The sequence below is a fragment of the Heterodontus francisci genome, chromosome 3, assembly GCF_036365525.1.
Source record: "Heterodontus francisci isolate sHetFra1 chromosome 3, sHetFra1.hap1, whole genome shotgun sequence".
In the NCBI taxonomy this organism is placed as follows: domain Eukaryota; kingdom Metazoa; phylum Chordata; class Chondrichthyes; order Heterodontiformes; family Heterodontidae; genus Heterodontus; species Heterodontus francisci.
Window position 1 is genome coordinate 209,403,802 of NC_090373.1, and position 68,719 is coordinate 209,472,520.

General features: G+C 51.7%; 1 protein-coding gene across 1 annotated transcript; it reads left to right on the plus strand.

The window, feature by feature from the left end:
• The first annotated feature begins 10,136 nt into the window (after nt 1–10,136).
• Nucleotides 10,137–24,238, plus strand: LOC137366410 (dynein regulatory complex subunit 5-like). The gene is made up of 3 exons (XM_068028277.1): nt 10,137–10,355; nt 14,266–15,281; nt 23,895–24,238. Exons 1-3 carry the CDS (start codon nt 10,196–10,198, stop codon nt 24,105–24,107), a joined length of 1,389 nt encoding a protein of 462 aa, XP_067884378.1. The 5' UTR covers nt 10,137–10,195; the 3' UTR covers nt 24,108–24,238.
• Nucleotides 24,239–68,719: the final 44,481 nt, after the last annotated feature.

Sequence of the window (68,719 nt, forward strand, 5' to 3'; positions counted from 1 at the left end):
GAACTGGAGTCAGAGAGAGAGAGAGAGAGACTGACAGGAGGAACTGGAGTCAGAGAGAGAGAGAGACTGACAGGAGGAACTGGAGTCAGAGAGAGAGAGAGAGAGACTGACAGGAGGAACTGGAGTCAGAGAGAGAGAGAGAGAGACTGACAAGAGGAACTGGAGTCAGAGAGAGAGAGAGAGACTGACAAGAGGAACTGGAGTCAGAGAGAGAGAGAGAGACTGACAAGAGGAACTGGAGTCAGAGAGAGAGAGACTGACAAGAGGAACTGTAGTCAGAGAGAGAGAGAGAGAGAGAGAGACAGACAGGAGGAACTGGAGTCAGAGAGAGAGAGAGAGAGACTGACAAGAGGAACTGGAGTCAGAGAGAGAGAGAGACTGACAAGAGGAACTGGAGTCAGAGAGAGAGAGAGAGACTGACAAGAGGAACTGGAGTCAGAGAGAGAGAGACTGACAAGAGGAACTGGAGTCAGAGAGAGAGAGAGAGAGAGAGAGAGATTGACAAGAGGAACTGGAGTCAGAGAGAGAGAGATAGAGAGACTGACAGGAGGAACTGGAGTCAGAGAGAGAGAGAGAGAGAGAGAGACTGACAGGAGGAACTGGAGTCAGAGAGAGAGAGAGACTGACAAGAGGAACTGGAGTCAGAGAGAGAGAGAGAGAGAGACTGACAAGAGGAACTGGAGTCAGAGAGAGAGAGAGAGACTGACAAGAGGAACTGGAGTCAGAGAGAGAGAGAGAGAGACTGACAGGAGGAACTGGAGTCAGAGAGAGAGAGAGAGACTGACGAGGAACTGGAGTAAGAGAGAGAGAGAGAGACTGACAAGAGGAACTGGAGTAAGAGAGAGAGAGAGAGACTGACAAGAGGAACTGGAGTCAGAGAGAGAGAGAGAGAGACTGACAAGAGGAACTGGAGTCAGAGAGAGAGAGACTGACAGGAGGAACTGGAGTCAGAGAGAGAGAGAGAGAGAGAGAGACTGACAGGAGGAACTGGAGTCAGAGAGAGAGAGAGACTGACAAGAGGAACTGGAGTCAGAGAGAGAGACTGACAAGAGGAACTGGAGTCAGAGAGAGAGACTGACAAGAGGAACTGGAGTCAGAGAGAGAGAGAGAGAGACTGACAAGAGGAACTGGAGTCAGAGAGAGAGAGAGAGAGACTGACAGGAGGAACTGGAGTCAGAGGGAGAGAGACTGACAGGAGGAACTGGAGTCAGAGGGAGAGAGACTGACAGGAGGAACTGGAGTCAGAGGGAGAGAGACTGACAGGAGGAACTGGAGTCAGAGAGAGAGTGACAAGAGGAACTGGAGTCAGAGAGAGAGAGAGAGAGAGAGAGAGAGACTGACTAGAGGAACTGGAGTCAGAGAGAGAGAGAGACTGACAAGAGGAACTGGAGTCAGAGAGAGAGAGAGACTGACAAGAGGAACTGGAGTCAGAGAGAGAGAGAGACTGACAAGAGGAACTGGAGAGAGAGACTGACAAGAGGAACTGGAGAGAGAGACTGACAAGAGGAACTGGAGAGAGAGACTGACAAGAGGAACTGGAGAGAGAGACTGACGAGAGGAACTGGAGTCAGAGAGAGAGAGAGACTGACAAGAGGAACTGGAGAGAGAGACTGACGAGAGGAACTGGAGAGAGAGACTGACGAGAGGAACTGGAGAGAGAGACTGACGAGAGGAACTGGAGAGAGAGACTGACGAGAGGAACTGGAGAGAGAGACTGACGAGAGGAACTGGAGAGAGAGACTGACGAGAGGAACTGGAGAGAGTGACTGACGAGAGGAACTGGAGAGAGTGACTGACGAGAGGAACTGGAGAGAGAGACTGACGAGAGGAACTGCAGAGAGAGACTGACGAGAGGAACTGGAGAGAGTGACTGACGAGAGGAACTGGAGAGAGTGACTGACGAGAGGAACTGGAGAGAGAGACTGACGAGAGGAACTGGAGAGAGAGACTGACGAGAGGAACTGGAGAGAGAGACTGACGAGAGGAACTGGAGAGAGAGACTGACGAGAGGAACTGGAGAGAGAGACTGACGAGAGGAACTGGAGAGAGAGACTGACGAGAGGAACTGGAGAGAGAGACTGACGAGAGGAACTGGAGAGAGAGACTGACGAGAGGAACTGGAGAGAGAGACTGACGAGAGGAACTGGAGTCATAGAGAGAGAGAGAGAGACTGACAAGAGGAACTGGAGTCAGAGAGAGAGAGAGAGAGACTGACAGGAGGAACTGGAGTCAGAGGGAGAGAGACTGACAGGAGGAACTGGAGTCAGAGGGAGAGAGACTGACAGGAGGAACTGGAGTCAGAGAGAGAGTGACAAGAGGAACTGGAGTCAGAGAGAGAGAGAGAGAGAGAGAGAGACTGACTAGAGGAACTGGAGTCAGAGAGAGAGAGAGACTGACGAGAGGAACTGGAGAGAGTGACTGACGAGAGGAACTGGAGAGAGAGACTGACGAGAGGAACTGGAGAGAGAGACTGACGAGAGGAACTGGAGAGAGAGACTGACGAGAGGAACTGGAGTCAGAGAGAGACTGACGAGAGGAACTGGAGTCAGAGAGAGACTGACGAGAGGAACTGGAGTCAGAGAGAGACTGACGAGAGGAACTGGAGTCAGAGAGAGACTGACGAGAGGAACTGGAGTCAGAGAGAGACTGACGAGAGGAACTGGAGTCAGAGAGAGACTGACGAGAGGAACTGGAGTCAGAGAGAGACTGACGAGAGGAACTGGAGTCAGAGAGAGACTGACGAGAGGAACTGGAGTCAGAGAGAGACTGACGAGAGGAACTGGAGTCAGAGAGAGACTGACGAGAGGAACTGGAGTCAGAGAGAGACTGACGAGAGGAACTGGAGTCAGAGAGAGACTGACGAGAGGAACTGGAGTCAGAGAGAGACTGACGAGAGGAACTGGAGTCAGAGAGAGACTGACGAGAGGAACTGGAGTCAGAGAGAGACTGACGAGAGGAACTGGAGTCAGAGAGAGACTGACGAGAGGAACTGGAGTCAGAGAGAGACTGACGAGAGGAACTGGAGTCAGAGAGAGACTGACGAGAGGAACTGGAGTCAGAGAGAGACTGACGAGAGGAACTGGAGTCAGAGAGAGACTGACGAGAGGAACTGGAGTCAGAGAGAGACTGACGAGAGGAACTGGAGTCAGAGAGAGACTGACGAGAGGAACTGGAGTCAGAGAGAGACTGACGAGAGGAACTGGAGTCAGAGAGAGACTGACGAGAGGAACTGGAGTCAGAGAGAGACTGACGAGAGGAACTGGAGTCAGAGAGAGACTGACGAGAGGAACTGGAGTCAGAGAGAGACTGACGAGAGGAACTGGAGTCAGAGAGAGACTGACGAGAGGAACTGGAGTCAGAGAGAGACTGACGAGAGGAACTGGAGTCAGAGAGAGACTGACGAGAGGAACTGGAGTCAGAGAGAGACTGACGAGAGGAACTGGAGTCAGAGAGAGACTGACGAGAGGAACTGGAGTCAGAGAGAGACTGACGAGAGGAACTGGAGTCAGAGAGAGACTGACGAGAGGAACTGGAGTCAGAGAGAGACTGACGAGAGGAACTGGAGTCAGAGAGAGACTGACGAGAGGAACTGGAGTCAGAGAGAGACTGACGAGAGGAACTGGAGTCAGAGAGAGACTGACGAGAGGAACTGGAGTCAGAGAGAGACTGACGAGAGGAACTGGAGTCAGAGAGAGACTGACGAGAGGAACTGGAGTCAGAGAGAGACTGACGAGAGGAACTGGAGTCAGAGAGAGACTGACGAGAGGAACTGGAGTCAGAGAGAGACTGACGAGAGGAACTGGAGTCAGAGAGAGACTGACGAGAGGAACTGGAGTCAGAGAGAGACTGACGAGAGGAACTGGAGTCAGAGAGAGACTGACGAGAGGAACTGGAGTCAGAGAGAGACTGACGAGAGGAACTGGAGTCAGAGAGAGACTGACGAGAGGAACTGGAGTCAGAGAGAGACTGACGAGAGGAACTGGAGTCAGAGAGAGACTGACGAGAGGAACTGGAGTCAGAGAGAGACTGACGAGAGGAACTGGAGTCAGAGAGAGACTGACGAGAGGAACTGGAGTCAGAGAGAGACTGACGAGAGGAACTGGAGTCAGAGAGAGACTGACGAGAGGAACTGGAGTCAGAGAGAGACTGACGAGAGGAACTGGAGTCAGAGAGAGACTGACGAGAGGAACTGGAGTCAGAGAGAGACTGACGAGAGGAACTGGAGTCAGAGAGAGACTGACGAGAGGAACTGGAGTCAGAGAGAGACTGACGAGAGGAACTGGAGTCAGAGAGAGACTGACGAGAGGAACTGGAGTCAGAGAGAGACTGACGAGAGGAACTGGAGTCAGAGAGAGACTGACGAGAGGAACTGGAGTCAGAGAGAGACTGACGAGAGGAACTGGAGTCAGAGAGAGACTGACGAGAGGAACTGGAGTCAGAGAGAGACTGACGAGAGGAACTGGAGTCAGAGAGAGACTGACGAGAGGAACTGGAGTCAGAGAGAGACTGACGAGAGGAACTGGAGTCAGAGAGAGACTGACGAGAGGAACTGGAGTCAGAGAGAGACTGACGAGAGGAACTGGAGTCAGAGAGAGACTGACGAGAGGAACTGGAGTCAGAGAGAGACTGACGAGAGGAACTGGAGTCAGAGAGAGACTGACGAGAGGAACTGGAGTCAGAGAGAGACTGACGAGAGGAACTGGAGTCAGAGAGAGACTGACGAGAGGAACTGGAGTCAGAGAGAGACTGACGAGAGGAACTGGAGTCAGAGAGAGACTGACGAGAGGAACTGGAGTCAGAGAGAGACTGACGAGAGGAACTGGAGTCAGAGAGAGACTGACGAGAGGAACTGGAGTCAGAGAGAGACTGACGAGAGGAACTGGAGTCAGAGAGAGACTGACGAGAGGAACTGGAGTCAGAGAGAGACTGACGAGAGGAACTGGAGTCAGAGAGAGACTGACGAGAGGAACTGGAGTCAGAGAGAGACTGACGAGAGGAACTGGAGTCAGAGAGAGACTGACGAGAGGAACTGGAGTCAGAGAGAGACTGACGAGAGGAACTGGAGTCAGAGAGAGACTGACGAGAGGAACTGGAGTCAGAGAGAGACTGACGAGAGGAACTGGAGTCAGAGAGAGACTGACGAGAGGAACTGGAGTCAGAGAGAGACTGACGAGAGGAACTGGAGTCAGAGAGAGACTGACGAGAGGAACTGGAGTCAGAGAGAGACTGACGAGAGGAACTGGAGTCAGAGAGAGACTGACGAGAGGAACTGGAGTCAGAGAGAGACTGACGAGAGGAACTGGAGTCAGAGAGAGACTGACGAGAGGAACTGGAGTCAGAGAGAGACTGACGAGAGGAACTGGAGTCAGAGAGAGAGAGAGACTGACGAGAGGAACTGGAGTCAGAGAGAGAGAGAGAGAGACTGACGAGAGGAACTGGAGTCAGAGAGAGAGAGAGAGAGACTGACGAGAGGAACTGGAGTCAGAGAGAGAGAGAGAGAGACTGACGAGAGGAACTGGAGTCAGAGAGAGAGAGAGAGAGACTGACGAGAGGAACTGGAGTCAGAGAGAGAGAGAGAGAGACTGACGAGAGGAACTGGAGTCAGAGAGAGAGAGAGAGAGACTGACGAGAGGAACTGGAGTCAGAGAGAGAGAGAGAGAGACTGACGGGAGGAACTGGAGTCAGAGAGAGAGAGAGAGAGACTGACGGGAGGAACTGGAGTCAGAGAGAGAGAGAGAGAGACTGACTGGAGGAACTGGAGTCAGAGAGAGAGAGAGAGAGACTGACTGGAGGAACTGGAGTCAGAGAGAGAGAGAGAGAGACTGACGGGAGGAACTGGAGTCAGAGAGAGACTGACGGGAGGAACTGGAGTCAGAGAGAGAGAGAGAGAGACTGACGAGAGGAACTGGAGTCAGAGAGAGAGAGAGAGAGACTGACGAGAGGAACTGGAGTCAGAGAGAGAGAGAGAGAGACTGACGAGAGGAACTGGAGTCAGAGAGAGAGAGAGAGAGACTGACGGGAGGAACTGGAGTCAGAGAGAGAGAGAGAGAGACTGACTGGAGGAACTGGAGTCAGAGAGAGAGAGAGAGAGACTGACGGGAGGAACTGGAGTCAGAGAGAGACTGACGGGAGGAACTGGAGTCAGAGAGAGAGAGAGACTGACGGGAGGAACTGGAGTCAGAGAGAGAGAGAGAGAGACTGACTGGAGGAACTGGAGTCAGAGAGAGACTGACGAGAGGAACTGGAGTCAGAGAGAGACTGACGAGAGGAACTGGAGTCAGAGAGAGAGAGAGACTGACGGGAGGAACTGGAGTCAGAGAGAGAGAGAGACTGACGGGAGGAACTGGAGTCAGAGAGAGAGAGAGACTGACGGGAGGAACTGGAGTCAGAGAGAGAGAGAGACTGACGGGAGGAACTGGAGTCAGAGAGAGAGAGAGACTGACGGGAGGAACTGGAGTCAGAGAGAGAGAGAGAGAGACTGACTGGAGGAACTGGAGTCAGAGAGAGAGAGAGAGAGACTGACGGGAGGAACTGGAGTCAGAGAGAGAGAGAGAGAGACTGACGGGAGGAACTGGAGTCAGAGAGAGAGAGAGAGAGACTGACGAGAGGAACTGGAGTCAGAGAGAGAGAGAGAGAGACTGACTGGAGGAACTGGAGTCAGAGAGAGACTGACGGGAGGAACTGGAGTCAGAGAGAGAGAGACTGACGGGAGGAACTGGAGTCAGAGAGAGAGAGAGAGAGACTGACTGGAGGAACTGGAGTCAGAGAGAGACTGACGAGAGGAACTGGAGTCAGAGAGAGACTGACGAGAGGAACTGGAGTCAGAGAGAGAGAGAGACTGACGGGAGGAACTGGAGTCAGAGAGAGAGAGAGACTGACGGGAGGAACTGGAGTCAGAGAGAGAGAGAGACTGACGGGAGGAACTGGAGTCAGAGAGAGAGAGAGACTGACGGGAGGAACTGGAGTCAGAGAGAGAGAGAGACTGACGGGAGGAACTGGAGTCAGAGAGAGAGAGAGAGAGACTGACTGGAGGAACTGGAGTCAGAGAGAGAGAGAGAGAGACTGACTGGAGGAACTGGAGTCAGAGAGAGAGAGAGAGAGACTGACAGGAGGAACTGGAGTCAGAGAGAGAGAGAGAGAGACTGACAGGAGGAACTGGAGTCAGAGAGAGAGAGAGACTAACGGGAGGAACTGGAGTCAGAGAGAGAGAGAGACTGACGGGAGGAACTGGAGTCAGAGAGAGAGAGAGACTGACGGGAGGAACTGGAGTCAGAGAGAGAGAGAGAGAGACTGACTGGAGGAACTGGAGTCAGAGAGAGAGAGACTGACGAGAGGAACTGGAGTCAGAGAGAGACTGACGAGAGGAACTGGAGTCAGAGAGAGACTGACGAGAGGAACTGGAGTCAGAGAGAGACTGACGAGAGGAACTGGAGTCAGAGAGAGACTGACGAGAGGAACTGGAGTCAGAGAGAGACTGACGAGAGGAACTGGAGTCAGAGAGAGACTGACGAGAGGAACTGGAGTCAGAGAGAGACTGACGAGAGGAACTGGAGTCAGAGAGAGACTGACGAGAGGAACTGGAGTCAGAGAGAGACTGACGAGAGGAACTGGAGTCAGAGAGAGACTGACGAGAGGAACTGGAGTCAGAGAGAGAGAGAGACTGACGGGAGGAACTGGAGTCAGAGAGAGAGAGAGACTGACGGGAGGAACTGGAGTCAGAGAGAGAGAGAGACTGACGGGAGGAACTGGAGTCAGAGAGAGAGAGAGACTGACGGGAGGAACTGGAGTCAGAGAGAGAGAGAGACTGACGGGAGGAACTGGAGTCAGAGAGAGAGAGAGACTGACGGGAGGAACTGGAGTCAGAGAGAGAGAGAGACTGACGGGAGGAACTGGAGTCAGAGAGAGACTGACGGGAGGAACTGGAGTCAGAGAGAGACTGACGAGAGGAACTGGAGTCAGAGAGAGACTGACGAGAGGAACTGGAGTCAGAGAGAGACTGACGAGAGGAACTGGAGTCAGAGAGAGACTGACGAGAGGAACTGGAGTCAGAGAGAGACTGACGAGAGGAACTGGAGTCAGAGAGAGAGAGAGAGAGAGAGACTGACAAGAGGAACTGGAGTCAGAGAGAGAGAGAGACTGACGGGAGGAACTGGAGTCAGAGAGAGAGAGAGAGAGACTGACTGGAGGAACTGGAGTCAGAGAGAGACTGACGAGAGGAACTGGAGTCAGAGAGAGACTGACGAGAGGAACTGGAGTCAGAGAGAGAGAGAGACTGACGGGAGGAACTGGAGTCAGAGAGAGAGAGAGAGACTGACGGGAGGAACTGGAGTCAGAGAGAGAGAGAGACTGACGGGAGGAACTGGAGTCAGAGAGAGAGAGAGACTGACGGGAGGAACTGGAGTCAGAGAGAGAGAGAGAGAGACTGACTGGAGGAACTGGAGTCAGAGAGAGACTGACGAGAGGAACTGGAGTCAGAGAGAGACTGACGAGAGGAACTGGAGTCAGAGAGAGAGAGAGACTGACGGGAGGAACTGGAGTCAGAGAGAGAGAGAGACTGACGGGAGGAACTGGAGTCAGAGAGAGAGAGAGAGAGACTGACAGGAGGAACTGGAGTCAGAGAGAGAGAGAGAGAGACTGACTGGAGGAACTGGAGTCAGAGAGAGAGAGAGAGAGACTGACAGGAGGAACTGGAGTCAGAGAGAGAGAGAGAGAGACTGACAGGAGGAACTGGAGTCAGAGAGAGAGAGAGACTAACGGGAGGAACTGGAGTCAGAGAGAGAGAGAGACTGACGGGAGGAACTGGAGTCAGAGAGAGAGAGAGACTGACGGGAGGAACTGGAGTCAGAGAGAGAGAGAGAGAGACTGACTGGAGGAACTGGAGTCAGAGAGAGAGAGAGAGAGACTGACAGGAGGAACTGGAGTCAGAGAGAGAGAGAGAGAGACTGACAGGAGGAACTGGAGTCAGAGAGAGAGAGAGAGAGAGACTGACAGGAGGAACTGGAGTCAGAGAGAGACTGACGAGAGGAACTGGAGTCAGAGAGAGACTGACGAGAGGAACTGGAGTCAGAGAGAGACTGACGAGAGGAACTGGAGTCAGAGAGAGACTGACGAGAGGAACTGGAGTCAGAGAGAGAGAGAGACTAACGGGAGGAACTGGAGTCAGAGAGAGAGAGAGACTGACGGGAGGAACTGGAGTCAGAGAGAGAGAGAGACTGACGGGAGGAACTGGAGTCAGAGAGAGAGAGAGAGAGACTGACTGGAGGAACTGGAGTCAGAGAGAGAGAGAGAGAGACTGACAGGAGGAACTGGAGTCAGAGAGAGAGAGAGACTAACGGGAGGAACTGGAGTCAGAGAGAGAGAGAGAGACTGACGGGAGGAACTGGAGTCAGAGAGAGAGAGAGACTGACGGGAGGAACTGGAGTCAGAGAGAGAGAGAGAGAGACTGACTGGAGGAACTGGAGTCAGAGAGAGAGAGAGAGAGACTGACAGGAGGAACTGGAGTCAGAGAGAGAGAGAGAGAGACTGACAGGAGGAACTGGAGTCAGAGAGAGAGAGAGAGAGAGACTGACAGGAGGAACTGGAGTCAGAGAGAGAGAGAGACTGACAAGAGGAACTGGAGTCAGTGAGAGAGAGAGAGAGAGACTGACAAGAGGAATTGGAGTCAGAGAGAGAGAGAGAGAGACTGACAAGAGGAACTGGAGTCAGAGAGAGAGAGAGAGAGAGAGAGAGAGAGAGACTGACGGGGAACTGCGGTCAGAGAGAGACTCTGGGTGAAATGATGCCAAGAGGGAGCTGGTGATGTAGTGATGTGAGTGGAAATGAGTGGTGGGTTCGTGATTTGAAACTGATGGCAGTTTTGGGCCTCAGCAGCTGAAGGCTTGGCCACCAGTCATGTCATGTTTCATATTGGAGTTGGAAATTGGGTGAGTGCGGAGATTTTGGAGGGTTGTCGGGTTGGTGTTGCTTCCAGAGATAGGTAGGGGACTAGCAATGCCGGGATTTAAACAGGAGAATCAAAATTTTCAACTTGACTTGTTGCTTAACTGGGAGTCGGTGAGCGCCGGCGAGCACAGGGGGAATGGGTGAACTACACATTTTTACAACTGTAACTCTTTATTCATTATTCTCACAGAGAGCCTTCAGGCCTGATCCTAGTGTTTTACCAGCCTCTACAGCCTAAGGTCAAATCACAGCCATGAATGTCAATCCTTGGGCTACCAAGTTCTCCGGCCCCAATCCTGCAGCTGATCCCAGGAGGATGAGGAGAATCATCGCGGAGGATCAGGAGTGGTCACTGGCAACAGTTCCACTGCTTTCGGACCTCTGCATTAACCACATTGTGCAGAACTTCGCTGGTGAGTGAGTGTCGCATAGTGAGGGGTGAACTGGGCAAAGCGGGAGGCTCCCCGTCAATACCCAGATGAAGCAGCTGAAGATGGTTGGGCCTAGGACACTACCCTGAGGAACTCCTGCAGTGATGTCCTGGAGCTCAGATGATTGACCTCCAACAACTACAACCATCTTCCTTTGCGCTAGGTATGACTCCAGCCAACGGAGAGATTTCCCCCTATTATGACCAGGTGAGAAAGATGTCCAGGCGTCTCTCTCAGCCTTCACCTGGTCTTATTGTAACAGGGTTTTGTTTTTAAACACACTGAGTTTTGAGCTCCCCCTTGGTGAATTCTTGTTCCCCACTTTCCAATTATCAGGCAAAGAAATGAGTACAAACAGGCTTTCTTGGGTTTAAAGAAGAAAAGTGAAATTTATTAAAACTCAAACTAATTCAGTTAACGCCTACGGATACACGCTGTGCCCCACTAGCATGCGATAGGCATATGCAAATAGAGACAGAAAAGAGAAGAAAAATCAAGTGAAAAAGTTTGAGGCAATCTCTGAAGGGGGGTTGTTGCTGTGCTTCGAGCTCACTGTAGAATCCTTGGTTGTAGATAAGTCTTGCTTTTCGTTGGAACCCAGTATTCTTATACCTTGTTCACTGTAGCAGACTTTTCTGTCTTGGGATTTATGTGTCTTCAATGGGTCTTCAGTTCCGTGAGAAAGAGATGAGAGCCAACAGTAGAGAGATGTTCTCAGTCCAGGAGCAAAGAGCTTTCTGAGTTCAAATTCTCTGTGGTAAGTTCAAATTCAGGAGTTCAGGTTGCCCAATAGATTAGTCATGTGACTACTAGTGTGTCACCACTTCCACTGTGTATTTGACCATCTTAACAGTCAACCTGGAATGCAAGCTCCTCCACCCTCAACGTCTGGTAATCAAAAGTCCATTGTGAATTAAATTGGAGCAATGAGTGGCCCCTTTGTCCTTTCCAAATACTGTCCGTTACTATGCAAATGTCTTTCCAGTCAAGGGTCTGGTGTTTTTTTTTAAAAACAAGTTCTTTCTTTACTCCAGTAACAGTTTAAAAATCAATTTTCATGTGGCAAAATTAATGTGCCTCATTTTTGGCAGGTGGGAGCCTGCATGACACCCCTGATTCCCATTGACTCCAGTTTTGCCAGGGCTGCTTGATGCCACACTCGGTCAAATACTGCCTTGATATCAAGGGCAGTCACTCTCACCTCGCCTCTGGAGTTCAGCTGTTTTGTCCATGTTTGAACCAAGGCTGTAATGAGGTCAGGAGCAGAGTGGCCCTGGCAGAACCCAAACCGAGCGTCACTGAGCAGGTTATTGCTGAGTTAAGTGATGCTTCATCTACGAGAGAGCTTGGGCTGGAAAAGAAAGACGAACTTTGATTTTTACAGCTTTTTTCATAATTGCAGGATGTCCCAAAGCATTTTACAGCAAATGAAATACTTTTTCAAAGAGTAGTCACTGTTGTAATGTAGCAAACCTAGCATCAATTTGTGCACAGCAAGTTCCCACAAACAGTAGTGTGTTATTGATCAGATCATCTGTTTTGGTGTTTTTGGTTGAAGGATAAATATTGGCCTGGGAGATATCTGTACACTGACTGGTGTCTCTCAGTCCCCACTCTCTGAGGGCGATAGCAGTACACTGACTGGTATCTCTCAGTCCCCACTCTCTCAGGGAGATATCTGTACACTGACTGGTATCTCTCAGTCACTCTCTTGTCATGTCGGTTCTCTGTAAACATCTTGCCCAAGTCATGAAGATTTCTAAAATAAAAGCAAAATACTGCGGATGCTAGAAATCTGAAATAAAAACAGAAAGTGCTGGAAATACTCAGCAGGTCTGGCAGCATCTGTGGAGAGAGAAGCAGAGTTAACGTTTCAGGTCTGTGACCTTTGATCTGAACTGGCAAAGGTTAGAAACGTAATAGATTTTAAGCAAGTGAACCGGAGGTTGGTGGGGGGTGGGGGGGTTAGAGAACAAAAGGGAAGGTGTGTGAAAGGACAGAGGGCTAGAGAGATTAACTGACAAGGAGGTCATGGGGCAAAGGCAAAGAGTGTATACAAATGGTGTGGTGAAAGACAAAGCATTAGTGCAGAGAGAGTGTTAATGACAGAATAATGAACAGCCCTAGCCAAAAGCATAAACATTAAAAAACCCAGTAGGCAGGCACATGGTTAAAAAAAAAAGATGAAATAAAATAAATTATTGAAATTATTGAACCCAATGTTCAGTCCAGAAGGCTGCACAGTGCCTGATCGGAAAATTAGGTGCTGTTCCTCGAGCTTGCATTGCTTGCCATTTCAACACCGCCCCTCTCATGTCCACTTTTCTGTCCTGGTCCTGCTGCAATGTTTCAGTGAACATCAACATTTTTTTTTAATTTGTTCCTGGGATATGGGTGTCACTGGCTAGGACAGCATTTATTGTTCATTCCGAATTACCCTTGAGAAGATGCTGGTGAGCTGTGTCTGTTGTGGTGGTATGTTGAGCCTTGATCAGAGAAGACTTGTGAAACATTTCCTTCGGATTATCCAAATCCCCAAAGAAAGTTTCAGATATTCAGCAATGGATTTTAGAAAGGCTTTTGACAAGGTCCCACATGGCAGACTGGTTAAAAAAATAAAATCCCTTGGGATCCAGGGAAATGCAGCAAGGTGAATACAAAATTGACTCAGCGGCAGGAAACAAAGGGTAATTGTTGACTGGTGTTTTATTCTGTGTTTTAGCGACTGGAGGGCTGTTTCCAGTGGCGTTCCGCCGGGCTCAGTACTGGGTCCCCTGCTTTTTGTGGTGTATATTAACGATTTGGACGTAAATGTAGGGGGAATGATCAAGAAGTTTGTGGACAACACAAAGATTGGCCTCGTGGAAGATAGCGAGGAAGATAGCTGTAGGCTGCAGGAAGATATTGATGGTCTGGTCAGATGGACAGAAAAGTGGTAAATGGAATTCAATTTGGAGAAGTGTGAGGTGATGCATTTGGAGAGGTCAAACAAGGCAAAGGAATACACGATTAATGGGAAAATACTGAGAAGTGTAGAGGAAGTGAAGGACCTTGGAGTGAATGTCCACAGAACCCTGAAGGTAGCAGGACAGGTCAATAAGGTGGTTAAGAAGGCATATGGAATCCTTTCCTTTATTAGCCAAGGTATAGAATACCAGAACAGGGAGTTTATGCTGGAATTGTATAACTCATTAGTTAGGCCACAATTTGAGTACTGTGTGCAGTTCTGGTCACCTCATTACAGAAAGGATGTAATTACACTAGAGAGGGTACAGAGGAGATTTATGAGGATGTTGCCAGGACTGGAAAAATGCAGCTTTGAGGAAAAATTGGATAGGCTGGGGTTGTTCTCCTTGGAACAGAGAAGGCTGAGGGGAGAGCTGATTGAAATGTACAACATTTTGAGGGGCCTGGATAGGGTGGAGGTGAAGGGTCTATTCACCTTAACAGAGAGGTCAGTGACGAGGGGGCATAGATTTAAAGTGATTGGTAGAATAATTAGAGGAGAGATGAGGAAAAACCTTTTCACTCAGAGGGTGGTGATGGTCTGCAACTCACTGCCTGAAAGGATAGTTGAAGCAGAGACCCTAAGCTCATTCAAAAGGAGTCTGGATATGCACCTCAAATGCCGTAAGCTGCAGGGCTACAGACCAAATGGGAAAAGAGCAGGGAATGGGACTAATTAACACTTTCAAAGAGCTGGGACATTGGACTGAATGACTGCCTTCTGTGTGGTCTCAGTTTATAATTCTATGAAATGATCATTTGTTTTGAATGAAGCAGCTTTGGATTACAAGGAATAGTGTGTACTTTACAAATGAGCTGCACAATGGATGGAGCTGAGTGCTGTTGACTCGCTCACCTGCCTTGTGCTCTTTTTTTAACACCACAGAGCACCCCCTTTTGAATGAACTTCTGGAGAAGCACAAACGTAAGGTTTTGGCCAAGATCTCCACCAATATCCCACTGCAGGTGACAGCGAACTTGGTCAGCGACGAGGGCTACTGGAGAAGGTGCTGCGTGGAATGCTGGGAGGTGTGCGATACCTCCAGTTATGGAGGCAGCTGGAAGAGGATGTTCTTTGAAAGGCTGCTGAAGAATATTATTGAGTTCTTTGTCCCAGACACGACTGACATCAAGGTCGTCCTAGAGCTGGTGCCACTTTGTAGAGACTTTGTGAAGAAGTTAGACATTGCCCAGCTCCTTCCTCCTGTCAAGCAATTCCCTGAGACAGTGGATGATGAATCTTCAGATGCCGGGAGCGATAGTGATGTGAATGGACCTTCAATGGACCACTTTGACTTCAGCATATTGCTCAGTAAGCTCACCAGTCTCGAAGAGCTGCACGTCACCTATGGGGTCAAGGACTGTGGGATGAATTTTGAATGGAACATATTCCTGTTTACTTACCAAGACTGCTTCTCCCTGGCAAAGGCCATCCATTCTTGCAAGACACTGAAGGTGCTCAAACTCCCTCGAAACAGGATTGATGATGAGAAATTGCGAGTGCTGGTCAAGTACATGCTAAACCATCCCTCGCTGGTGGAACTGGACCTGTCACACAACTTGATCGAGGACAACGGGGCAAAGGTCGTGGCCAAGCTTCTTCACAAGACCAAACTGGAGAAGGTCAACCTGTGCAACAATCGCATCTCAGCTTATGGAGCCAGAGCCATCGCCTACAAAGTCAGGCGCTTCTCAACCCTCAAATCCCTCAACATTCGTCTCAACCAAATTGGGGATGAGGGAGGAGAAGCCTTGGCACGAGCTCTTATGAAGTCCTCGGTGGAAGAGATCAACTTGGCAAGCAATGAGCTGACGGAGTCTGTGGCCATCATCTTCTCTGAACTCCTGATGAAGAACCAAACCCTGACGTCCATTGACCTTTCTTGTAATAATTTAGGCCTGGTCAGTATATGGGGGTGATGCTTGACAATTGATTAGAGTGACCCATATAAGCTAAACTGTGAGGTACCTACTGTTGCTGCATGCTACTGTCAGGCTCTTAGAGTAGTACAGTCATTTACAGCACAGAAGGAGGCCATTCAAGTCCATGCCAGCTCTTCAGGGAGCAATCCAATAAGTTCCACTGCCCCGCTCATAGCCCTGCAAGTTTATTTCCTTGAAGTGCCCATCCAATTTTCTTTTGAAATCATTCATCATCTCCACCTCCACCATCCTTGTGGACAGTGAGTTCCAGGTCATCACCACACACTGCATAAAAAAGTTCTTCCTCGCATCCCCCCCTGCAACTTGTAGCTAAAAATCCTCCATCCCTGGAACCATTCTGGTAAATCTCCTCTGCACCCTCTCAAGGACCCTCACCTCCTTCCTAAAGTGTGGTGAACAGAACTAGATGCAGTATTCTAGTTGGGGCCTAACCAGAGCTTTATAAAAGTTCAGTATAACTTCCCTGTTTTTATACTCAATGCCACTACTTATAAAGCCCAAGATCCCATATCCTTTAGTAACCACTCTCTCAATATGTCCTGTCACCCTCTAAGACCGATGTACATGCTCCCCCAGGTCCCTCTGTTCCTGCACACTCTTTAGAACTGCGTCATTAAGTCTATGTTGCCTCTCCCTATTCCTTCTGCCAAAATGCATCACCTCACACTTCTCTCTATTAAATTCCATCTGCCACCTGTCTGCCCATTCTGCTAGCTTATCTATGTCCTGTTACAGATAGTTTGTATCATTCTCACTGTTTGCCTCACCTCCAAGTTTGGTATCATCGGCAAATTTTGAAATTCTACTCTGTATTCCAAGATCTAATTCATTTATATATATATATATATATATATATCAAAAAAAGCAGTGATCCCAGCACTGACCCTTGGGGAACACCACTGTCTGCCATCTTCCAGTCTGAAAATCAACCATTTTCCATAGAGTCGTACAGCGCAGAAACAGGCCCTTTGGCCCACCGCATCCATGCCAACCGTAAAGCCCATGACTCGCTGTTTTCTGTCCATTAGCCAATTTTTAATCCAATTGGACACTGACCCTCTTATTTCATGAGCCTCAATTTTGTTAACCAGCCTTTTATGTGGTACTTTATCAAATACTTTCTTAATGCTGGCTCTCCTGAATTAATTCAAACCTTTCCGAGTGCCTGTTGATTTTTCCCCCTGATTATTGTTTGTAAAACCTTACCCAGCACTGATGTTAACCCCATCATACCCCCGCCCACCCTCCCATTCTCCCTTCACCCTCTCCTGAAAGTATTGATTCTTGCTGATTCAGACCTGCAGAATCTTCCAGCCCTCCATCCCTCACTCATGTGTCTACTTGTCCTGTCTAATCTGTGTGCAACCACAGCCGAACCCAGTCTTTTCCTTGGCCAATGCCTACACGCACACCCTGTCCAGAAAGGGACCATTCAACAGTGATTAGGAGCCGATGGCCCTTCCTATCCCTGAATTTAAAAACAAATGTATTCTTTCTCAGGATGTGAGCATCACTGGCCAGGCCAGCATTTATCGCCCTTGAGAAGGTGGTGGTGAGCTGCCTTCTTGAACCGCTGCAGTCCATTTTGGGTAGGTACACACACAGTGCTGTTAGGAAGGGAGTCCCAGGATTTTGACCCAGCGACAGTGAAGTAACAGCGATATAGTTCCAAGTCAGGATGATGTGTGACTTGGAGGGGAACTTACAGGTGGTGGTGTTCCCATGCATCTACTGCCCTTGTCCTTTTAGTTCAGAAAGGTCATGGGTTTTGAAGGTGCTGTCTAAGGAGCCTTGGTGCATTGCTGCAGTGCATCTTGTAGATATATGACCATATGAATTGGGAGCGGAAGTAGGCCATTCAGCCTGTCGAGCCTGCTCCATCATTTAATAAGATCATGGCTGATCTGTTTGTGTCTCGAATTCCACACTCCCATCTACCCCCGATAACCATTGATTCCCTTACCTAACAAGAATCTATCTACCTCCGCCTTAAAATTATTCAACGACCTCTCCTCTACCACCTTCTGAGGAAGAGAGTTCCAAAGTTGCACAACCCTCAGAGAAAAAATTTCTCTTCATCGCTGTCCTAAAAGGGTGACCCCTAATTTTAAAACAGTGCCCCCGGGTTCTGGATTCCCCCACAAGAGGAAACATCCTTTCCACATTCACCCTGTTAAGACCGTTCAGGATCTAACATACTTCAATCAAATCTCCCCTCACTCTTCTAAACTCCAGTGAAAACAAGCCCAGTCTGTCCAACCTTTCCTCATAAGACAACCCGCTCATTCCAGGTATCAATCTAGTAAACCTCCTCTGAACCGCCTCCAACACATTCACATCCTTCCTTTAAAATGTGGCCCAAAAAGGTATTCGTGATCCACCCTGTCGAACGCCTTCTCCTGATCTAGGGAGAGAAAGGCAACCAACAGACCAGTCCTTTGGGAAAGATGGATCAGGTCCCGGACAAGGTGGATGTTGTCCTGGATGGACCGGCCCGGGACCGTGTAGGACTGGTCGGGGTGGATCATGTGGACCAGCACTGAGCCCAGGCGGGTAGACATAGCCTATAATCCGTGCTGAGGAGGAAGACCGGACGCCAGTTTTTAAACAAGCGGAGATCGCCCCTCTTCGGCAGCAGGACGATGACTGCCCTGCGCCACGAGAGGGGCATCTCCCCGGTCACCAGGCTTTCCCCAGGACCCGCGCGTAATCGTCCCCCAGGACGTCCCAGAACGCCCTGAGGAACTCCATAGTCAGCCCGTCCAGCCCTGGGGACTTGCCCCTCGATAGCTGGTGGAGGGCGCCAGTTAGCTCCGCCAATGTGAGCGGAGCCTCCAATCCTTCGGTGCCCTCCGGGCTGACCTTCGGCAGGTCCTCCCACAAAACTCTGCGCATGTCCTTGCTGGACGGATCCAGAGAGAACAACGCACTGTAATAAGTACGGACCAGAAGGTCCATTCCCTCCAGATCCGTGATGGAGGATCTGTCGTTGGCCAGCAGCTCAATGAGCTGCTTACGGATCCCCCACCATTTTTGCAGCGAGTAGAAGAAGGGTGAGGCGCGGTCCAAATCTTCCAGGATCTGGATCCGCGACCTCACGTACGCGCCTCGGGACCCTATGAGCTGCAGGTCCCTCAGCGCGCCCGTCTACTCTTTGTACGCCTGCCACAGGGCCGGGTCCACGACGGCATGACCGAGGCGGGACTCCAAGTCGAGCACCTCCCTCTCAAGGCGCCCGATCTCGGCTTCCCGCCTCTTGGTCGACCCCTTCGCGTACTCCTGACAGAAGACATGGATGTGAGTCTTGCCCACATCCCACCATAGCCTCAAGGAGGGGAAGCCCCCCGTTTCCTTCTCCAGTCGGCCCAGAATCGACGGAACGAGTCCTGGAATGGCACGTCCTCCTTAATAATTATATTAATTATAAAATTAATATATAAAGGCTAAGTGGGGCAGAATGTTACAGTACACAAAGAGGCCATTCGTTGTTGAAGTACCAGTACGCGGACCCTGCCTGCGTGTGGAGCGGAGTGAACTCCGCCCACAGCAGGTTACTGTTCGAGCACAGCACCTGCCGCATGGAGGCCGCCGAGACGCGGGAGACGTACGCCTGCGAAATGTAGAGGGGGTCGATTCTGGACCCTCCTTCTCCAGATCTCCACGTGAAGGTGCTGGAGTCAGGATGGAGATTCCGCCAGACGTCCACCAAGTTGAGGGAGCTAATCAGTTCCCTCATCTACTCCGACGCTTGGCCACGCTGGGGACTGGAGCGAACCCCCACCGAGGGTAACGATAGAGCTCAAGAGAGCAGACACTTCTTTAATGAAGTGCACTTGCAACGTGTTGGGCTGGGCGCATACACGTTCACAAAGTGGAGCGGCACGCTACCCAGGCGAATGGCGAGGTGGAGCAAGTGGCCCGGCACTAGCTCCTTGACTCCCAAGATTTCTGGCTGAAAAGTTGGGGCCAACAAGATAGCCACCCCACTAGAAATAGGGGTGAGGTGATTCATGTAGACCCACCCTGCCACTCCAGGAGCCAGGTGGCTTCGTCTCCCGGAACGGTGTGGATTTCCTGCAGAAAGCTCACCGCATATCCCCCTTCCCTGAGGACTGAGAGATTGTGAAATCTGCGGTGAGACCCTCTGCTGCCATTGATGTTCAGGCTGGCTATGGTTATCTTCATGTCAAAAGTACTTTGAAGCCTGTCACCAACACCTCACTGTGAGGAGGGAGCGGAAGTGCACCTGGCTTTCCACTCCCCCAGCAACCCATTGGGGAACGCTTCAAACCGCCGCCTCTCAACCAGTTTCACGCCCACGCCCTTCCCCGCTTTCTTGAGGACAGCGTGGGCAGACTGGATGATCAGCGCCAGATTCGACCAATAGCCGAGGGCCAGCTGAATTTATGGCGGCAACCCCTGCAAGCCGCAAGGAATTCCCCGTGTTTTACAATGAGGATGAGAGAAGACATGGTGGGAGGCACGAGGGACTCCACCACCTCACTGGCGATGGAATCTGTGCCCCACACTGAGTTCCCATCCTCCTCTGGGTCGTCACCGCCAGCGGCCGACACGCCCATCACACACTGTGGGACAGACGTCCTGGCCGCGCCAGCTGGTCCCGCCTCCGTCATGATCCCACCCCCTGGATCGATGGCAGAGGACTCCTCTCTGAGCTCTACTGTGGAACTGGAGCGTATGGCCACCAGCAGCTCAGTAGCTCCCTCCACCTCCGTCCCCAGACCGATGAGCGGTCCAGGGGAGACGGACGTTCCCAACTCCAGAAATCCAACCAGAGGCAGAGAGACGAGGCCATCTCCCGCCCCGATTACACCCACAGACCCAGAAGACAGGTAAGCATTTTCAATGATAACTGGGTCGGGTATCTCCTGATTGGGAGTGGATTTTAGCCGGGAGGGCTGACCCTTTGGGGCCTTGCCCTCCCCTCCACTCAGGGTACCCGACCCAGTGACAGAATGGGAGGCTTCTCCAGGAACATCCCCAGCTCTCCCATCACGAGCAGGGCTCCATTTGCTTTTTCAGGAGGGGCTGCATGTACAGGGGCCTGCCCCTACCCTCCATCCTGAGGGTTAGGGGGCTCCTGCCCAGGCTTTATAACCGTGATGGTGGTGGTGGTAGGGGAAACCTGGGGATCCAAACCAGGAGTCAGCTCTCCCTCCAACAGATGGGCCCTGTGTTGCCTCTTTTTCTCACTTGGGCGCTGAGGCTCAGAGACCTGCACGTCATCAGCGGCCTCTGTATCCTCCTTTTTTTTTTTAAGTTGCCCTGGGCCTGAGCCCAGCCCTGGGGCAGGTGGGTCCCCCGGGATTGGGCCTTGGGCTGAGATCAGGCTCGGGTTGTGCTATGGTGTCCAGGGGACGCGCCTCTTGGTGTTTATTTTTCCTCCGCGTCTTCCTTCCACTCGGATGGGCACCCCCTCCCCACCAGAGGCCATGAAAACCACAGCCTCCAGAACCGACTCAGCAGTGTTTGCAGGAGCAGTAGGGGGAGTGGGAGGAGGTGCAGTGGCACCACCCTGGGCCGCCGAGGTGGAGTTGGCGGCTGGGAGGTTGGGGCAGTTCTTTCGAACATGCCCCACCCCCTTGCAGACATTGCACCGCGCCCCATCCGAGGTCCAGAAGACGTGGTAGGCCATCCCCTGGAACTCCACACTGAAGTGGCCCTCCAAAATCTCCTCCCGCGCCAGCTGCATAAATAGTTGGCGGCAGAAGGAGTAGACATGCCAGAGGCTGTTTTCCCAAAGACTGAGAGGGACTGGGGTGATCGCTGACCTCACCTTCCCCAGATGGTGCAGGTGAGGGAGGAGGAGCTCACTGGGAATGAAGGGCGGAACGTTTGATAGCATTATCCACTGTGCGGTCCCCCCCACAGGGTCTTACTCAGGGCCAGGGACACAGCCCACTCAGTCCTCAGGAAGAACACAGCCTTCCTGTACATCTTTGATGAGGCCGACAACCTCAGCCATTGCATTTACACAAGCGTCTATAGACATATTGGGTGGGGATAGCTCTTCACCCCATGGCGAGATGTAATTAATTTAAAGGGTGATGGGGTCACATGGGCGGCCACAGACACTACAGCCGCATAGGTATGAGAGGGCCCCGCCACTGGTGATGATGGGCTTGCCATGGGTTCAAGAGGCAAACCCACCCCAAATTGCAGGCTTGCAAAAGAAAACAACAAATAAACCAAAGTTTGCACGAAATAACGTCTGAACAACTAGTAGGTTTGGGGAGAGGCTGAGGGTGTACAGGAAATGGGAAAGACAGCTGCAAGCCATGACTGCTTTAACGGTGGTACACGGAGCACTCTAAACAGTCTTGAGTAATACTCCTGGTCTTCTGGTTGTGGGAGGGGTCTTCACCTGGATCAGCCGAAAGCTGCCCAGGCACCAGTTATATAAAAGCAAAATACTGCAGATGCTGGAAATCTGAAATAAAAACAAGAAATGCTGGAAATACTCAGCAGGTCTGGCAGCATCTGTGGAGAGTTAATGTTTCAGGTCAGTGACCCTTCTTCAGAACTAGCAAATATTAGAAATGTGAAAGGTTTTAAGCAAGTAAAGCGGGGGTGGGACAAGAGATAACAAAGGAGAAGGTGTAGATAGGACAAGGTCAGAGAATAGCTGACCAGAAGGTCATGGAGCAAAGGCAAACAATATGTTAATGGTGTGTTGAAAGACAAAGCATTCGTACAGATAGGGTGTTAATGGACTGAAAATTGAACAGCCACAAGCACAAACAAGAAAAAAAAAAGTGGGTAGGCAAACTGAACAAACTAAGACAAAATAAAATAAACACAAAAAAAAGGAAAAAGAAAAAATAATTAAAAATAAAAGTAAAATGGGGGGCCCGTCATACTCTGAAATTATTGAACTCAATGTTCAGTCCGGCAGGCTGTAGGGTGCTTAATCGGTAAATGAGATGCTGTTCCTCGAGCTTGTGTTGATGTTCACTGGAACACTGCAGCAATCCCAGGACAGAGATGTGAGCATGAGAGCAGTGGGGAGTGTTGAATTGGCCAGCAACCGGAAGCCCGTGGTCATGCTTTCGGACTGAGCGGAGGTATTCCACAAAGCGGTCACCCAGTCTGCGCTTGGTCTCCCCAATGTAGAGGACACCACATTGTGAGCAGCGAATACAGTATACTATATTGAAAGAAGTACAAGTAAATCGCTGCTTCACCTGAAAGGAGTGTTTGGGATAGTGAGGAGAGAGGAGGTAAATGGGCAGGTATTACACCTCCTGCGATTGCAGGGGAAGGTGCTATGGGAAGGGGACAAGGTGGTGGGGGTAATGGAGGAGTGGACCAGGGTGTCGCGGAGGGAACTATCCCTTTGGAATGCTGACAGGGGAAGGGAGGGGAAGACTGATTTGGTGGTGGCATTGCGCTGGAGGTGGCAGAAATGGCGGAGGATGATCCTTTGGACATGGAGGCTGATGGGGTGGAAAGTGAGGACAAGGGGAACCCTGTCACGGCTCTGGGAGGGAGGGGAAGGGGTGAGGGTAGAGGTGCAGGAAATGGGCCGGACACGGTTGAGGGCCCTGTCAACCACAGTTGGGGGTTGAATCCTCGGTTGAGGAATAAGGAAGACATATCAGAAGTGCTGTGATGGCAGGTAGCATTATCAGAGCAAATGTGTCAGAGACGGAGAAACTGGGAGAATGGAATGGAGTCCTTACAGGAGGCAGGGTGTGAAGAAATGTAGTCGAGGTAGCTGTGGGAGTCGGTGGGTTTATAATGGATATTAGTAGACAACCTATCCCCAAAGATGGAGACAGAGAAGTCGAGGAAGGGAAGTTTTAGATTAGAGATACAGCACTGAAACAGGCCCTTCGGCCCACCGAGTCTGTGCCGAACATCAACCACCCATTTATACTAATCCTACACTAATCCCATATTCCTACCAAACATCCCCACCTGTCTCTATATTTCCCTACCACCTACCTATACTAGTGACAATTTATAATGGCCAATTTACCTATCAACCTGCAAGTCTTATGGCTTGTGGGAGGAAACCGGAGCACCCGGAGAAAACCCACGCAGACACAGGGAGAACTTGCAATGCACCAAGGCTGCTTAGACAGCACCTTCAAAACCCATGACCTTTCTGAACTAAAAGGACAAGGGCAGTAGATGCATGGGAACACCACCACCTGTAAGTTCCCCTCCAAGTCACACATCATCCTGACTTGGAACTATATCGCCGTTCCTTCACTGTCGCTGGGTCAAAATCCTGGAACTCCCTTCCTAACAGCACTGTGGGTATACCCACCCCAAATGGACTGCAGTGGCTCAAGAAGGCAGCTCACCACCACCTTCTCAAGGGAAATTAGGGATGGGAAATAAATGCTGGCCTGGCCAGCGACACCCACATCCCATGAATGAATTTAAAAAATGTCTTCTCATGGGAGTCTTTCTTGATCTATCTTTATGAAATCTCTCTCTTGGGTGTCTCTATCATGTCTTTCTCTCATTATAGAGTCTCTCTCTCTCTCTCTCTCTCACTCCGCCTCTACTCCACTGAGTTTTCCTGTTTTGTTTTATCAGGAGGGCGGGAAGCAGCTACAAGAGGGAATGTCAAAGAACAGGACCTTAATGGAGTTTGACCTGCGGCTGACAGATATCGGCCAGGAGCATGAATACGCCATCAACCAGATCCTGCACAACAACCGGGAGAGGGTGTGGAATGCTGTCTGCCACCCAGTTAAGATTATTCAAGCCACCCAGGTTTTATCAGATCACTACCTTGCATCTGAATGATGTCAGCACACTCCTCTCTGACACGAATCCTCCAATCAGATCCGTCTGCTCTCATTCTTACAGCCAATACGACCAGCTCGAATTTCATTCAAACCAGTGCAGGAGTTTCCATGAAATACACCAAAACTGACAGAACTATTTTTATACTGTTTTAAAAAAATAAATCTACTGTTTGAAGCTGATTTTGTCTCAATTTCCTTTTCCCGCAAGACCTGAATCATCATCACAACAACAATTTGTATTTATATAGCGCCTTTAACCTAGTAAAACATCTCAAGGTGCTAACACAGGAGTGTTATCAAACACAATTTAACATCAAACCCCATAAGGAGCTATTAGGATTGATGGGCTGAAGCTTGGTCAAAGAGGTAGATTTAGAGATGGAGAGGTTTGTGGGAATTCTCGAGATTCGGTCCTTGGCAGCTGAAGGCATAGTGTCAGTGGTGGAGCAGTTAAAATTGGGAACGCTGAAGAGGCCAGGATTAGTTGTAGGGCTGCGAGAAATTACAGAGCTAAGAAGGGACAATGCCATAGAGGGATTTGAAAACAAGGATGAGAATTTAAAAATGGGAGCATTTCAGATCCAGGAGCACAGGGTGCTGAGTGAATGGGACTTTGTGTGAGTTAGGACACAGGGAGAGTTGAGGTTTGCAGAGGCCGGTAGATGGGAGGCCAAACAGGAGAGTATTGATGCAGGGTAGTGCATTGGCCTTCCCAATGTGGTGTTCTGTGCCTCACTCCAGGAGCTAATCACAGTTTCACTGACACACTGCGAAGAAAGTATCTGCACAAAGTTCAATGCCAGGGCAGTAGCACACAACCCTGGGGAGTGCACACAACCTCTGGGAGAACGTACACCCTTGGGAGAAGGACAAAGACACAAGCTGGGATCCATTGTCATCCCGATATTTAGAGAGGAAATTTCTGCTCATTCAGTGCAGAATGTCGGACAAGCAGTCAAGCAGGAATTATAGACCAGTCAGTCTTACATCAGTAGTGGGCAAATTATTGGAGAGGATTCTGAGAGACAGGATTTATGATTATTTGGAAAAGCATGGTTTGATTAGAGACAGTCAGCATAGCTTTGTGAGGGGCAGGTCATGCCTCACAAGCCTTATTGAATTCTTTGAAGATGTGACAAAACACATTGATGAAGGAAGAGCAGTGGATGTGGTGTATATGGATTTTAGCAAGGCGTTTGATAAGGTTCCCCATGGTAGGCTCATTTAGAAAGTAAGGAGGCATAGGATTCAGGGAAAGTTGGCTGTCTGGATACAAAATTGACTGGCCCATAGAAGACAGAGGGTGGTAGTAGATGGAAAGTATTCAGCATGGAGCTCGGTAACCAGTGGTGTTCCACAGGGATCTGTTCTGGGACCTCTGCTCTTTGTGATTTTTATAAATGACTTGGATGAGGAAGTGGAAGGCTGGGTTAGCAAGTTTGCCGATGACACGAAGATTGCTGGAGTTGTGGATAGTGTGGAAGGCTGTTGTAGGTTGCAACGGGACATTGACAGGATGCAGAGCTGGGCTGAGAAGTGGCAGATGGAGTTCAACCTGGAAAAGTGTGAAGTGATTCATTTTGGAAGGTCGAATTTGAATGCAGAATACAGGCTTAAAGACAGGATTCTTGGTAGTGTGGAGGAACAGAGGGATCTTGGGGTCCACGTCCATAGATCGCTCAAAGTTGCCACCCAAGTTGATAGGGTTGTTAAGAAGGCGTATGGTGTGTTGGCTTTCATTAACAGGGGGATTGAGTTTAAGAGCCGCGAGGTTATGCTGCAGCTCTATAAAGCCCTGGTTAGACCACACTTGGAATATTGTGTTCAGTTCTGGTCGCCTCATTATAGGAAGGATGTGGAAGCTTTAGAGAGGGTGCAGAGGAGATTTACCAGGATGCTGCCTGGACTGGAGGGCATGTCACACGAAGAAAGATTGAGGGAGCTAGGGCTTTTCTCATTGGAGCGAAGAAGGATGAGAGGTGACTTGATAGAGGGGTACAAGATGATGAGAGGCATAGATAGAGTGGATAGTCAGAGACTTTTTCCCAGGGCGGGAAGGGCTATCACCAGGGGGCATAATTTTAAGGTGATTGGAGGAAGGTTTCGGGGAGATGTCAGAGGTAGGTTCTTTACACAGAGAGTGGTGGGTGTGTGGAATGCACTGCCAGCGGTGGTAGTAGAAGCAGATACATTAGGGACATTTCAGCGACTCTTGGATAGATACATGGATAATAGTAGAATGAAGGGTATGTAGTTAGTTTGATCTTAGAGTAGGTTAAAGGTTCGGCACAACATCATGGGCCGAAGGGCCTGTACTGTGCTGTACTGTTCTCTGTTCTATGTTCAGTCTGACAATTTTGAGAGAGTGAACGCTTTGAGGTCGAGGTGGTGGTAAGGTGGGTGTTGCTGCATACGTGAGGAACCTGAAGGATATTTGTACGATATCAACAGGGGTCAGCACACAAAAAAGGCGGAGGCCTAGGATAGATCCAGAGGAGACTGAACTCCATTCAAAGATATAGTCACTGTGGGAGTGATAGCGTGAGGGAGGCGGGGTCATGGGAGTGAAAGAAGGAGGGTTGTAGGGAGTGAAAGAGGGGAGAGGGTAATGAGTGAAATAGAGAGGGGGGTCATGGGGAGTGAAAGACAGCAGAGGGGGGGTCATGGGGAGTGAAAGTTGGGGTCGGGGGAGTGATACAGTGAGGGGGTGGGGTCATAGGGAGTGAAAGGGGAGGGTCATGGGGAGTGAAAGAGGGTAGGGTCAGGGGGAGTGATACAGTGAGGGGGGAGAGTCAAGAGGAGTGATAGAGTGATGCGGGTGGTATTAAGGGGAGTAATACAGTGAGGGGGGAGAGGTCAGGGGAGTGTTACAGTGAGAGAGGGCAGGGTCAGTGGGAGTGGTGCAATGAGGGGGTGGTGTCAGGAGGAGTGATACAGTAAGAGAGGGCAGGATGGGACGAGTGATACAATTAGAAATAAACATGTATAACACTCATTACAGAGACATGTTTGCAAGGTGACCAAGGCTGAGACCTGAATATTCAAGGGTATTTGAAATTTTGGAAGGACAGGAAACCAGGAAAAGGTAGCTCTAAAACTAGGTAGCTCTGTTAATTAAGGATGTTATTAGTACAGTAGCGAGAGATGACATTAATTCAGAAGATTAAGATCTAGAATCAGTTTGGGTAGAGATAAGAAACAGAAATGGTAAAAAGTCACTTGTGGGAATGGTTTATAGGTCCCCTAACAGTAACTGCACTGTAGGACAGCATGTACTGGAAGAAATAATGGAGGCTTGTAAGATAGGTACTGCAAGATAGGCGAATCAGATTGGCAAAGGTAGCCTGGAAAATGAGTTCATAGAGTGTATTCAGGACAATTTCTTAGAGCAGTACGGTCTGGTGCAAACCAGGCAGCAGGCTATTTTAGACCTGGTAATGTGCAATGTGACAGGATTAATCAATAACCTCATGGTAAAGGAGCCTCTGGGTGACAGCGATCATAACACGATCGAATTTCACATTCAGTTTGAGGGTGAGAATTGTGGGTCTAAGATTAATGTCTTAAACTTAAATAAAGGCAATTACAAGGGTATGAGGACAGAGCTGGCTAAAGTGAACTGGGAAAATAAAAGATAGGACAATAAAGAAGCTGTGACAGACACTTAAGGAGATATTTCATAACTCTCAGCAAAGATATATTCTAGTGAGAAAGATTCAATGAGAAGGATGCACTATCCTTGGCTAATTAAGGAAGTTAAGGATAGTATCAAATTGAAAGAAACACTGTACAATACTGTGAAGATTAGTGGAGATGAGAAGATTGGACAGATTTTAGAAAACAGCAAAGAATGATTTAAAAAAGAGGGAGAAATTAGAGTCTGAGAAAAAGCTTGCGAGTAACATAAAAACAGATAGTAGGAGTTTTTACAAGTATGTAAAAAGGAAAAGAATAACTAAAGTGAGCATTGGTCCTTTAGAGAGTGAGACTGGGGAATTATTAATGGGAAACAAGGAGATGGCGGAAGAATTAAATGGGTATTTTATGCCTGTCTTCACTGCTGAAGACACAAAAAAAATCCCAAGAATAATTGAAAATCAAGAGTTGAAAGGAAGGGAGGAACTTAAAAAACGATGAGACCGAAAGGTTGACAAGTCCCCTGGACCTGTTGGCCTGTATCCTCGGTCTTAAAAGAAGTGGCTACAGAGATAGGAGATGCATTGGCTATAATCTTCCAAAATTCCTTAGATTCTGGAAAGGTCCCAGCGGATTGCAATATGGCAAATGTTATTCAAGAAAGAGAGACAGAAAGCAGGAAACCATAGGCCAGTCAGCCAAACATCAGTCATCGGGAACAGGCTAGAATCCATTATGAAGGAGGTAATAGCAAGATACTTAGAAAATCAGAATGCAATCAGGGAAAGTGAAGATTAATAAATTAGTCAAACACGATTTCCCTTTCACAAAACAATGGTCACTTTACCTGATTGCATTCTGATTTTAATCCGGTTCAGTGTGTCACTGGGGAAGGGGGTTTAATCCGGTTCAGTGTATCACTGGGGAAGGGGGTTTAATCCGGTTCAGTGTATCAATGGGGAAGGGGGTTTAATCCGGTTCAGTGTATCACTGGGGAAGGGGGTTTAATCCGATTCAGTGCATCACTGGGGAAGGAGTTTAATCCGGTTCAGTGTGTCACTGGGGAAGGGGGTTTAATCCGGTTCAGTGTATCACTGGGGAAGGGGGTTTAATCCGGTTCAGTGTATCAATGGGGAAGGGGGTTTAATCCGGTTCAGTGTATCACTGGGGAAGGGGGTTTAATCCGATTCAGTGCATCACTGGGGAAGGAGTTTAATCCGGTTCAGTGTGTCACTGGGGAAGGGGGTTTAATCCGGTTCAGTGTGTCTCTGGGAAAGGGGGTTTAATCCGGTTCAGTGTGTCACTGGGGAAGGGGGTTTAATCCGGTTCAGTGTGTCTCTGGGGAAGGGGGTTTAATCCAGTTCAGAGTGTCACTGGGGAAGGGGGTTTAATCCGGTTCAGTGTGTCTCTGGGGAAGGGGGTTTAATCCAGTTCAGAGTGTCACTGGGGAAGGGGGTTTAATCCGGTTCAGTGTGTGACTGGGGAAGGGGGTTTAATCCGGTTCAGTTTGTCACTGGGGAAGGGGGTTTAATCCGGTTCAGTGTGTCTCAGGGGAAGGGGGTTTAATCCGGTTCAGTGTGTCACTGGGGAAGGGGGTTTAATCCGGTTCAGTGTGTCTCTGGGGAAGGGGGTTTAATCCGGTTCAGTGTATCACTGGGGAAGGGGGTTTAATCCGGTTCAGTGTATCACTGGGGAAGGGGGTTTAATCCGATTCAGTGCATCACTGGGGAAGGGGGTTTAATCCGGTTCAGTGTGTGACTGGGGAAGGGGGTTTAATCCGGTTCAGTTTGTCACTGGGGAAGGGGGTTGAATCCGGTTCAGTGTGTCTCTGGGGAAGGGGGTTTAATCCGGTTCAGTGTGTCACTGGGGAAGGGGGTTTAATCCGGTTCAGTGTGTCTCTGGGGAAGGGGGTTTAATCCAGTTCAGAGTGTCACTGGGGAAGGGGGTTTAATCCGGTTCAGTGTGTGACTGGGGAAGGGGGTTTAATCCGGTTCAGTTTGTCACTGGGGAAGGGGGTTTAATCCGGTTCAGTGTGTCTCAGGGGAAGGGGGTTTAATCCGGTTCAGTGTGTCACTGGGGAAGGGGGTTTAATCCGGTTCAGTGTGTCTCTGGGGAAGGGGGTTTAATCCGGTTCAGTGTATCACTGGGGAAGGGGGTTTAATCCGGTTCAGTGTATCACTGGGGAAGGGGGTTTAATCCGATTCAGTGCATCACTGGGGAAGGGGGTTTAATCCGGTTCAGTGTGTGACTGGGGAAGGGGGTTTAATCCGGTTCAGTTTGTCACTGGGGAAGGGGGTTGAATCCGGTTCAGTGTGTCTCTGGGGAAGGGGGTTTAATCCGGTTCAGTGTGTCACTGGGGAAGGGGGTTTAATCCGGTTCAGTGTGTCTCTGGGGAAGGGGGTTTAATCCAGTTCAGAGTGTCACTGGGGAAGGGGGTTTAATCCGGTTCAGTGTGTCTCTGGGGAAGGGGGTTTAATCCAGTTCAGAGTGTCACTGGGGAAGGGGGTTTAATCCGGTTCAGTGTGTCACTGGGGAAGGGGGTTTAATCCGGTTCAGTGTGTGACTGGGGAAGGGGGTTTAATCCGGTTCAGTTTGTCACTGGGGAAGGGGGTTTAATCCGGTTCAGTGTGTCTCTGGGGAAGGGGGTTTAATCCGGTTCAGTGTGTCACTGGGTAAGGGGGTTTAATCCGGTTCAGTGTGTCTCTGGGGAAGGGGGTTTAATCCAGTTCAGAGTGTCACTGGGGAAGGGGGTTGAATCCGGTTCAGTGTGTCTCTGGGGAAGGGGGTTTAATCAGGTTCAGTGTGTCACTGGGGAAGGGGGTTTAATCCAGTTCAGTGTGTCTCTGGGGAAGGGGGTTTAATCCGGTTCAGTGTGTCTCAGGGGAAGGGGGTTTAATCCGGTTCAGTGTGTCACTGGGGAAGGGGGTTTAATCCGGTTCAGTGTGTCTCTGGGGAAGGGGGTTTAATCCGGTTCAGTGTATCACTGGGGAAGGGGGTTTAATCCGGTTCAGTGTATCACTGGGGAAGGGGGTTTAATCCGATTCAGTGCATCACTGGGGAAGGGGGTTTAATCCGGTTCAGTGTGTGACTGGGGAAGGGGGTTTAATCCGGTTCAGTTTGTCACTGGGGAAGGGGGTTGAATCCGGTTCAGTGTGTCTCTGGGGAAGGGGGTTTAATCCGGTTCAGTGTGTCACTGGGGAAGGGGGTTTAATCCGGTTCAGTGTGTCTCTGGGGAAGGGGGTTTAATCCAGTTCAGAGTGTCACTGGGGAAGGGGGTTTAATCCGGTTCAGTGTGTCTCTGGGGAAGGGGGTTTAATCCAGTTCAGAGTGTCACTGGGGAAGGGGGTTTAATCCGGTTCAGTGTGTCACTGGGGAAGGGGGTTTAATCCGGTTCAGTGTGTGACTGGGGAAGGGGGTTTAATCCGGTTCAGTTTGTCACTGGGGAAGGGGGTTTAATCCGGTTCAGTGTGTCTCTGGGGAAGGGGGTTTAATCCGGTTCAGTGTGTCACTGGGTAAGGGGGTTTAATCCGGTTCAGTGTGTCTCTGGGGAAGGGGGTTTAATCCAGTTCAGAGTGTCACTGGGGAAGGGGGTTGAATCCGGTTCAGTGTGTCTCTGGGGAAGGGGGTTTAATCAGGTTCAGTGTGTCACTGGGGAAGGGGGTTTAATCCAGTTCAGTGTGTCTCTGGGGAAGGGGGTTTAATCCGGTTCAGTGTGTCACTGGGGAAGGGGGTTTAATCCGGTTCAGTGTGTCTCTGGGGAAGGGGGTTTAATCAGGTTCAGTGTGTCACTGGGCAAGGGGGTTTAATCCGGTTCAGTGTGTCACTGGGGAAGGGGGTTTAATCAGGTTCAGTGTGTCACTGGGGAAGGGGGTTTAATCCGGTTCAGTGTGTCACTGGGGAAGGGCGTTTAATCCGGTTCAGTGTGTCACTGGGGAAGGGGGTTTAATCCGGTTCAGTGTGTCACTGGGGAAGGGGGTTTAATCAGGTTCAGTGTGTCACTGGGGAAGGGGGTTTAATCCAGTTCAGTGTGTCTCTGGGGAAGGGGGTTTAATCCGGTTCAGTGTGTCACTGGGGAAGGGGGTTTAATCCGGTTCAGTGTGTCTCTGGGGAAGGGGGTTTAATCCGGTTCAGTGTGTCACTGGGGAAGGGGGTTTAATCCGGTTCAGTGTGTCACTGGGGAAGGGGGTTTAATCAGGTTCAGTGTGTCACTGGGGAAGGGGGTTTAATCCGGTTCAGTGTGTCACTGTGGAAGGTGGTTTGATCCGGTTCAGTGTGTCACTGGGGAAGTGGGTTTAATCCTGTTCAGTGTGTCACTGAGGAAGGGGGTTTAATCCGGTTCAGTGTGTGTCTCTGGGGAAGGGGGTTTAATCCGGTACAGTGTGTCTCTGGGGAAGGGGGTTTAATACTGTTCAGTGTGTCACTGAGGAAGGGGGTTTAATCCGGTTCAGTGTGTCTCTGGGGAAGGGCGTTTAATCCGGTTCAGTGTGTGACACTGGGGAAGGGGGTTCAATCCGGTTCAGTGTGTCACTGGGGAAGGGGGTTTCATCAGGTTCAGTGTGTCTCTGGGGAAGGGGGTTTAATCCGGTTCAGTGTGTCACTGGGGAAGGGGGTTTAATCCGGTTCAGTGTGTGTCACTGGGGAAGAGGGTTTAATCAGGTTCAGTGTGTCACTGGGGAAGGGGGTTTAATCCGGTTCAGTGTGTCACTGGGGAAGGGGGTTTAATCCGGTTCAGTGTGTCACTGGGGAAGGGGGTTTAATCAGGTTCAGTGTGTCACTGGGGAAGGGGGTTTAATCCAGTTCAGTGTGTCTCTGGGGAAGGGGGTTTAATCCGGTTCAGTGTGTCACTGGGGAAGGGGGTTTAATCCGGTTCAGTGTGTCTCTGGGGAAGGGGGTTTAATCCGGTTCAGTGTGTCACTGGGGAAGGGGGTTTAATCCGGTTCAGTGTGACACTGGGGAAGGGGGTTCAATCCGGTTCAGTGTGTCACTGGGGAAGGGGGTTTCATCAGGTTCAGTGTGTCTCTGGGGAAGGGGGTTTAATCCGGTTCAGTGTGTCACTGGGGAAGGGGGTTTAATCCGGTTCAGTGTGTGTCACTGGGGAAGGGGGTTTAATCAGGTTCAGTGTGTCACTGGGGAAGGGGGTTTAATCCGGTTCAGTGTGTCACTGGGGAAGGGGGTTTAATCCGGTTCAGTGTGTCACTGGGGAAGGGGGTTTAATCAGGTTCAGTGTGTCACTGGGGAAGGGGGTTTAATCCAGTTCAGTGTGTCTCTGGGGAAGGGGGTTTAATCCGGTTCAGTGTGTCACTGGGGAAGGGGGTTTAATCCGGTTCAGTGTGTCTCTGGGGAAGGGGGTTTAATCCGGTTCAGTGTGTCACTGGGGAAGGGGGTTTAATCCGGTTCAGTGTGTCACTGGGGAAGGGGGTTTAATCCGGTTCAGTGTGTCTCTGGGGAAGGGGGTTTAATCCGGTTCAGTGTGTCACTGGGGAAGGGGGTTTAATCCGGTTCAGTGTGTCACTGGGGAAGGGGGTTTAATCCGGTTCAGTGTGTCACTGTGGAAGGTGGTTTGATCCGGTTCAGTGTGTCACTGGGGAAGTGGGTTTAATCCTGTTCAGTGTGTCACTGAGGAAGGGGGTTTAATCCGGTTCAGTGTGTGTCTCTGGGGAAGGGGGTTTAATCCGGTACAGTGTGTCTCTGGGGAAGGGGGTTTAATCCTGTTCAGTGTGTCACTGAGGAAGGGGGTTTAATCCGGTTCAGTGTGTCTCTGGGGAAGGGCGTTTAATCCGGTTCAGTGTGTGACACTGGGGAAGGGGGTTCAATACGGTTCAGTGTGTCACTGGGGAAGGGGGTTCAATCCAGTTCAGTGTGTCTCTGGGGAAGGGGGTTTAATCCGGTTCAGTGTGTGTCACTGGGGAAGGGGGTTCAATCCGGTTCAGTGTGTCTCTGGGGAAAGGGGTTTAATCAGGTTCAGTGTGTCACTGGGGAAGGGGGTTTAATCCTGTTCAGTGTGTCACTGGGGAAGGGCGTTTAATCCGGTTCAGTGTGTCACTGGGGAAGGGGGTTTAATCCGGTTCAGTGTGTCAATGGGGAAGTCGGTTTAATCTGGTTCAGTGTGTCACTGGGGAAGGGGGTTTAATCCGGTTCAGTGTGTCAATGGGGAAGTCGGTTTAATCTGGTTCAGTGTGTCACTGGGGAAGGGGGTTTAATCCGGTTCAGTGTGTCACTGGGGAAGGGGGTTTAATCCGGTTCAGTGAGTCTCTGGGGAAGGGGGTTTTATCCGGTTCAGTGTGTCTCTGGGGAAGGGGGTTTAATCCGGTTCAGTGTGTCTCTGCGGAAGGAGGTTTATTTCGGTTCAGTGTGTCACTGGGGAAGGGGGTTTAATCAGGTTCAGTGTGTCACTGGGGAAGGGGGTTTAATCCGGTTCAGTGTGTCTCTGGGGAAGGGGGTTTATTCCAGTTCAGTGTGTCACTGGGGAAGGGGGTTTAATCCGGTTCAGTGTGTCACTGGGGAAGGGGGTTTAATCAGGTTCAGTGTGTCACTGGGGAAGGGGTTTTAATCCGGTTCAGTGTGTCACTGGGGAAGGGGGTTTAATCCGGTTCAGTGTGTCACTGGGGAAGGGGGTTTAATCCGGTTCAGTGTGTCTCTGGGGAAGGGGGTTTAATCCGGTTCAGTGTGTCACTGGGAAGGGGGTTTAATCAGGTTCAGTGTGTCACTGGGGAAGGGGGTTTAATCCGGTTCAGTGTGTCACTGGGGAAGGGGGTTTAATCCGGTTCAGTGTGTCTCTGGGGAAGGGGGTTTAATCCGGTTCAGTGTGTCACTGGGGAAGGGGGTTTAATCCGGTTCAGTGTGTCACTGGGGAAGGGGGTTTAATCCGGTTCAGTGTGTCACTGGGGAAGGGGGTTTAATCCGGTTCAGTGTGTCACTGGGGAAGGGGGTTCAATCCGGTTCAGTGTGTCACTGGATAGGTGGTTTAATCCGGTTCAGTGTGTCTCTGGGGAAGGGGGTTTAATCCGGTTCAGGGTGTGACTGGGGATGGGGGTTTAATCCGGTTCAGTGTGACACTGGGGAAGAGGGTTTAATCCGGTTCAGTGTGTCTCTGGGGAAGGGGGTTTAATCCAGTTCAGAGTGTCTCTGGGGAAGGGGGTTTATTCCAGTTCAGTGTGTCACTGGGGAAGGGGGTTTAATCCGGTTCACTGTGTCACTGGGGAAGGGGGTTTTATCCGGTTCAGTGTGTCACTGGGTAAGGGGGTTTAATCCGGTTCAGTGTGTCACTGGGGAAGGGGGTTTAATCCGGTTCAGTGTGTCTCTGGGGAAGGGGGTTTTATCCGGTTCAGTGTGTCACTGGGTAAGGGGGTTTAATCCGGTTCAGTGTGTCACTGGGGAAGGGGGTTTAATCCGGTTCAGTGTGTCTCTGGGGAAGGGGGTTTAATCCGGTTCAGTGTGTCACTGGGTAAGGGGGTTTAATCCGGTTCAGTGTGTCACTGGGGAAGGGGGTTTAATCCGGTTCAGTGTGTCTCTGGGGAAGGGGGTTCAATCCGGTTCAGTGTATCACTGGGGAAGGGGGTTTAATCCGATTCAGTGCATCACTGGGGAAGGGGGTTGAATCCGGTTCAGTGTGTCACTGGGGAAGGGGGTTTAATCCAGTTCAGTGTATCACTGGGGAAGGGGGTTTAATCCGATTCAGTGCATCACTGGGGATGGGGGTTTAATCAGGTTCAGTGTGTCACTGGGGAAGGGGGTTTAATCCGGTTCAGTGTGTCACTGGGGATGGGGGTTTAATCCGGTTCAGTGTGTGACACTGGGGAAGAGGGTTTCATCCGGTTCAGTGTGTCATTGGGAAGGGGTTTAATCCGGTTCAGTGTGTCACTGGGGAAGGGGGTTTAATCCGGTTCAGTGTGTCACTGGGGAAGGGGGTTTAATCCGGTTCAGTGTGTCTCTGGGGATGGGGGTTTAATCCGGTTCAGTGTGTCACTGGGGAAGGGGGTTTAATCCGGTTCAGTGTGTCACTGGGGAAGGGGGTTTAATCCGGTTCAGTGTGTCTCTGGGGATGGGGGTTTAATCCGGTTCAGTGTGTGACACTGGGGAAGAGGGTTTCATCCGGTTCAGTGTGTCATTGGGAACGGGTTTAATCCGGTTCAGTGTGTCACTGGGGAAGGGGTTTTAATCCGGTTCAGTGAGTCACTGGGGAAGGGGGTTTAATCCGGTTCAGTGTGTCACTGGGGAAGGGGGTTTAATCCAATTCAGTGTGTGACTGGGGAAGGGCGTTTAATCCGGTTCAGTGTGTCACTGGGGAAGGGGGTTTAATCCGGTTCAGTGTGTCACTGGGCAAGGGGGTTTAATCGGCTCAGTGTGTCTCTGGGGAAGGGGGTTTAATCCGGTTCAGTGTGTGACTGGGGAAGGGGGTTTAATCCGGTTCAGTGTGTCACTGGGCAAGGGGGTTTAATCGGCTCAGTGTGTCTCTGGGGAAGGGGGTTTAATCCGGTTCAGAGTGTCACTGGGGAAGGGGGTTTAATCCGGTTCAGTGTGTCTCTGGGGAAGGGGGTTTAATCCGGTTCAGTGTGTCTCTGGGGAAGGGGGTTTAATCCAGTTCAGTGTGTCACTGGGGAAGGGGGTTTAATCCGGTTCAGTGTGTCACTGGGGAAGGGGGTTTAATCCGGTTCAGTGTGTCACCGTGGAAGGGGGTTTAATCAGGTTCAGTGTGTCTCTGGGGAAGGGGGTTTAATCCGGTTCAGTGTGTCACTGGGGAAGGGGATTTAATCAGGTTCAGTGTGTCACTGTGGAAGGTGGTTTGATCCGGTTCAGTGTGTCACTGGGGAAGTGGGTTTAATCCTGTTCAGTGTGTCACTGAGGAAGGGGGTTTAATCCGGTTCAGTGTGTGTCTCTGGGGAAGGGGGTTTAATCCGGTACAGTGTGTCTCTGGGGAAGGGGGTTTAATCCTGTTCAGTGTGTCACTGAGGAAGGGGGTTTAATCCGGTTCAGTGTGTCTCTGGGGAAGGGCGTTTAATCCGGTTCAGTGTGTGACACTGGGGAAGGGGGTTCAATACGGTTCAGTGTGTCACTGGGGAAGGGGGTTCAATCCAGTTCAGTGTGTCTCTGGGGAAGGGGGTTTAATCCGGTTCAGTGTGTGTCACTGGGGAAGGGGGTTCAATCCGGTTCAGTGTGTCTCTGGGGAAAGGGGTTTAATCCGGTTCAGTGTGTCACTGGGGAAGGGGGTTCAATCCGGTTCAGTGTGTCACTGGGGAAGGGGGTTCAATCCGGTTCAGTGTGTCTCTGGGGAAGGGGATTTAATCCGGTTCAGTGTGTCACTGGGGAAGGGGGTTTAATCCGGTTCAGTGTGTCTCTGGGGAAGGGGGTTTAATCCTGTTCAGTGTGTCACTGGGGAAGGGTGTTCAATCCGGTTCAGTGTGTCTCTGGGGAAGGGGGTTTAATCCGGTTCAGTGTGTGTCACTGGGGAAGGGGGTTTTATCCGGTTCAGTGTGTCACTGGGTAAGGGGGTTTAATCCGGTTCAGTGTGTCACTGGGGAAGGGGGTTTAATCCGGTTCAGTGTGTCTCTGGGGAAGGGGGTTTAATCCGGTTCAGTGTCACTAGGGAAGGGGGTTTAATCAGGTTCAGTGTGTCACTGGGGAAGGGGGTTTAATGCGGTTCAGTGTGTCACTGGGGAAGGGGGTTTATTCCGGTTCAGTGAGTCTCTGGGGAAGGGGGTTTTATCCGGTTCAGTGTGTCACTGGGTAAGGGGGTTTAATCCGGTTCAGTGTGTCACTGGGGAAGGGGGTTTAATCCGGTTCAGTGTGTCTCTGGGGAAGGAGGTTTAATCCGGTTCAGTGTCACTAGGGAAGGGGGTTTAATCCGGGTCAGTGTGTCTCTGCGGAAGGAGGTTTATTTCGGTTCAGTGTGTCACTGGGGAAGGGGGTTTAATCCGGTTCACTGTGTCTCTGGGGAAGGGGGTTCAATCCGGTTCAGTGTGTCTCTGGGGAAGGGGGTTTTATCCGGTTCAGTGTGTCACTGGGTAAGGGGGTTTAATCCGGTTCAGTGTGTCACTGGGGAAGGGGGTTTAATCCGGTTCAGTGTGTCTCTGGGGAAGGGGGTTTTATCCGGTTCAGTGTGTCACTGGGTAAGGGGGTTTATTCCGGTTCAGTGTGTCACTGGGGAAGGGGGTTTAATCAGGTTCAGTGTGTCACTGGGGAAGGGGGTTTAATCCGGTTCAGTGTGTCACTGGGGAAGGGTGTTCAATCCGGTTCAGTGTGTCTCTGGGGAAGGGGGTTTTATCCGGTTCAGTGTGTCACTGGGTAAGGGGGTTTAATCCGGTTCAGTGTGTCACTGGGGAAGGGGGTTTAATCCGGTTCAGTGTGTCACTGGGGAAGGGGGTTTAATCCGGTTCAGTGTGTCTCTGGGGAAGGGGGTTTAATCCGGTTCAGTGTCACTAGGGAAGGGGGTTTAATCCGGTTCAGTGTGTCTCTGCGGAAGGAGGTTTATTTCGGTTCAGTGTGTCACTGGGGAAGGGGGTTTAATCAGGTTCAGTGTGTCACTGGGGAAGGGGGTTTAATCCGGTTCAGTGTGTCACTGGGGAAGGGGGTTTAATCCGGTTCAGTGTGTCACTGGGGAAGGGGGTTGAATCCGGTTCAGTGTGTCTCTGGGGAAGGGGGTTTAATCCGGTTCAGTGTGTCACTGGGGAAGGGGGTTTAATCCGGTTCAGTGTGTCACTGGGGAAGGGGGTTTAATCTGGTTCAGTGTGTCACTGGGGAAGGGGGTTTAATCCGGTTCAGTGTGTCTCTGGGTAAGGGGGTTTAATCCGGTTCAGTGTGTCACTGGGGAAGGGGGTTTAATCCGGTTCAGTGTGTCACTGGGGAAGGGGGTTTAATCCGGTTCAGTGTGTCTCTGGGGAAGGGGGTTTAATCCGGTTCAGTGTCACTAGGGAAGGGGGTTTAATCCGGTTCAGTGTGTCTCTGCGGAAGGAGGTTTATTTCGGTTCAGTGTGTCACTGGGGAAGGGGGTTTAATCAGGTTCAGTGTGTCACTGGGGAAGGGGGTTTAATCCGGTTCAGTGTGTCTCTGGGGAAGGGGGTTTATTCCAGTTCAGTGTGTCACTGGGGAAGGGGGTTTAATCCGGTTCAGTGTGTCACTGGGGAAGGGGGTTTAATCCGGTTCAGTGTGTCACTGGGGAAGGGGGTTTAATCCGGTTCAGTGTGTCACTGGGGAAGGGGGTTTAATCCGGTTCAGTGTGTCTCTGGGGAAGGGGGTTTAATCCGGTTCAGTGTGTCACTGGGAAGGGGGTTTAATCAGGTTCAGTGTGTCACTGGGGAAGGGGGTTTAATCCGGTTCAGTGTGTCACTGGGGAAGGGGGTTTAATCCGGTTCAGTGTGTCTCTGGGGAAGGGGGTTTAATCCGGTTCAGTGTGTCACTGGGGAAGGGGGTTTAATCCGGTTCAGTGTGTCACTGGGGAAGGGGGTTTAATCCGGTTCAGTGTGTCACTGGATAGGTGGTTTAATCCGGTTCAGTGTGTCACTGGGGAAGGGGGTTTAATCCGGTTCAGGGTGTGACTGGGGTTGGGGGTTTAATCCGGTTCAGTGTGTGACACTGGGGAAGAGGGTTTAATCCGGTTCAGTGTGTCACTGGGGAAGGGGGTTTAATCCGGTTCAGTGTGTCACTGGGGAAGGGGGTTTAATCCGGTTCAGTGTGTCACTGGCTAGGTGGTTTAATCCGGTTCAGTGTGTCACTGGGGAAGGGGGTTTAATCCGGTTCAGGGTGTGACTGGGGTTGGGGGTTTAATCCGGTTCAGTGTGTGACACTGGGGAAGAGGGTTTCATCCGGTTCAGTGTGTCATTGGGAAGGGGTTTAATCCGGTTCAGTGTGTCACTGGGGATGGTGGTTTAATCCGGTTCAGTGTGTCACTGGGGAAGGGGGTTTAATCCGGTTCAGTGTGTCACTGGGGAAGGGGGTTTATTCCGGTTCAGTGTGTCTCTGGGGATGGGGATTTAATCCGGTTCAGTGTGTGACACTGGGGAAGAGGGTTTCATCCGGTTCAGTGTGTCATTGGGAAGGGGTTTAATCCGGTTCAGTGTGTCACTGGGGAAGGGGTTTTAATCCGGTTCAGTGAGTCACTGGGGAAGGGGGTTTAATCCGGTTCAGTGTGTCACTGGGGAAGGGGGTTTAATCCGGTTCAGTGTGTCACTGGGGAAGGGGGTTTAATCCAATTCAGTGTGTGACTGGGGAAGGGCGTTTAATCCGGTTCAGTGTGTCACTGGGGAAGGGGGTTTAATCCGGTTCAGTGTGTGACTGGGGAAGGGCGTTTAATCCGGTTCAGTGTGTCACTGGGGAAGGGGGTTTAATCCGGTTCAGTGTGTCACTGGGGAAGGGGGTTTAATCCGGTTCAGTGTGTCACTGGGGAAGGGGGTTTAATCCGGTTCAGTGTGTCACTGGGGAAGGGGGTTTAATCCGGTTGATCACAAGTCGTGGGAGTCAGTTGCCAGCATTCGCCAGAGCTGGCGGGCAGCCATAAAGACAGGGCTAAATTGTGGCGAGTCGAAGAGACTTAGTAGTTGGCAGGAAAAAAGACAGAGGCGCAAGGGGAGATCCAACTGTGCAACAGCCCCGACAAACAAATTTCTCTGCAGCACCTGTGGAAGAGCCTGTCACTCCAGAATTGGCCTTTATAGCCACTCCAGGCGCTGCTTCACAAACCACTGACCACCTCCAGGCGCGTATCCATTGTCTCTCGAGATAAGGAGGCCCAAATGAAAGAAAGAAGAAGTGTGTCAATTGGGAAGGGGGTTTAATCCGGTTCAGTGTGTCACTGGGGAAGGGGGTTTAATCCGGTTCAGTGTGTCACTGGGGAAGGGGGTTTAATCCGGTTCAGTGTGTCACTGGGGAAGGGGGTTTAATCCGGTTCAGTGTGTCACTGGGGAAGGGGGTTTAATCCGGTTCAGTGTGTCACTGGGGAAGGGGGTTTAATCCGGTTCAGTGTGTCACTGGGGAAGGGGGTTTAATCCGGTTCAGTGTGTCACTGGGGAAGGGGGTTTAATCCGGTTCAGTGTGTCTCTGGGGAAGGGGGTTTAATCCGGTTCAGTGTGTCACTGTGGAAGGTGTTTTAATACGGTTCAGTGTGTCACTGGGGAAGGGGGTTTAATCCGGTTCAGTGTGTGTCACTGGGGAAGGGGGTTCAATCCGGTTCAGTGTGTCACTGGGGAAGGGAGTTTAATCCGGTTCAGTGTGTCACTGGGGAAGGGGGTTTAATCCGGTTCAGTGTGTCTCTGGGGAAGGGGGTTTAATCCGGTTCAGTGTGTCACTGTGGAAGGTGTTTTAATACGGTTCAGTGTGTCACTGTGGAAGGGGGTTTAATCCGGTTCAGTGTGTGTCACTGGGGAAGGGGGTTCAATCCGGTTCAGTGTGTCACTGGGGAAGGGGGTTTAATCCGGTTCAGTGTGTCACTGGGGAAGGGGGTTTAATCCGGTTCAGTGTGTCACTGGGGAAGGGGGTTTAATCCGGTTCAGTGTGTCACTGGGGAAGGGGGTTTAATCCGGTTCAGTGTGTCACTGGGGAAGGGGGTTTAATCCGGTTCAGTGTGTCACTGGGGAAGGGGGTTTAATCCGGTTCAGTGTGTCACTGGGGAAGGGGGTTTAATCCGGTTCAGTGTGTCACTGGGGAAGGGGGTTTAATCCGGTTCAGTGTGTCTCTGGGGAAGGGGGTTTAATCCGGTTCAGTGTGTCACTGTGGAAGGTGTTTTAATACGGTTCAGTGTGTCACTGGGGAAGGGGGTTTAATCCGGTTCAGTATGTGTCACTGGGGAAGGGGGTTCAATCCGGTTCAGTGTGTCACTGGGGAAGGGAGTTTAATCCGGTTCAGTGTGTCACTGGGGAAGGGGGTTTAATCCGGTTCAGTGTGTCACTGGGGAAGGGGGTTTAATCCGGTTCAGTGTGTCTCTGGGGAAGGGGGTTTAATCCGGTTCAGTGTGTCACTGGGGAAGGGGGTTTAATCCGGTTCAGTGTGTCACTGGGGAAGGGGGTTTAATCCGGTTCAGTGTGTCTCTGGGGAAGGGGGTTTAATCCGGTTCAGTGTGTCACTGGGGAAGGGGGTTTAATCCGGTTCAGTGTGTCACTGGGGAAGGGGGTTTAATCCGGTTCAGTGTGTCACTGGGGAAGGGGGTTTAATCCGGTTCAGTGTGTCTCTGGGGAAGGGGGTTTAATCAGGTTCAGTGTGTCACTGGGGAAGGGGGTTTAATCCGGTTCAGTGTGTCTCTGGGGAAGGGGGTTTAATCCGGTTCAGTGTGTCACTGGGGAAGGGGGTTTAATCCTGTTCAGTGTGTCACTGGGGAAGGGGGTTTAATCAGGTTCAGTGTGTCACTGGGGAAGGGGGTTTAATCCGGTTCAGTGTGTCTCTGGGGAAGGGGGTTTAATCCGGTTCAGTGTGTCACTGGGGAAGTGGGTTTATTCCGGTTCAGTGTGTCACTGGGGAAGGGGGTTTAATCCTGTTCAGTGTGTCACTGAGGAAGGGGGTTTAATCCGGTTCAGTGTGCCTCTGGGGAAGGGGGTTTAATCCGGTTCAATGTGTCACTGGGAAAGGGGGTTTAATCCGTTTCAGTGTGTCTCTGGGGAAGGGGGTTTAATCCGGTTCAGTGTGTCTCTGGGGAAGGGGGTTTAATCCGGTTCAGTGTGTGTCACTGGGGAAGGGGGTTCAATCCGGTTCAGTGTGTCACTGGGGAAGGGGGTTCAATCCGGTTCAGTGTGTCTCTGGGGAAGGGGGTTTAATCCGGTTCAGTGAGTCACTGGGGAAGGGGGTTTAATCCAGTTCAGTGTGTCTCTGGGGAAGGGGGTTTAATCCGGTTCAGTGTGTCTCTGGGGAAGGGGGTTTAATCCGGTTCAGTGTGTGTCACTGGGGAAGGGGGTTCAATCTGGTTCAGTGTGTCACTGGGGAAGGGGGTTTAATCCGGTTCAGTGTGTGTCACTGGGGAAGGGGGTTCAATCCAGTTCAGTGTGTCACTGGGGAAGGGGGTTTAATCCGGTTCAGTGTGTGTCACTGGGGAAGGGGGTTCAATCCGGTTCAGTGTGTCACTGGGGAAGGGGGTTTAATCCGGTTCAGTGTGTCACTGGGTAGGTGGTTTAATCCGGTTCAGTGTGTCACTGGGGAAGGGGGTTTAGTCCGGTTCAGTTGTCTCTGGGGAAGGGGGTTTAATCCGGTTCGTGCGTCACTGGGGAAGGTGGTTTGATTCGGTTCAGTGTGTCACTGTGTAGGTGATTTAATCCGGTTCAGTGTATCATTGGGGAAGGGGTTTTAATCTGGTTCAGTGTGTCTCTGGGGAAGGGGGTTTAATCCGGTTCAGTGTGTCACTGGGGAAGGGGTTTAATCCGGTTAAGTGTGTCACTGGGGAAGGGGGTTTAATCCGGTTCAGTGTGTCTCTGGGGAAGGGGGTTTAATCCGGTTCAGTGTGTCACTGGGTAGGTGGTTAAATCCGGTTCAGTGTGTCACTGGAGAAGGGGGTTTAGTCCGGTTCAGTTGTCTCTGGGGAAGGGGGTTTAGTCCAGTTCAGTGTGTCTCTGTGGAAGGTGTTTTAATCCGGTTCAGTGTGTCACTGGGCAAGGGGTTTAGTCCGGTTCAGTGTGTCACTGGGGAAGGGGGTTTAATCCGGTTCAGTGTGTCTCTGGGGAAGGGGGTTAATCCGGTTCAGTGTGTGTCACTGGGGAAGGGGGTTCAATCCGGTTCAGTGTGTCACTGGGGAAGGGGGTTTAGTCCAGTTCAGTGTGTCTCTGGGGAAGGGGGTTCAATCCGGTTCAGTGTGTCACTGGGGAAGGGGGTTCAATCCGGTTCAGTGTGTCACTGGGGAAGGGGGTTTAATCCGGTTCAGTGTGTCACTGGGGAAGGGGGTTTAGTCCGGTTCAGTGTGTCACTGTGGAAGGTGTTTTAATCCGGTTCAGTGTGTCACTGGGCAAGGAGTTTAGTCCGGTTCAGTGTGTCTCTGGGGAAGGGCGTTTAATCCGGATCAGTGTGTCTCTGGGGAAGGGGGTTTAATACGGTTCAGTGTGTGTCACTGGGGAAGGGGGTTCAATCCGGTTCAGTGTGTCACTGGGGAAGGGGGTTCAATCCGGTTCAGTGTGTGTCACTGGGGAAGGGGGTTTAATCCGGTTCAGTGTGTCACTGGGGAGGTGGTTTAATCCGGTTCAGTGTGTCACTGGGGAAGGGGGTTTAATCCGGTTCAGTGTGTCACTGGGGAGGTGGTTTAATCCGGTTCAGTGTGTCACTGGGGAAGGTGGTTTGATCCGATTCAGTGTGTCACTGGTGAAGGGGTTTTAATCTGGTTCAGTGTGTCTCTGGGGAAGGGGGTTTAATCCAGTTCAGTGTGTCGCTGGGGAAGGGGGTTCAATTTGGTTCAGTGTGTCTCTGGGGAAGGGGGTTTAATCCGGTTCAGTGTGTCTCTGGAAAAGGGGGTTTAGTCCGGTTCAGTTGTCTCTGGGGAAGGGGGTTTAGTCCAGTTCAGTGTGTCTCTGTGGAAGGTGTTTTAATCCGGTTCAGTGTGTCACTGGGCAAGGGGTTTAGTCCGGTTCAGTGTGTCACTGGGGAAGGGGGTTTAATCCGGTTCAGTGTGTCTCTGGGGAAGGGGGTTAATCCGGTTCAGTGTGTGTCACTGGGGAAGGGGGTTCAATCCGGTTCAGTGTGTCACTGGGGAAGGGGGTTTAGTCCAGTTCAGTGTGTCTCTGGGGAAGGGGGTTCAATCCGGTTCAGTGTGTCACTGGGGAAGGGGGTTCAATCCGGTTCAGTGTGTCACTGGGGAAGGGGGTTTAATCCGGTTCAGTGTGTCACTGGGGAAGGGGGTTTAGTCCGGTTCAGTGTGTCACTGTGGAAGGTGTTTTAATCCGGTTCAGTGTGTCACTGGGCAAGGAGTTTAGTCCGGTTCAGTGTGTCTCTGGGGAAGGGGGTTTAATCCGGTTCAGTGTGTGTCACTGGGGAAGGGGGTTCAATCCGGTTCAGTGTATCATTGGGGAAGGGGTTTTAATCTGGTTCAGTGTGTCTCTGGGGAAGGGGGTTTAATCCGGTTCAGTGTGTCACTGGGGAAGGGGTTTAATCCGGTTAAGTGTGTCACTGGGGAAGGGGGTTTAATCCGGTTCAGTGTGTCTCTGGGGAAGGGGGTTTAATCCGGTTCAGTGTGTCACTGGGTAGGTGGTTTAATCCGGTTCAGTGTGTCACTGGAGAAGGGGGTTTAGTCCGGTTCAGTTGTCTCTGGGGAAGGGGGTTTAGTCCAGTTCAGTGTGTCTCTGTGGAAGGTGTTTTAATCCGGTTCAGTGTGTCACTGGGCAAGGGGTTTAGTCCGGTTCAGTGTGTCACTGGGGAAGGGGGTTTAATCCGGTTCAGTGTGTCTCTGGGGAAGGGGGTTAATCCGGTTCAGTGTGTGTCACTGGGGAAGGGGGTTCAATCCGGTTCAGTGTGTCACTGGGGAAGGGGGTTTAGTCCAGTTCAGTGTGTCTCTGGGGAAGGGGGTTCAATCCGGTTCAGTGTGTCACTGGGGAAGGGGGTTCAATCCGGTTCAGTGTGTCACTGGGGAAGGGGGTTTAATCCGGTTCAGTGTGTCACTGGGGAAGGGGGTTTAGTCCGGTTCAGTGTGTCACTGTGGAAGGTGTTTTAATCCGGTTCAGTGTGTCACTGGGCAAGGAGTTTAGTCCGGTTCAGTGTGTCTCTGGGGAAGGGCGTTTAATACGGTTCAGTGTGTGTCACTGGGGAAGGGGGTTCAATCCGGTTCAGTGTGTCACTGGGGAAGGGGGTTCAATCCGGTTCAGTGTGTCACTGGGGAAGGGGGTTTAATCCGGTTCAGTGTGTCACTGGGGAAGGTGGTTTGATCCGATTCAGTGTGTCACTGGTGAAGGGGTTTTAATCTGGTTCAGTGTGTCTCTGGGGAAGGGGGTTTAATCCAGTTCAGTGTGTCGCTGGGGAAGGGGGTTCAATTTGGTTCAGTGTGTCTCTGGGGAAGGGGGTTTAATCCGGTTCAGTGTGTCTCTGGAGAAGGGGGTTTAGTCCGGTTCAGTTGTCTCTGGGGAAGGGGGTTTAGTCCAGTTCAGTGTGTCTCTGTGGAAGGTGTTTTAATCCGGTTCAGTGTGTCACTGGGCAAGGGGTTTAGTCCGGTTCAGTGTGTCACTGGGGAAGGGGGTTTAATCCGGTTCAGTGTGTCTCTGGGGAAGGGGGTTAATCCGGTTCAGTGTGTGTCACTGGGGAAGGGGGTTCAATCCGGTTCAGTGTGTCACTGGGGAAGGGGGTTTAGTCCAGTTCAGTGTGTCTCTGGGGAAGGGGGTTCAATCCGGTTCAGTGTGTCACTGGGGAAGGGGGTTCAATCCGGTTCAGTGTGTCACTGGGGAAGGGGGTTTAATCCGGTTCAGTGTGTCACTGGGGAAGGGGGTTTAGTCCGGTTCAGTGTGTCACTGTGGAAGGTGTTTTAATCCGGTTCAGTGTGTCACTGGGCAAGGAGTTTAGTCCGGTTCAGTGTGTCTCTGGGGAAGGGGGTTTAATCCGGTTCAGTGTGTGTCACTGGGGAAGGGGGTTCAATCCGGTTCAGTGTGTCACTGGGGAAGGGGGTTCAATCCGGTTCAGTGTGTGTCACTGGGGAAGGGGGTTTAATCCGGTTCAGTGTGTCACTGGGGAGGTGGTTTAATCCGGTTCAGTGTGTCACTGGGGAAGGGGGTTTAATCCGGTTCAGTGTGTCACTGGGGAAGGTGGTTTGATCCGATTCAGTGTGTCACTGGGGAAGGGGATTTAATCTGGTTCAGTGTGTCTCTGGGGAAGGGGTTTTAATCTGGTTCAGTGTGTCTCTGGGGAAGGGGGTTTAATCCAGTTCAGTGTGTCTCTGGGGAAGGGGGTTCAATTTGGTTCAGTGTGTCTCTGGGGAAGGGGGTTTAATCCGGTTCAGTGTGTCTCTGGGGAAGGGGGTTTAATCCGGTTCAGTGTGTCTCTGGGGAAGGGGGTTTAATCCGGTTCAGTGTGTCTCTGGGGAAGGGGGTTTAATCCGGTTCAGTGTGTCTCTGGGGAAGGGGGTTTAATCCGGTTCAGTGTGTCTCTGGGGAAGGGGGTTTAATCCGGTTCAGTGTGTGTCACTGGGGAAGGGGATTTAATCCGGATCAGTGTGTCACTGGGGAAGGGGGTTTAATCCGGTTCAGTGTGTCACTGTGGAAGGGGGTTTAATCCGGTTCAGTGTGTCACTGTGGAAGGGGGTTTAATCCAGTTCAGTGTGTCAATGGGGAAGGGGGTTTAATCCGGATCAGTGTGTCACTGGGGATGTGGGTTTAATCCGGATCAGTGTGTCTCTGGGGAAGGGGGTTTAATCCGGTTCAGTGTGTGTCACTGGGGAAGGGGTTTCAATCCGGTTCAGTGTGTCACTGCGGAAGGGGGTTCAATCCGGTTCAGTGTGTGTCACTGGGGAAGGGAGTTTAATCCGGTTCAGTGTGTCACTGGGGAAGGGGGTTTAATCCGGTTCAGTGTGTCACTGGGGAAGGGGGTTTAATCCAGTTCAGTGTGTCTCTGGGGAAGGGGGTTTAATCAGGTTCAGTGTGTCACTGGGGAAGGGGGTTTAATCCAGTTCAGTGTGTCACTGGGGAAGGGGGTTCAATGTGGTTCAGTGTGTCTCTGGGGAAGGGGGTTTAATCCGGTTCAGTGTGTGTCACTGGGGAAGGGGGTTCAATCCGGTTCAGTGTGTCACTGGGGAAGGGGGTTTAATCAGGTTCAGTGTGTCACTGGGTAGGTGGTTTAATCCGGTTCAGTGTGTCACTGGGGAAGGGGGTTTAATCCGGTTCAGTGTGTCACTGGGTAGGTGGTTTAATCCGGTTCAGTGTGTCACTGGGGAAGGGGGTTTAGTCCGGTTCAGTGTGTCTCTGGGGAAGGGGGTTTAATCCGGTTCAGTGTGTCACTGGGGAAGGTGGTTTGATCCGGTTCAGTGTGTCACTGGGTAGGTGGTTTAATCCGGTTCAGTGTGTCACTGGAGAAGGGGGTTTAATCTGGTTCAGTGTGTCTCTGGGGAAGGGGGTTTAATCCGGTTCAGTGTGTCACTGGGGAAGGGGGTTTAATCCGGTTCAGTGTGTCACTGGGGAAGGGGGTTTAATCCGGTTCAGTGTGTCTCTGGGGAAGGGGGTTCAATTCGGTTCAGTGTGTCACTGTGGAAGGGGGATTAATCCGGTTAAGTGTGTCACTGGGCAAGGACTTTAGTCCGGTTCAGTGTGTCTCTGGGGAAGGGAGTTTAATCCGGTTCTGTGCGTGTCACTGGGGAAGGGGGTTCAATCCAGTTCAGTGTGTCACTGGGGAAGGGGGTTCAATCCGGTTCAGTGTGTCACTGGGGAAGGGGGTTCAATCCGGTTCAGTGTGTCACTGGGGAAGGGGGTTCAATCCGGTTCAGTGTGTCACTGGGGAAGGGGGTTTAATCCGGTTCAGTGTGTCACAGGGGAAGGGGGTTTAGTCCGGTTCAGTGTGTCTCTGGGGAAGGGGGTTTAATCCGGTTCAGTGTGTCACTGGGGAAGGTGGTTTGATCCGGTTCAGTGTGTCACTGGGTAGGTGGTTTAATCCGGTTCAGTGTGTCACTGGAGAAGGGGGTTTAATCCGGTTCAGTGTGTCACTGGGTAGGTGGTTTAATCCGGTTCAGTGTGTCACTGGGGAAGGGGGTTTAGTCCGGTTCAGTGTGTCTCTGGGGAAGGGGGTTTAATCCGCTTCAGTGTGTCACTGGGTAGGTGGTTTAATCCGGTTCAGTGTGTCACTGGGGAAGGGGGTTTAGTCCGGTTCAGTGTGTCTCTGGGGAAGGGGGTTTAATCCGGTTCAGTGTGTCACTGGGGAAGGTGGTTTGATCCGGTTCAGTGTGTCACTGGGTAGGTGGTTTAATCCGGTTCAGTGTGTCACTGGAGAAGGGGGTTTAATCTGGTTCAGTGTGTCTCTGGGGAAGGGGGTTTAATCCGGTTCAGTGTGTCACTGGGGAAGGGGGTTGAATCCGGTTCAGTGTGTCACTGGGGAAGGGGGTTTAATCCGGTTCAGTGTGTCTCTGGGGAAGGGGGTTCAATTCGGTTCAGTGTGTCACTGGGGAAGGGGGTTCAATCCGGTTCAGTGTGTGTCACTGGGGAAGGGGGTTTAATCCGGTTCAGTGTGTCACTGGGGAGGTGGTTTAATCCGGTTCAGTGTGTGTCACTGGGGAAGGGGGTTCAATCCGGTTCAGTGTGTCACTGGGGAAGGGGGTTCAATCCGGTTCAGTGTGTGTCACTGGGGAAGGGGGTTTAATCCGGTTCAGTGTGTCACTGGGGAGGTGGTTTAATCCGGTTCAGTGTGTCACTGGGGAAGGGGGTTTAATCCGGTTCAGTGTGTCACTGGGGAGGTGGTTTAATCCGGTTCAGTGTGTCACTGGGGAAGGTGGTTTGATCCGATTCAGTGTGTCACTGGTGAAGGGGTTTTAATCTGGTTCAGTGTGTCTCTGGGGAAGGGGGTTTAATCCAGTTCAGTGTGTCGCTGGGGAAGGGGGTTCAATTTGGTTCAGTGTGTCTCTGGGGAAGGGGGTTTAATCCGGTTCAGTGTGTCTCTGGAAAAGGGGGTTTAGTCCGGTTCAGTTGTCTCTGGGGAAGGGGGTTTAGTCCAGTTCAGTGTGTCTCTGTGGAAGGTGTTTTAATCCGGTTCAGTGTGTCACTGGGCAAGGGGTTTAGTCCGGTTCAGTGTGTCACTGGGGAAGGGGGTTTAATCCGGTTCAGTGTGTCTCTGGGGAAGGGGGTTAATCCGGTTCAGTGTGTGTCACTGGGGAAGGGGGTTCAATCCGGTTCAGTGTGTCACTGGGGAAGGGGGTTTAGTCCAGTTCAGTGTGTCTCTGGGGAAGGGGGTTCAATCCGGTTCAGTGTGTCACTGGGGAAGGGGGTTCAATCCGGTTCAGTGTGTCACTGGGGAAGGGGGTTTAATCCGGTTCAGTGTGTCACTGGGGAAGGGGGTTTAGTCCGGTTCAGTGTGTCACTGTGGAAGGTGTTTTAATCCGGTTCAGTGTGTCACTGGGCAAGGAGTTTAGTCCGGTTCAGTGTGTCTCTGGGGAAGGGGGTTTAATCCGGTTCAGTGTGTGTCACTGGGGAAGGGGGTTCAATCCGGTTCAGTGTATCATTGGGGAAGGGGTTTTAATCTGGTTCAGTGTGTCTCTGGGGAAGGGGGTTTAATCCGGTTCAGTGTGTCACTGGGGAAGGGGTTTAATCCGGTTAAGTGTGTCACTGGGGAAGGGGGTTTAATCCGGTTCAGTGTGTCTCTGGGGAAGGGGGTTTAATCCGGTTCAGTGTGTCACTGGGTAGGTGGTTTAATCCGGTTCAGTGTGTCACTGGAGAAGGGGGTTTAGTCCGGTTCAGTTGTCTCTGGGGAAGGGGGTTTAGTCCAGTTCAGTGTGTCTCTGTGGAAGGTGTTTTAATCCGGTTCAGTGTGTCACTGGGCAAGGGGTTTAGTCCGGTTCAGTGTGTCACTGGGGAAGGGGGTTTAATCCGGTTCAGTGTGTCTCTGGGGAAGGGGGTTAATCCGGTTCAGTGTGTGTCACTGGGGAAGGGGGTTCAATCCGGTTCAGTGTGTCACTGGGGAAGGGGGTTTAGTCCAGTTCAGTGTGTCTCTGGGGAAGGGGGTTCAATCCGGTTCAGTGTGTCACTGGGGAAGGGGGTTCAATCCGGTTCAGTGTGTCACTGGGGAAGGGGGTTTAATCCGGTTCAGTGTGTCACTGGGGAAGGGGGTTTAGTCCGGTTCAGTGTGTCACTGTGGAAGGTGTTTTAATCCGGTTCAGTGTGTCACTGGGCAAGGAGTTTAGTCCGGTTCAGTGTGTCTCTGGGGAAGGGCGTTTAATACGGTTCAGTGTGTGTCACTGGGGAAGGGGGTTCAATCCGGTTCAGTGTGTCACTGGGGAAGGGGGTTCAATCCGGTTCAGTGTGTCACTGGGGAAGGGGGTTTAATCCGGTTCAGTGTGTCACTGGGGAAGGTGGTTTGATCCGATTCAGTGTGTCACTGGTGAAGGGGTTTTAATCTGGTTCAGTGTGTCTCTGGGGAAGGGGGTTTAATCCAGTTCAGTGTGTCGCTGGGGAAGGGGGTTCAATTTGGTTCAGTGTGTCTCTGGGGAAGGGGGTTTAATCCGGTTCAGTGTGTCTCTGGAGAAGGGGGTTTAGTCCGGTTCAGTTGTCTCTGGGGAAGGGGGTTTAGTCCAGTTCAGTGTGTCTCTGTGGAAGGTGTTTTAATCCGGTTCAGTGTGTCACTGGGCAAGGGGTTTAGTCCGGTTCAGTGTGTCACTGGGGAAGGGGGTTTAATCCGGTTCAGTGTGTCTCTGGGGAAGGGGGTTAATCCGGTTCAGTGTGTGTCACTGGGGAAGGGGGTTCAATCCGGTTCAGTGTGTCACTGGGGAAGGGGGTTTAGTCCAGTTCAGTGTGTCTCTGGGGAAGGGGGTTCAATCCGGTTCAGTGTGTCACTGGGGAAGGGGGTTCAATCCGGTTCAGTGTGTCACTGGGGAAGGGGGTTTAATCCGGTTCAGTGTGTCACTGGGGAAGGGGGTTTAGTCCGGTTCAGTGTGTCACTGTGGAAGGTGTTTTAATCCGGTTCAGTGTGTCACTGGGCAAGGAGTTTAGTCCGGTTCAGTGTGTCTCTGGGGAAGGGGGTTTAATCCGGTTCAGTGTGTGTCACTGGGGAAGGGGGTTCAATCCGGTTCAGTGTGTCACTGGGGAAGGGGGTTCAATCCGGTTCAGTGTGTGTCACTGGGGAAGGGGGTTTAATCCGGTTCAGTGTGTCACTGGGGAGGTGGTTTAATCCGGTTCAGTGTGTCACTGGGGAAGGGGGTTTAATCCGGTTCAGTGTGTCACTGGGGAAGGTGGTTTGATCCGATTCAGTGTGTCACTGGGGAAGGGGATTTAATCTGGTTCAGTGTGTCTCTGGGGAAGGGGTTTTAATCTGGTTCAGTGTGTCTCTGGGGAAGGGGGTTTAATCCAGTTCAGTGTGTCTCTGGGGAAGGGGGTTCAATTTGGTTCAGTGTGTCTCTGGGGAAGGGGGTTTAATCCGGTTCAGTGTGTCTCTGGGGAAGGGGGTTTAATCCGGTTCAGTGTGTCTCTGGGGAAGGGGGTTTAATCCGGTTCAGTGTGTCTCTGGGGAAGGGGGTTTAATCCGGTTCAGTGTGTCTCTGGGGAAGGGGGTTTAATCCGGTTCAGTGTGTCTCTGGGGAAGGGGGTTTAATCCGGTTCAGTGTGTGTCACTGGGGAAGGGGATTTAATCCGGATCAGTGTGTCACTGGGGAAGGGGGTTTAATCCGGTTCAGTGTGTCACTGTGGAAGGGGGTTTAATCCGGTTCAGTGTGTCACTGTGGAAGGGGGTTTAATCCAGTTCAGTGTGTCAATGGGGAAGGGGGTTTAATCCGGATCAGTGTGTCACTGGGGATGTGGGTTTAATCCGGATCAGTGTGTCTCTGGGGAAGGGGGTTTAATCCGGTTCAGTGTGTGTCACTGGGGAAGGGGTTTCAATCCGGTTCAGTGTGTCACTGCGGAAGGGGGTTCAATCCGGTTCAGTGTGTGTCACTGGGGAAGGGAGTTTAATCCGGTTCAGTGTGTCACTGGGGAAGGGGGTTTAATCCGGTTCAGTGTGTCACTGGGGAAGGGGGTTTAATCCAGTTCAGTGTGTCTCTGGGGAAGGGGGTTTAATCAGGTTCAGTGTGTCACTGGGGAAGGGGGTTTAATCCAGTTCAGTGTGTCACTGGGGAAGGGGGTTCAATGTGGTTCAGTGTGTCTCTGGGGAAGGGGGTTTAATCCGGTTCAGTGTGTGTCACTGGGGAAGGGGGTTCAATCCGGTTCAGTGTGTCACTGGGGAAGGGGGTTTAATCAGGTTCAGTGTGTCACTGGGTAGGTGGTTTAATCCGGTTCAGTGTGTCACTGGGGAAGGGGGTTTAATCCGGTTCAGTGTGTCACTGGGTAGGTGGTTTAATCCGGTTCAGTGTGTCACTGGGGAAGGGGGTTTAGTCCGGTTCAGTGTGTCTCTGGGGAAGGGGGTTTAATCCGGTTCAGTGTGTCACTGGGGAAGGTGGTTTGATCCGGTTCAGTGTGTCACTGGGTAGGTGGTTTAATCCGGTTCAGTGTGTCACTGGAGAAGGGGGTTTAATCTGGTTCAGTGTGTCTCTGGGGAAGGGGGTTTAATCCGGTTCAGTGTGTCACTGGGGAAGGGGGTTTAATCCGGTTCAGTGTGTCACTGGGGAAGGGGGTTTAATCCGGTTCAGTGTGTCTCTGGGGAAGGGGGTTTAATCCGGTTCAGTGTGTCACTGGAGAAGGGGGTTTAATCTGGTTCAGTGTGTCTCTGGGGAAGGGGGTTTAATCCGGTTCAGTGTGTCACTGGGGAAGGGGGTTTAATCCGGTTCAGTGTGTCACTGGGGAAGGGGGTTTAATCCGGTTCAGTGTGTCACTGGGGAAGGGGGTTCAATTCGGTTCAGTGTGTCACTGTGGAAGGGGGATTAATCCGGTTAAGTGTGTCACTGGGCAAGGACTTTAGTCCGGTTCAGTGTGTCTCTGGGGAAGGGAGTTTAATCCGGTTCTGTGCGTGTCACTGGGGAAGGGGGTTCAATCCAGTTCAGTGTGTCACTGGGGAAGGGGGTTCAATCCGGTTCAGTGTGTCACTGGGGAAGGGGGTTCAATCCGGTTCAGTGTGTCACTGGGGAAGGGGGTTCAATCCGGTTCAGTGTGTCACTGGGGAAGGGGGTTTAATCCGGTTCAGTGTGTCACAGGGGAAGGGGGTTTAGTCCGGTTCAGTGTGTCTCTGGGGAAGGGGGTTTAATCCGGTTCAGTGTGTCACTGGGGAAGGTGGTTTGATCCGGTTCAGTGTGTCACTGGGTAGGTGGTTTAATCCGGTTCAGTGTGTCACTGGAGAAGGGGGTTTAATCCGGTTCAGTGTGTCACTGGGTAGGTGGTTTAATCCGGTTCAGTGTGTCACTGGGGAAGGGGGTTTAGTCCGGTTCAGTGTGTCTCTGGGGAAGGGGGTTTAATCCGCTTCAGTGTGTCACTGGGTAGGTGGTTTAATCCGGTTCAGTGTGTCACTGGGGAAGGGGGTTTAGTCCGGTTCAGTGTGTCTCTGGGGAAGGGGGTTTAATCCGGTTCAGTGTGTCACTGGGGAAGGTGGTTTGATCCGGTTCAGTGTGTCACTGGGTAGGTGGTTTAATCCGGTTCAGTGTGTCACTGGAGAAGGGGGTTTAATCTGGTTCAGTGTGTCTCTGGGGAAGGGGGTTTAATCCGGTTCAGTGTGTCACTGGGGAAGGGGGTTGAATCCGGTTCAGTGTGTCACTGGGGAAGGGGGTTTAATCCGGTTCAGTGTGTCTCTGGGGAAGGGGGTTCAATTCGGTTCAGTGTGTCACTGGGGAAGGGGGTTCAATCCGGTTCAGTGTGTCACTGGGGAAGGGGGTTCAATCCGGTTCAGTGTGTCACTGGGGAAGGGGGTTCAATCCGGTTCAGTGTGTGTCTCTGGGGAAGGGGGTTCAATCCGGTTCAGTGTGTCTCTGGGGAAGGGGGTTTAATCCGGTTCAGTGTGTCTCTGGGGAAGGGGGTTTAATCCGGTTCAGTGTGTGTCACTGGGGAAGGGGGTTCAATCCGGTTCGGTGTGTCACTGGGGAAGGGGGTTTAGTCCAGTTCAGTGTGTCTCTGGGGAAGGGGGTTCAATTCGGTTCAGTGTGTCACTGTGGAAGGTGTTTTAATCCGGTTCAGTGTGTCACTGGGCAATGGATTTAGTCCGGTTCAGTGTGTCACTGGGGAAGGGGGTTTAATCCGGTTCAGTGTGTCTCAGGGGAAGGGGGTTAATCCGGTTCAGTGTGTGTCACTGGGGGAGGGGGTTTAGTCCGGTTCAGTGTGTCTCTGGGGAAGGGGGTTTAATCCGGTTCAGTGTGTCACTGGGGAAGGGGGTTCAATCCGGTTCAGTGTGTCACTGGGGAAGGGGGTTCAATCCGGTTCAGTGTGTGTCTCTGGGGAAGGGGGTTTAATCCGGTTCAGTGTGTCTCTGGGGAAGGGGGTTTAATCCGGTTCAGTGTGTCTCTGGGGAAGGGGGTTCAATCCGGTTCAGTGTGTCACTGGGGAAGGGGGTTCAATCCGGTTCAGTGTGTCACTGGGGAAGGGGGTTCAATCCGGTTCAGTGTGTCACTGGGGAAGGGGGTTCAATCCGGTTCAGTGTGTGTCTCTGGGGAAGGGGGTTTAATCCGGTTCAGTGTGTCTCTGGGGATGGGGGTTTAATCCGGTTCAGTGTGTCTCTGGGGAAGGGGGTTTAATCCGGTTCAGTGTGTGTCACTGGGGAAGGGGGTTCAATCCGGTTCGGTGTGTCACTGGGGAAGGGGGTTTAGTCCAGTTCAGTGTGTCTCTGGGGAAGGGGGTTCAATTCGGTTCAGTGTGTCACTGTGGAAGGTGTTTTAATCCGGTTCAGTGTGTCACTGGGCAATGGATTTAGTCCGGTTCAGTGTGTCACTGGGGAAGGGGGTTTAATCCGGTTCAGTGTGTCTCAGGGGAAGGGGGTTAATCCGGTTCAGTGTGTGTCACTGGGGGAGGGGGTTTAGTCCGGTTCAATGTGTCTCAGGGGAAGGGGGTTCAATCCGGTTCAGTGTGTCACTGGGGAAGGGGGTTTAATCCGGTTCAGTGTGTCACTGGGGAAGGGGGTTTAATCCGGTTCAGTGTGTCACTGGGCAAGGAGTTTAGTCCGGTTCAGTGTGTCTCTGGGGAAGGGGGTTTAATCCGGATCCGTGTGTCTCTGGGGAAGGGGGTTTAATCCGGTTCAGTGTGTGTCACTGGGGAAGGGGGTTCAATCCGGTTCAGTGTGTCACTGGGGAAGGGGGTTCAATCCGGTTCAGTGTGTCACTGGGGAAGGGGGTTTAATCCGGTTCAGTGTGTCACTGGGGAGGTGGTTTAATCCGGTTCAGTGTGTCACTGGGGAAGGGGATTTAATCCGGTTCAGTGTGTCACTGGGGAAGGTGGTTTGATCCGATTCAGTGTGTCACTGGTGAAGGGGTTTTAATCTGGTTCAGTGTGTCACTGGGGAAGGGGGTTTAGTCCAGTTCAGTGTGTCTCTGGGGAAGGGGGTTCAATTTGGTTCAGTGTGTCTCTGGGGAAGGGGGTTTAATCCGGTTCAGTGTGTCACTGGGCAAGGAGTTTAGTCCGGTTCAGTGTGTCTCTGGGGAAGGGGGTTTAATCCGGATCCGTGTGTCTCTGGGGAAGGGGGTTTAATCCGGTTCAGTGTGTCACTGGGGAAGGGCGTTTAGTCCGGTTCAGTGTGTCACTGGGGAAGGGGGTTTAATCCGGTTCAGTGTGTCACTGGGGAAGGTGGTTTGATCCAGTGCAGTGTGTCACTGGGTAGGTGGTTTAATCCGGTTCAGTGTGTCACTGGGGCAGGGGTTTTAATCTGGTTCAGTGTGTGTCACTGGGGAAGGGGGTTTAATCCGGTTCAGTGTGTCACTGTGGAAGGGGGTTTAATCCAGTTCAGTGTGTCTCTGGGGAAGGGGGTTTAATCTGGTTCAGTGTGTCAATGGGGAAGGGGGTTTAATCCGGTTCATTGTGTCACTGGGGAAGGGGTTTAATCCGGTTCAGTGTGTCACTGTGGAAGGTGGTTTAATCCGGTTCAGTGTGTCACTGGGCAAGGGGGTTTAATCCAGTTCAGTGTGTCTCTGGGGAAGGGGGTTTAATCAGGTTCAGTGTGTCACTGGGAAGGGGGTTTAATCCGGTTCAGTGTGTCACTGGGGAAGGGGTTTAATCAGGTTCAGTGTGTCACTGGGGAAGGGGGTTTAATCCGGTTCAGTGTGTGTCACTGGGGATGTGGGTTTAATCCGGTTCAGTGTGTCACTGGGGAAGGGGGTTTAATCCGGTTCAGTGTGTCACTGGGGATGTGGGTTTAATCCGGTTCAGTGTGTCACTGGGGAAGGGGGTTTAATCAGGTTCAGTGTGTCACTGGGGATGTGGGTTTAATCCGGTTCAGTGTGTCACTGGGGAAGGGGGTTTAATCCGGTTCAGTGTGTCTCTGGGGAAGGGGGTTTAGTCCAGTTCAGTGTGTCTCTGGGGAAGGGGGTTCAATTTGGTTCAGTGTGTCTCTGGGGAAGGGGGTTTAATCCGGTTCAGTGTGTCACTGGGGAAGGGGGTTTAATCCGGTTCAGTGTGTCACTGGGGAAGGGGGTTTAGTCCGGTTCAGTGTGTCACTGGGGAAGGGGGTTTAATCCGGTTCAGTGTGTCACTGGGGAAGGTGGTTTGATCCAGTGCAGTGTGTCACTGGGTAGGTGGTTTAATCCGGTTCAGTGTGTCACTGGGGCAGGGGTTTTAATCTGGTTCAGTGTGTGTCACTGGGGAAGGGGGTTTAATCCGGTTCAGTGTGTCACTGTGGAAGGGGGTTTAATCCAGTTCAGTGTGTCTCTGGGGAAGGGGGTTTAATCTGGTTCAGTGTGTCAATGGGGAAGGGGGTTTAATCCGGTTCATTGTGTCACTGGGGAAGGGGTTTAATCCGGTTCAGTGTGTCACTGTGGAAGGTGGTTTAATCCGGTTCAGTGTGTCACTGGGCAAGGGGGTTTAATCCAGTTCAGTGTGTCTCTGGGGAAGGGGGTTTAATCAGGTTCAGTGTGTCACTGGGGAAGGGGGATTAATCCGGTTCATTGTGTCACTGGGCAAGGAGTTTAGTCCGGTTCAGTGTGTCTCTGGGGAAGGGGGTTTAATCCGGATCCGTGTGTCTCTGGGGAAGGGGGTTTAATCCGGTTCAGTGTGTCACTGGGGAAGGGGGTTTAGTCCGGTTCAGTGTGTCACTGGGGAAGGGGGTTTAATCCGGTTCAGTGTGTCACTGGGGAAGGTGGTTTGATCCAGTGCAGTGTGTCACTGGGTAGGTGGTTTAATCCGGTTCAGTGTGTCACTGGGGAAGGGGGTTCAATCCGGTTCAGTGTGTGTCTCTGGGGAAGGGGGTTTAATCCGGTTCAGTGTGTCTCTGGGGATGGGGGTTTAATCCGGTTCAGTGTGTCTCTGGGGAAGGGGGTTTAATCCGGTTCAGTGTGTGTCACTGGGGAAGGGGGTTCAATCCGGTTCGGTGTGTCACTGGGGAAGGGGGTTTAGTCCAGTTCAGTGTGTCTCTGGGGAAGGGGGTTCAATTCGGTTCAGTGTGTCACTGTGGAAGGTGTTTTAATCCGGTTCAGTGTGTCACTGGGCAATGGATTTAGTCCGGTTCAGTGTGTCACTGGGGAAGGGGGTTTAATCCGGTTCAGTGTGTCTCAGGGGAAGGGGGTTAATCCGGTTCAGTGTGTGTCACTGGGGGAGGGGGTTTAGTCCGGTTCAATGTGTCTCAGGGGAAGGGGGTTCAATCCGGTTCAGTGTGTCACTGGGGAAGGGGGTTTAATCCGGTTCAGTGTGTCACTGGGGAAGGGGGTTTAATCCGGTTCAGTGTGTCACTGGGCAAGGAGTTTAGTCCGGTTCAGTGTGTCTCTGGGGAAGGGGGTTTAATCCGGATCCGTGTGTCTCTGGGGAAGGGGGTTTAATCCGGTTCAGTGTGTGTCACTGGGGAAGGGGGTTCAATCCGGTTCAGTGTGTCACTGGGGAAGGGGGTTCAATCCGGTTCAGTGTGTCACTGGGGAAGGGGGTTTAATCCGGTTCAGTGTGTCACTGGGGAGGTGGTTTAATCCGGTTCAGTGTGTCACTGGGGAAGGGGATTTAATCCGGTTCAGTGTGTCACTGGGGAAGGTGGTTTGATCCGATTCAGTGTGTCACTGGTGAAGGGGTTTTAATCTGGTTCAGTGTGTCACTGGGGAAGGGGGTTTAGTCCAGTTCAGTGTGTCTCTGGGGAAGGGGGTTCAATTTGGTTCAGTGTGTCTCTGGGGAAGGGGGTTTAATCCGGTTCAGTGTGTCACTGGGCAAGGAGTTTAGTCCGGTTCAGTGTGTCTCTGGGGAAGGGGGTTTAATCCGGATCCGTGTGTCTCTGGGGAAGGGGGTTTAATCCGGTTCAGTGTGTCACTGGGGAAGGGGGTTTAGTCCGGTTCAGTGTGTCACTGGGGAAGGGGGTTTAATCCGGTTCAGTGTGTCACTGGGGAAGGTGGTTTGATCCAGTGCAGTGTGTCACTGGGTAGGTGGTTTAATCCGGTTCAGTGTGTCACTGGGGCAGGGGTTTTAATCTGGTTCAGTGTGTGTCACTGGGGAAGGGGGTTTAATCCGGTTCAGTGTGTCACTGTGGAAGGGGGTTTAATCCAGTTCAGTGTGTCTCTGGGGAAGGGGGTTTAATCTGGTTCAGTGTGTCAATGGGGAAGGGGGTTTAATCCGGTTCATTGTGTCACTGGGGAAGGGGTTTAATCCGGTTCAGTGTGTCACTGTGGAAGGTGGTTTAATCCGGTTCAGTGTGTCACTGGGCAAGGGGGTTTAATCCAGTTCAGTGTGTCTCTGGGGAAGGGGGTTTAATCAGGTTCAGTGTGTCACTGGGAAGGGGGTTTAATCCGGTTCAGTGTGTCACTGGGGAAGGGGTTTAATCAGGTTCAGTGTGTCACTGGGGAAGGGGGTTTAATCCGGTTCAGTGTGTGTCACTGGGGATGTGGGTTTAATCCGGTTCAGTGTGTCACTGGGGAAGGGGGTTTAATCCGGTTCAGTGTGTCACTGGGGATGTGGGTTTAATCCGGTTCAGTGTGTCACTGGGGAAGGGGGTTTAATCAGGTTCAGTGTGTCACTGGGGATGTGGGTTTAATCCGGTTCAGTGTGTCACTGGGGAAGGGGGTTTAATCCGGTTCAGTGTGTCTCTGGGGAAGGGGGTTTAGTCCAGTTCAGTGTGTCTCTGGGGAAGGGGGTTCAATTTGGTTCAGTGTGTCTCTGGGGAAGGGGGTTTAATCCGGTTCAGTGTGTCACTGGGGAAGGGGGTTTAATCCGGTTCAGTGTGTCACTGGGGAAGGGGGTTTAGTCCGGTTCAGTGTGTCACTGGGGAAGGGGGTTTAATCCGGTTCAGTGTGTCACTGGGGAAGGTGGTTTGATCCAGTGCAGTGTGTCACTGGGTAGGTGGTTTAATCCGGTTCAGTGTGTCACTGGGGCAGGGGTTTTAATCTGGTTCAGTGTGTGTCACTGGGGAAGGGGGTTTAATCCGGTTCAGTGTGTCACTGTGGAAGGGGGTTTAATCCAGTTCAGTGTGTCTCTGGGGAAGGGGGTTTAATCTGGTTCAGTGTGTCAATGGGGAAGGGGGTTTAATCCGGTTCATTGTGTCACTGGGGAAGGGGTTTAATCCGGTTCAGTGTGTCACTGTGGAAGGTGGTTTAATCCGGTTCAGTGTGTCACTGGGCAAGGGGGTTTAATCCAGTTCAGTGTGTCTCTGGGGAAGGGGGTTTAATCAGGTTCAGTGTGTCACTGGGGAAGGGGGATTAATCCGGTTCATTGTGTCACTGGGCAAGGAGTTTAGTCCGGTTCAGTGTGTCTCTGGGGAAGGGGGTTTAATCCGGTTCAGTGTGTCACTGGGGAAGGGGGTTTAGTCCGGTTCAGTGTGTCACTGGGGAAGGGGGTTTAATCCGGTTCAGTGTGTCTCTGGGGAAGGTGGTTTGATCCAGTGCAGTGTGTCACTGGGTAGGTGGTTTAATCCGGTTCAGTGTGTCACTGGGGCAGGGGTTTTAATCTGGTTCAGTGTGTGTCACTGGGGAAGGGGGTTTAATCCGGTTCAGTGTGTCACTGTGGAAGGGGGTTTAATCCAGTTCAGTGTGTCTCTGGGGAAGGGGGTTTAATCTGGTTCAGTGTGTCAATGGGGAAGGGGGTTTAATCCGGTTCATTGTGTCACTGGGGAAGGGGTTTAATCCGGTTCAGTGTGTCACTGTGGAAGGTGGTTTAATCCGGTTCAGTGTGTCACTGGGCAAGGGGGTTTAATCCAGTTCAGTGTGTCTCTGGGGAAGGGGGTTTAATCAGGTTCAGTGTGTCACTGGGAAGGGGGTTTAATCCGGTTCAGTGTGTCACTGGGGAAGGGGTTTAATCAGGTTCAGTGTGTCACTGGGGAAGGGGGTTTAATCCGGTTCAGTGTGTGTCACTGGGGATGTGGGTTTAATCCGGTTCAGTGTGTCACTGGGGAAGGGGGTTTAATCCGGTTCAGTGTGTCACTGGGGATGTGGGTTTAATCCGGTTCAGTGTGTCACTGGGGAAGGGGGTTTAATCAGGTTCAGTGTGTCACTGGGGATGTGGGTTTAATCCCGTTCAGTGTGTCACTGGGGAAGGGGGTTTAATCCGGTTCAGTGTGTCTCTGGGGAAGGGGGTTTAGTCCAGTTCAGTGTGTCTCTGGGGAAGGGGGTTCAATTTGGTTCAGTGTGTCTCTGGGGAAGGGGGTTTAATCCGGTTCAGTGTGTCACTGGGGAAGGGGGTTTAATCCGGTTCAGTGTGTCACTGGGGAAGGGGGTTTAGTCCGGTTCAGTGTGTCACTGGGGAAGGGGGTTTAATCCGGTTCAGTGTGTCACTGGGGAAGGTGGTTTGATCCAGTGCAGTGTGTCACTGGGTAGGTGGTTTAATCCGGTTCAGTGTGTCACTGGGGCAGGGGTTTTAATCTGGTTCAGTGTGTGTCACTGGGGAAGGGGGTTTAATCCGGTTCAGTGTGTCACTGTGGAAGGGGGTTTAATCCAGTTCAGTGTGTCTCTGGGGAAGGGGGTTTAATCTGGTTCAGTGTGTCAATGGGGAAGGGGGTTTAATCCGGTTCATTGTGTCACTGGGGAAGGGGTTTAATCCGGTTCAGTGTGTCACTGTGGAAGGTGGTTTAATCCGGTTCAGTGTGTCACTGGGCAAGGGGGTTTAATCCAGTTCAGTGTGTCTCTGGGGAAGGGGGTTTAATCAGGTTCAGTGTGTCACTGGGGAAGGGGGATTAATCCGGTTCATTGTGTCACTGGGGAAGGGGTTTAATCAGGTTCAGTGTGTCACTGGGGAAGGGGGTTTAATCCGGTTCAGTGTGTGTCACTGGGGATGTGGGTTTAATCCGGTTCAGTGTGTCACTGGGGAAGGGGGTTTAATCCGGTTCAGTGTGTCACTGGGGATGTGGGTTTAATCCGGTTCAGTGTGTCACTGGGGAAGGGGGTTTAATCAGGTTCAGTGTGTCACTGGGGATGTGGGTTTAATCCGGTTCAGTGTGTCACTGGGGAAGGGGGTTTAATCCGGTTCAGTGTGTCACTGGGGAAGGGGGTTTAATCCGGTTCAGTGTGTCACTGGGGAAGGGGGTTTAGTCCGGTTCAGTGTGTCACTGGGGAAGGGGGTTTAATCCAGTTCAGTGTGTCACTGGGGAAGGGGGTTTAATCCGGTTCAGTGTGTCACTGGGGAAGGGGGTTTAATCCGGTTCAGTGTGTATCACTGGGGAAGGGGGTTCAATCCAGTTAAGTGTGTCTCTGGGGAAGGGGGTTTAATCTGCTTCAGTGTGTCACTGGGGAGGTGGTTTCATCCGGTTCAGTGTGTCTCTGGGGAAGGGGGTTTAATCTGCTTCAGTGTGTCTCTGGGGAAGGGGGTTCAATCCGGTTCAGTGTGTCACTGGGGAAGGGGGTTCAATTTGGTTCAGTGTGTCTCTGGGGAAGGGGGTTTAATCCGGTTCAGTGTGTCTCTGGGGAAGGGGGTTCAATCTGCTTCAGTGTGTCACTGGGGAAGGGGGTTTAATCCGGTTCAGTGTGTCTCTGGGGAAGGGGGTTCAATCCGGTTCAGTGTGTCACTGGGGAAGGGGGTTCAATTTGGTTCAGTGTGTCTCTGGGGAAGGGGGTTTAATCCAGTTAAGTGTGTCTCTGGGGAAGGGGGTTTAATCTGCTTCAGTGTGTCACTGGGGAAGGGGGTTTAATCCGGTTCAGTGTGTCTCTGGGGAAGGGGGTTCAATCCGGTTCAGTGAGTCACTGGGGAAGGGGGTTTAATCCGGTTCAGTGTGTCACTGGGGAAGGGGGTTTAATCCGGTTCAGTGTGTCACTGGGGAAGGGGGTTCAATTTGGTTCAGTGTGTCTCTGGGGAAGGGGGTTTAATCCGGTTCAGTGTGTGTCACTGGGGAAGGGGGTTCAATCCGGTTCAGTGTGTCACTGGGGAAGGGGGTTTAGTCCGGTTCAGTGTGTCACTGGGGAAGGGGGTTTAATCCAGTTCAGTGTGTCACTGGGGAAGGGGGTTTAATCCGGTTCAGTGTGTCACTGGGGAAGGGGGTTTAGTCCGGTTCAGTGTGTCACTGGGGAAGGGGGTTTAATCCAGTTCAGTGTGTCACTGGGGAAGGGGGTTTAATCCGGTTCAGTGTGTCACTGGGGAAGGGGGTTTAATCCGGTTCAGTGTGTATCACTGGGGAAGGGGGTTCAATCCAGTTCAGTGTGTCTCTGGGGAAGGGGGTTTAATCCGGTTCAGTGTGTCACTGGGGAGGTGGTTTCATCCGGTTCAGTGTGTCACTGGGGAAGGGGTTTTAATCTGGTTCAGTGTGTCACTGGGTCGGTGGTTTAATCCGGTTCAGTGTGTCACTGGAGAAGGGGGTTCAATCCGGTTCAGTGAGTCACTGGGGAAGGGGGTTTAATCCGGTTCAGTGTGTCACTGGAGAAGTGGGTTTAATCCGGTTCAGTGTGTCTCTGGGGAAGGGGTTTAATCCTGTTCAGTGTGTCACTGGGGAAGGGGGTTTAATCCAGTTCAGTGTGTCACTGGGGAAGGGGGTTTAATCCAGTTCAGTGTGTCACTGGGGAAGGGGGTTTAATCCGGTTCAGTGTGTCTCTGGGGAAGGGGGATTAATCCGGTTGAGTGTGTCTCTGGGGAAGGGGTTTAATCTGGTTCAGTGTGTCACTGGAGAAGGGGGTTTAATCCGGTTCATTGTGTCACTGGGGAAGGGGTTTAATCCAGTTCAGTGTGTCACTGGGGAAGGGGGTTTAATCCTGTTCAGTGTGTCACTGGGGAAGGGGGTTTAATCCGGTTCATTGTGTCTCTGGGGAAGGGGGTTGAATCAGGTTCAGTGTGTCACTGGGGAAGGGGGTTTAATCCGGTTCAGTGTGTCACTGGGGAAGGGGGTTGAATCAGGTTCAGTGTGTCACTGGGGAAGGTGTTTTAATCCGGTTCAGTGTGTCACTGGGGAAGGGGGTTTAATCCGGTTCAGTGTGTCACTGGGGAAGGGGGTTTAATCAGGTTCAGTGTGTCACTGGGGAAGGGGGTTTAATCCGGTTCAGTGTGTCACTGGGGAAGGGGGTTGAATCAGGTTCAGTGTGTCACTGGGGAAGGGGGTTTAATCAGGTTCAGTGTGTCACTGGGGAAGGGGGTTTAATCCAGTTCAGTGTGTCTCTGGGGAAGGGGGTTTAATCCGGTTCAGTGTGTCTCTGGGGAAGGGGGTTTAATCAGGTTCAGTGTGTCACTGGGGAAGGGGGTTTAATCAGGTTCAGTGTGTCACTGGAGAAGGGGGTTTAATCCGGTTCAGTGTGTCACTGGGGAAAGGGGTTTAATCCAGTTCAGTGTGTCTCTGGGGAAGTGGGTTTAATCCGGTTCAGTGTGTCACTGGGGAAGGGGGTTGAATCCGGTTCAGTGTGTCACTGGGGAAGGGGGTTTAATCCGGTTCAGTGTGTCACTGGGGAAAGGGGTTTAATCCAGTTCAGTGTGTCACTGGGGAAGGGGGTTTAATCCGGTTCAGTGTGTCACTGGGGAAGGGGGTTTAATCCGGTTCAGTGTGTCACTGGGGAAGGGGGTTCAATCCGGTTCAGTGTGTCACTGGGGAAGGGGGTTCAATCCGGTTCAGTGTGTCACTGGGGAAGGGGGTTTAATCCATTTCAGTGTGTGTCTCTGGGGAAGGGGGTTTAATCCGGTTCAGTGTGTCACTGGGGAAGGGGGTTTAATCCGGTTCAGTGTGTCACTGGGGAAGGGGGTTCAATCCGGTTCAGTGTGTCACTGGGGAAGGGGGTTTAATCCGGTTCAGTGTGTCACTGGGGAAGGGGGTTTAATCCGGTTCAGTGTGTCACTGGGGAAGGGGGTTTAATCCAGTTCAGTGTGTGTCTCTGGGGAAGGGGGTTTAATCCGGTTCAGTGTGTCACTGGGGAAGGGGGTTTAATCCGGTTCAGTGTGTCACTGGGGAAGGGGGTTCAATCCGGTTCAGTGTGTCACTGGGGAAGGGGGTTTAATCCGGTTCAGTGTGTCACTGGGGAAGGGGGTTTAATCCGGTTCAGTGTGTCACTGGGGAAGGGGGTTTAATCCAGTTCAGTGTGTCACTGGGGAAGGGGGTTTAATCCAGTTCAGTGTGTCACTGGGGAAGTGGGTTTAATCCGGTTCAGTGTGTGTCTCTGGGGAAGGGGGTTTAATCCGGTTCAGTGTGTCACTGGAGAAGGGGGTTTAGTCCAGTTCAGTGTGTCTCTGGGGAAGGCGGTTTAATCCGGTTCAGTGTGTGTCTCTGGGGAAGGGGGTTTAATCCGGTTCAGTGTGTCACTGGGGAAGGGGGTTTATTCCGGTTCAGTGTGTCACTGGGGAAGGGGGTTCAATCCGGTTCAGTGTGTCACTGGGGAAGGGGGTTCAATTCGGTTCAGTGTGTCACTGTGGAAGGTGTTTTAATCCTGTTCAGTGTGTCTCTGGAGAAGGGGGTTTAATCCGGTTCAGTGTGTCTCTGGGGAAGGGGGTTTAATCCGGTTCAGAGTGTCACTGGGGAAGGGGGTTTAATCCAGTTCAGTGTGTCACTGGGGAAGGGGGTTTAATCCGGTTCAGTGTGTCTCTGGGGAAGGGGGTTTAATCCGGTTCAGTGTGTGTCACTGGGGAAGGGGGTTCAATCCGGTTCAGTGTGTCACTGGGGAAGGGGGTTTAATCCGGTTCAGTGTGTCACTGGGGATGTGGGTTTAATCCGGTTCAGTGTGTCACTGGGGAAGGGGGTTTAATCAGGTTCAGTGTGTCACTGGGGATGTGGGTTTAATCCGATTCAGTGTGTCACTGGGGAAGGGGGTTTAATCCGGTTCAGTGTGTCACTGGGGAAGGGGGTTTAGTCCGGTTCAGTGTGTCACTGGGGAAGGGGGTTTAATCCGGTTCAGTGTGTCACTGGGGAAGGTGGTTTGATCCAGTGCAGTGTGTCACTGGGTAGGTGGTTTAATCCGGTTCAGTGTGTCACTGGGGCAGGGGTTTTAATCTGGTTCAGTGTGTGTCACTGGGGAAGGGGGTTTAATCCGGTTCAGTGTGTCACTGTGGAAGGGGGTTTAATCCAGTTCAGTGTGTCTCTGGGGAAGGGGGTTTAATCTGGTTCAGTGTGTCAATGGGGAAGGGGGTTTAATCCGGTTCATTGTGTCACTGGGGAAGGGGTTTAATCCGGTTCAGTGTGTCACTGTGGAAGGTGGTTTAATCCGGTTCAGTGTGTCACTGGGCAAGGGGGTTTAATCCAGTTCAGTGTGTCTCTGGGGAAGGGGGTTTAATCAGGTTCAGTGTGTCACTGGGGAAGGGGGATTAATCCGGTTCATTGTGTCACTGGGGAAGGGGTTTAATCAGGTTCAGTGTGTCACTGGGGAAGGGGGTTTAATCCGGTTCAGTGTGTGTCACTGGGGATGTGGGTTTAATCCGGTTCAGTGTGTTACTGGGGAAGGGGGTTTAATCCGGTTCAGTGTGTCACTGGGGATGTGGGTTTAATCCGGTTCAGTGTGTCACTGGGGAAGGGGGTTTAATCAGGTTCAGTGTGTCACTGGGGATGTGGGTTTAATCCGGTTCAGTGTGTCACTGGGGAAGGGGGTTTAATCCGGTTCAGTGTGTCACTGGGGAAGGGGGTTCAATTTGGTTCAGTGTGTCTCTGGGGAAGGGGGTTTAATCCGGTTCAGTGTGTGTCACTGGGGAAGGGGGTTCAATCCGGTTCAGTGTGTCACTGGGGAAGGGGGTTTAGTCCGGTTCAGTGTGTCACTGGGGAAGGGGGTTTAATCCAGTTCAGTGTGTCACTGGGGAAGGGGGTTTAATCCGGTTCAGTGTGTCACTGGGGAAGGGGGTTTAGTCCGGTTCAGTGTGTCACTGGGGAAGGGGGTTTAATCCAGTTCAGTGTGTCACTGGGGAAGGGGGTTTAATCCGGTTCAGTGTGTCACTGGGGAAGGGGGTTTAATCCGGTTCAGTGTGTATCACTGGGGAAGGGGGTTCAATCCAGTTCAGTGTGTCACTGGGGAAGGGGGTTTAATCAGGTTCAGTGTGTGTCTCTGGGGAAGGGGGTTCAATCCAGTTCAGTGTGTCTCTGGGGAAGGGGGTTTAATCTGCTTCAGTGTGTCACTGGGGAGGTGGTTTCATCCGGTTCAGTGTGTCACTGGGGAAGGGGGTTTAATCCGGTTCAGTGTGTCACTGGGGAAGGGGGTTTAATCCAGTTCAGTGTGTCACTGGGGAAGGGGGTTTAATCCGGTTCAGTGTGTCACTGGGGAAGGGGGTTTAATCCGGTTCAGTGTGTCACTGGGGAAGGGCGTTTAATCCGGTTCAGTGTGTATCACTGGGGAAGGGGGTTCAATCCAGTTCAGTGTGTCTCTGGGGAAGGGGGTTTAATCTGCTTCAGTGTGTCACTGGGGAGGTGGTTTCATCCGGTTCAGTGTGTCACTGGGGAAGGGGGTTTAATCCGGTTCAGTGTGTCACTGGGGAAGGGGGTTTAATCCAGTTCAGTGTGTCACTGGGGAAGGGGGTTTAATCCGGTTCAGTGTGTCACTGGGGAAGGGGGTTTAATCCGGTTCAGTGTGTCACTGGGGAAGGGGGTTTAATCCGGTTCAGTGTGTATCACTGGGGAAGGGGGTTCAATCCAGTTCAGTGTGTCTCTGGGGAAGGGGGTTTAATCCGGTTCAGTGTGTCACTGGGGAGGTGGTTTCATCCGGTTCAGTGTGTCACTGGGGAAGGGGTTTTAATCTGGTTCAGTGTGTCACTGGGTCGGTGGTTTAATCCGGTTCAGTGTGTCACTGGAGAAGGGGGTTCAATCCGGTTCAGTGAGTCACTGGGGAAGGGGGTTTAATCCGGTTCAGTGTGTCACTGGAGAAGTGGGTTTAATCCGGTTCAGTGTGTCTCTGGGGAAGGGGTTTAATCCTGTTCAGTGTGTCACTGGGGAAGGGGGTTTAATCCAGTTCAGTGTGTCACTGGGGAAGGGGGTTTAATCCAGTTCAGTGTGTCACTGGGGAAGGGGGTTTAATCCGGTTCAGTGTGTCTCTGGGGAAGGGGGATTAATCCGGTTGAGTGTGTCTCTGGGGAAGGGGTTTAATCTGGTTCAGTGTGTCACTGGGGAAGGGGGTTTAATCCGGTTCATTGTGTCACTGGGGAAGGGGTTTAATCCAGTTCAGTGTGTCACTGGGGAAGGGGGTTTAATCCTGTTCAGTGTGTCACTGGGGAAGGGGGTTTAATCCGGTTCATTGTGTCTCTGGGGAAGGGGGTTGAATCAGGTTCAGTGTGTCACTGGGGAAGGGGGTTTAATCCGGTTCAGTGTGTCACTGGGGAAGGGGGTTTAATCTGGTTCAGTGTGTCACTGGGTCGGTGGTTTAATCCGGTTCAGTGTGTCACTGGAGAAGGGGGTTCAATCCGGTTCAGTGAGTCACTGGGGAAGGGGGTTTAATCCGGTTCAGTGTGTCACTGGAGAAGTGGGTTTAATCCGGTTCAGTGTGTCTCTGGGGAAGGGGTTTAATCCTGTTCAGTGTGTCACTGGGGAAGGGGGTTTAATCCAGTTCAGTGTGTCACTGGGGAAGGGGGTTTAATCCAGTTCAGTGTGTCACTGGGGAAGGGGGTTTAATCCGGTTCAGTGTGTCTCTGGGGAAGGGGGATTAATCCGGTTGAGTGTGTCTCTGGGGAAGGGGTTTAATCTGGTTCAGTGTGTCACTGGGGAAGGGGGTTTAATCCGGTTCATTGTGTCACTGGGGAAGGGGTTTAATCCAGTTCAGTGTGTCACTGGGGAAGGGGGTTTAATCCTGTTCAGTGTGTCACTGGGGAAGGGGGTTTAATCCGGTTCATTGTGTCTCTGGGGAAGGGGGTTGAATCAGGTTCAGTGTGTCACTGGGGAAGGGGGTTTAATCCGGTTCAGTGTGTCACTGGGGAAGGGGGTTTAATCCGGTTCAGTGTGTATCACTGGGGAAGGGGGTTCAATCCAGTTCAGTGTGTCACTGGGGAGGTGGTTTCATCCGGTTCAGTGTGTCACTGGGGAAGGGGTTTT

Excerpts from the sequence above, each read along its gene's own strand:
- LOC137366410 (XM_068028277.1), top strand. The coding sequence starts at position 10,196 with ATGAATGTCAATCCTTGGGCTACCAAGTTCTCCGGCCCCAATCCTGCA. Across the intron at positions 10,356-14,265 it reads CATTGTGCAGAACTTCGCTG|AGCACCCCCTTTTGAATGAA; the intron begins GTGAGTGAGTGT and ends TTAACACCACAG. Across the intron at positions 15,282-23,894 it reads CTTGTAATAATTTAGGCCTG|GAGGGCGGGAAGCAGCTACA; the intron begins GTCAGTATATGG and ends TTGTTTTATCAG.